The following is a 51,542-nucleotide window of genomic DNA, read 5'->3' as shown; positions in this document are numbered from 1 at the left end:
ATAATTGCAAAATTCAGATTTACGGAATGGACATCGTATTCAAAAACATTAATAAAAATATACATATATATCGTGTGATGGCGACGACTACGACAGCGAAAAATATAGATATAGTTTTATCAAGATTACGATGAGGGTACGGTCGCGGCAACAGAAATCACATATCGGTTCGAATCTCGGTCACGGGTGGTATCGCTCTTTGGGCATCTCGCGGTGTCTGGAGAGAGAGGCCTCCGCCCCCAACCGGGCATGGCAGAAACCTACGGGTGCCCATTAAAAATTCTACCAAAAACACACGTGTTAAAACCTACAGTACCTTCCCCTACAGTTCCCCAGGCTAATGACCTCAGTTGTCGAAGCCCTAACCCTAAAAAAAATCACATATATGCATGCAGCGCGGGTAATATACGGGTTACGAGAATAACTACGTCGGCAAACTGTAGAGTGGCGGAAAAACGCACTTCGACACGTGTCTAGTCGGCCGACTGCTTCTAGGTGTCCCATTACCGTTGTATAGAAGCCGATTGGAGACCTAGAGCTGCAGTAGCAGATACGGTGTGTCTTCTACTGATGTTCAATGGAGTGCGTCTGCGGTAGATGTGTTAGGACGCACTGCTTAGTTTCTCTTATTTTTTTTATATTATATTTCTATCCAGACGGAAAGTGACATTAAAATGGATAATGTATAGTCTAATACATTTTATTCATCGTTTTAATCAGTTAACACATATTTATTTATGGCAATGACTTACTTCTATTTTAGCGTAAAATTATCGTAGTGCTGTGGATTATGCGCTGTTGGTGGTAGTTTTGTGTTCATTACAAAATATTAATATTAATGTTTCAGGCCAAAACAAGTGTAACAGCCAATACGTCATTGCTTCCAGCATCGAATATGTCATTCCAAATCATTAATAATTCAGGTTAACATTGAATGATAATATGCTTCTTTTAATTTATTGAACATTGATATTGCATTTGTTTATTTTATTGTAGCGATTACTTCATATTATTATAACAGTAAAAAAAAAATGGTAGTTAATAGTTAATAACATACATATGTAACAAACTGAACCAATTATTTATAATTTTCAAGTTGATCAATCATTATTTTCCTTAGTACATAATAACTGTCTCGCGCAGATGGTAGGTAGTTAAAAACGAAACAGTTTTTTTTTTTTTAACTGAATTTATAATTCCTTTAAAATTATAGATCTAAACATGTTATTTGATACCACTAACTAATAATTTAACAAACTCAAGTTAATTGTTTTATATTAAATTAATTAATACATATTTTTAATAATCATGTGTAATGTAACTAACTAATGTAACAATTAGTAGTCTTTTTAGAAGAAAAAATTAAGGGAATTTTAATTAATTACCTAATTAGAACATCAATATTTACGTCCATGGTTCATATTATACTTAGCACTTACCGATCAATGATTCATACATTTTAAATATCAAATTATATGTCGTATAATTATCTGTTTTCATGTATAAAACTGAAGATTTGAGAAGATCTCAAAAAATAAAAACCGTCGCTTTAGAATTCTGTAGTATATTTGTTGTGATATTCAACAATCCACCAGAATGTGTATTGGTCGATGGTTTCAATCATAAAGTAATAATACTATTTTCTGTATACAAATTACAAATTGTTCTTATTTTTAATGTTTCGATTTTTACAGATTTTTTGGAGTGATAGTAATCGAGGAACAATCGAAGCATATGACACTAAAATCAATAAAATGATTATTTTAGCAAAATTGTTGGACAAGCCTGGATCAATGGTCATCGATTCCACTCTTAAATTATTGTTTTGGTGTAACGTTGAGATCAAAGGAAGTATCGAACGTATCAATTTTGATGGTAGCAACAGGTGTGTAAAATATCAATGGTATAATAAAAATTATATGGATGGGTTGAAGGTTTATTCCGTGAAATGTCTATTTAAATGTATATGACGTATAAAATCAAATTATTAAGGTTAAGTTTTGAGGTGATAAAGTTTTAGTTTTTTATTTTTAAATATCTGTCTCTCTTCTCACTTACTCATTGAACTGTTCTTTATATACCTAATTATTTTAATGTTATGTTTATTTTATGCACCATAATACCTATTCAATATAACATAGATAACTTTAATATTGTGCAAATAAAATATAAAAACATAATATTTTCATAATCAACTTACCCGGGTATATTATAATGGAATAATAGGTGCTAACATAATATACTGAAACTCTCACATATTTTACACCTATAATCGTTCATTATTCTATATCATTCATGGATTGTAAAACTAATGTTATACAAATTTGAAGGAATGAATCTAACCATAAGAATTTTTATCTTTTGAAACTCCTACACATGACTGATGGACTATTAAAATTAACGTACATGACTGGTATGTTGTTCAGTACTTATTTTTTGTACTTTTGTCTTATACTACAAAACTATGATCTTAAACCTTCCTATCATGATATCCCAGCAATCACACTTTGATCCAAACTATTTATTTTATCATATAAATATTTTATACTTTGGTATCCATAATTTTCGTTGCTGAAATTGATAGCGTTCTTCGCAGGGTGGAAATTACTAAAGAAAAATACGCCTTAGTCTACCCTGGGAATTTGGGAATAGACCTGACCCACCGGATGTTATACTGGACTGAGCACGGAGTTATTCACACATCTGACTACAATGGCGATAATCATAAAGTTATGGAGAAAAGTACTAACTACGATAATAATTTCCCACGTTGCTTATCCTTTGCTGCCAATGACGTTGAACACAATTTTTTCTTCGAAAACCACCAGTTGCAACATTTAAATAGATCTGTTGTGCCCAATCATTTAGTGTCAATATCGTACCGAAAAGATGGCAAAGTAAGTATAACGTCTTGGATTGGAAAAACATATCATATTCGTTTTAGTACTGTGCTCAAAAATAATTAGAAACTGATCGTGTCGATACCTGTAATCCTCTTGAAAATGTAAAACTAATCTTCACGAGGTTCCAATTTAATTTAATAAGATATTTTCATATTTCATGCATTATTTTTTTCTAAAGATACTAAATTTGAAATAATAGATAAAAAGGTGCTGAAAACCAACGTAATGATAAATTATTGTTGAATGAGATTTTACATAATTTGTAGTTAGTAAAAATTGATAAAAATGTGTCACTCTACTCTTTTCTTTTTTATAAGCTTAATTGAACGCATTAGAATTGAAATACAAAAAATATGAAAAACTCTAGGTGTAAAGTTATAATAATATCGAGAACCACAATGTATTTACGTAGGTTTTAGTTGGATTAGAAAAATATGTGGATTTGAAATCAATGAATATGACTTTTAAACCATACAATAATATTATTTTTGGTGGATAACTTTTTAAAAATGTATTCAAAATTACATAAAATTCTTATCAATCTACATATTTAAAAACTTTAACTTGTTTTATAATTTTTTGATTAACTTTACACCACATATATACTTACAATGATGAAATCAAATAAATATTTAATAAACATTAGCTTAATAGTTAATCCAGTTTAGAATATTGTTATTAGTATTTTAAAAAGTGTGTAGTGTATTCGTTCAATATTTTATACATAATTAAACTATAAAATTGAAAAAAATAGCCAGTTAATATAATGTTAAAATTAGGAAGAATTATAATAAAAAATACAAATTTATGAAAATAATATTGTGCTTAGTGTTAGCCGTTAGGTATCAAATCTTTCAATTTGCAGTTAGTATCATATGTAGCCCATAACTGTGAAGCGACTTACTTGTATATGATTTTCTTCAACAAGCGTATGTACCGTTTACCTACGCGTACCTACCTGACAATTAGGTATCATGGCTAGCCGATCACATTTTTATATATTACACCTTTACACGATGCAGTATTGTAACTGTCGCATTTTTTTTTTTGATCCACCAGGCACTTAAAAACTTGAATCTCCCCCCGGTATTCCGTGAGCATCAAAATTTGGAGTATATCAAATGGTTAACCTCGAACATGAAATGTCCAGAATCTATCTCAAAAAGTCATCACTGCTTTCTATTTCCTATACTGATAAACACAACGTTAACGTTTACCTATGATTTTCGCACTTTGAGCTTGACTGGATACAAATCACTGAAACTAAATAATATGAGCAAGTTCTTGGAACAAAAAGATTTTGAGATAGATATAGAGTGGTATTATTTAAACTCAAAACCCCGAACCTTGTTATACTACGATCCGATTGCAAATCACATCCGGTATGTACCTATTATATACTAAATACTTATTATATGCTTTGCCGACATCACATCAAAACATATCTCATTTGTTTGATATTGTTGTTGTTATTTATTTTTCCGGTTGACTATTCATAATATAAGGAGTATAAACAACTAAAATATAGCTCAAAACTATTTTTATCAATATTGCAGCTATAAATCCAAAATCCAAAATCCATTTTATTATTTCGTCCATACTATTCGATTATTATGAAAAGCAGAGTACCCTTGGTATAGTACACACACACACATACAATGCATATCATACGTTTTATATGTACCTATGACTTTGTTTAATTGTTGCCATTATTATCATCATAATACCATGTCACAACCATGACGATCGAATCTTTCAACGTCAAAGCCATAATGCAACTAAGATTTGAAACACTGCGAATGAAAGGACTGAAGAAGAACAAGAAATTGCATATAAAGAGTGCCGCGTTAGTAAGACTGCGTGCTTCACAATCACAAGATTAAATAAAGGCAGTCCGTGAAGCGGCCGAGTTGGCAATGCAAAATCATCGAGCAAACGTTAGAGATCAACAACTAGATAATTTTTGACGAAGAAGAAATTTATCAAGTACTGATTTGAATCGATCAGTTATATGTTATTAATTTATTATTATTATAAATTATCAATTCATCTTCAAGTCAGATATGCATATTATTTGTTATCATAATTATGACATAATTTCCATCAAACCCATCTAACATGTGGCACAAATACAAGGATAACATGTCAGAAGACATTTTACATCAAATTCTTGTCAGTTCAAGAAATCTTGATCTTGAGATGATGAATGAGGAAATACTTATTCGGGATGTGCTCTTGATTGGAGACATATGTTACCTCATGTGCGGTAGTTTATTAGTCGGATTTGGAATGCCAGTGCCAAAACATGAAATTAATGATGCATTTAATCGAGAATTGGAACGGGAATAAGGTCATCTAAAATAATATTTAATAATATATAAATATGAGAGTTGCATTGCTAAATGATATCTCTTCTGTAGATTTCTTTGAACAATTGCTGAATATCGGTAATGATGCCTACCTGTTGATGAATCGAGCAGATTGATTCCATTTCATCATAATTTCTGTAACTTTGTCTCATCGAAAGACGAATTATTCTAAAATTATAAGACTAACTACAAAAATAATGAATGTTTGAGTGAGCGAACCATTTTGGTGGCTAAGAATAAAGATATAGATGACTTAAACTACATAATTTAGAATGAAGTCACTGGTAAACTGCATTCAGTCAAATCTATTGACTCTGTAACAAATGAAGATGAAGCCACAAATTATCCAATTGAACATTTAAATTCTTTGGATGTGTTTGGCTTACCAGCGTACAATTTATGACTAAAGGTTGGCTCCACAGTAATTATGCTTAGAAAAATAAAACAGCCAAAACTGTCCAAGGATCCTGATGATCCCAGCCGCTATGTCGTTTGAATTAAAACGACTTCAATTTCCAATCCGTCTTGCATTCGCCATGACTATTAACAAAACACAAGGCCAAACCTTGAAAGTTGGTGGTCTGAGTCTAGAAAATCTATGTTTTTCACAAGCTAAATTATATGTGGCATGTTTTGATTTAATTGTTTATATTCTGTATAGACTATCCTAGCCACAACAAAAGATAATTTTTATTTATCATAATACATTTGTTTATTATCCTTCCTACTGACGTATATGATTTGACAATAACATTTTTGCTATTTATCGTCATTAAAATTAAATTATACAATAATTAATACTATGATTGAAAATATTATGTTTATATATATATATATATATTAGTTTATTATATAATGACTTAAATTAACATAAATATTTTATTTTTATTGCAATAGGTCCCTAGGAAAAATAAAAACCAAGAATAATTTATTTCATACATATTTTTTTATATTTTTAAATTAGCATACTATATTAATCTATAATAATTAAGTTTCAAATTTACTAATAAAGTCAATCTACGACTAAACCTCGGGTCAAAGTAGTATTTTAACTACAGAATCAGATAGTAGTTCATTTCCCAACCTAGTAGGTGGTAATGATTTCCGTTAATAATAAGAGTATGATTATAGTGCTATTTTCCATTGTCATATATGATTGTATATATCACAAGTGATTAATTGAACCATTTTTACATAGTTTATGGATTTGACTGATGCGTCATTTTGATAAAATTTTGAAACAATGAAAAGGTCATGAAAAAAACGGAAGTACCATTATAGTCAATCGATAAATTTTTTGGAATAAATTTTAAAAAATGAGCTGACAATGAATTATCTAATTTATTAAACTACCAAAGTCTGTACTAAACTGATCTGGGTTTCCCAATAAGTGTCCAAGGATTTTTTTTTTCAAAATTAACGATGTACATTGTTTCAGCGGAGTTTTATTATTTAATTTGTTTATTTTTATAAGGGTTATATCTAAAACTTTAAGGTAAATAACATGTTGGCCGAATCTGTCTGTTATAAATTACAAAGCGTGTTAGATTCTAAATAGAATAAATAACTCTCTTGCTTTTTATCAGCGTCGAAAAATGTCAACCGAAAAAAACCAATAATACCAATAATGTTCATTAAACAAATTGCACTACATACAATTTGGTCAATTGAAAAAAATCAAAAGCAATTGATCGGTTAATACGATTAATAAATATCATTATACTATTAATCTTTTAAATTATTTCCAGGTATCTGTTCTATGTTATTCGAAACAAAAATTTCACGGCTTTATATAAATATAAGTCAAATCACGTAATTAATTACATATTTGAGAATATCGATATGTTTACAACAGATCTCATAATATTCGATCCAAACGAAGAATCATTTTACTTATTAAATACTACAAAGAACCCGACTAAAAGTTTTGGCGTTGATGGAAATGATGATAGAACATCTTCGCCTCCTATTATATTTTCATACGTAACAAATGTTATGGTAAGTTTATATCGTGTACAGTGTTGATCGTACAATATATAACAGGTACTCGAATTACGTAAATGTAAAATTGGCTTTGGAATATTATGTTAGATATAAAAACTATGTTTCTAGATTTCGATGGCCATTTTTGATTTTATTTATATCCCTGTCAACTTGGGAGAAATCTTAAATATAGCGTCAGCATCGACAGACTGTCTGATTCCAAAAAAATGTTGTATTGAATTATTAAAATAGAATAGCAAGATGAAATTTTTAGATTTTTCTATGGCACCAAGACTTTGCAAATCTTCACACAACACTCTGGTATCGACTTTAGTGTACAATTAAATAAACACATCTGAAAATAACCATAACAAATTGTATATATTTGTGTTGGTGGTTTAAAGTATTGCGATGGTGTTCCAGTATAATGCCGGTATCACACCCTGTGTTTATAATCGAGGACTTGATTCCAAACAAAATTCTAAAAATTCTTGGAAAAATCTAGTAAATTCATCTTGATAATTAAACCAATTTTTTTATTATTATTTTTTTTTTTTTTTGAATGGAATAATATACTGAAACTGATTCCAATTTAAAATCTTCCATGGATACAAATTGGGTCTTAGAAAAATCTTGAAAATTTCACTGAATAACTCAATACAATTTTCAGATACAATAATAATTTGTAGAGTAAACGTGAATATTGCAACAGTGTATTTTTTCTTTTAATATGAAAAGATTAGGAGCCCTAGGAAAATCAGTAAAGGTCTAGAAGAATGTAGTGAATTATTTACACAAGATAATAGTGAAATAGTCCTATTTTAATTCGACAGTGCCAACTTGATGGACATACTCGAATCATTTTCTAAATCAAGACCCATAATAAAACACCTTCTGTTACAAATTTCTTGTTCAATAAATTGCAAATTTACACAGTAATATTAAAAATATATTTGGTCATATTAAGTATTTCAATTAAAAAATAAACATAATAATGAATTTGAATGCCTGCTATGATTGAAATGTTTAATAATGACAAATCATTATTTATATAGTTATTTAAAATGTATTTTAATTAAATTATTTAAAAAGTATAAGAATTGAGAGTAATGATTTATCACATTTTACGGTAAATTATATTATTTTATTGGATATCGTCAGTTGCGACTTTGAAAGTTTCTACGAAAATTAGGATCCATTACCGCTGTATAGCGGCAATCGAAAATTGGTCGAAAGGAATCTTAATTGTGACTAAAATATTTAATTTATAATTGCATTTTTCAGGACTACAAAAATAATGGCCATTCCAATACAATTGCAATGCATAAATATGTTCACAGAACAGTATTAAAGTTTACTCTCCAATTGTTTTTGTAAGTAGTATAAAGCAGATAATATTACAAGTAATATGTATTAATAAGTAATACATATGACACAGTTTTATGTAATATGATAATTTATTAAAATAACATATAACCGTTATTTTATTTTGTAATTATAGGTGTAATTATATGTTTTTAGTTTTTATCAATACTTGAAAAGTAGGTAACAATATATTATAATTGTATAAAAAAATTCACCCAAAAAACATGCAAATGTGAAATGCACCGAAAAACTTCCAAATATGTAGTAAACAAAATAGTTTATATTGAAATTGTTATCTTCAAAAAAATTAGAAATCGGTACCATTCATTTTAGATTTTTTTTTTTTACAATAATATTGCTTCAATATCACCGGGAATATTTATTTTCTTAATACATACTAAAACTAAAACAAAAACATCAACAGAAATTGTTATAATAGGTGAGAAGCGCAAAGCTATAGAAAACATACTATATTTAGAGTTTTAAAATAACTTCTTTAGCAAAATAGTTTTAAAACACTAGAAATTGTGAAAACATGATCTAAAAATAAAAAACATAAATATGCAAAATCCCAATCTTTGATTTACACCTTTATATTTAAAATGTATACCTTGCTATTTAATTGTATTATTAAAAAAAAATCTGAGCATTAGAAATATAGATGTCCCTAAGACTAGAATGATTGTGATAATATTATAATACCAATATGCATAATATGTTAAATGAGAATTTAACGAGTTTTCTCCAAGTGATTTCATTGGTTTGCAAAGAATGTAATAATTAAAAAACGTTTAATTTCAAATTTGGTATTTAGGACATACTTTTTTAACCAGGTTTTATTTTTAAAATTTGTTTGCAGGGTGCATTTTGTTTTTATTCCATTTGTTTTTGAGAAGAATATGTGCACAATATGTCTACAATTTGTATTCCATATCATACTCGACAAATTGGTAACAATTACTTTTTATGATTACCTAAATATGTCTATCATAATATAATATTATTTTGCTTTTTGTTTTTAGCTTTTTATGCGTCAACATATATTTTTGTTTAGGGAAAAAATTTATAAATGAAAATAAGTTCAAAATTAGCGGTATTATCAGACTATCGTCTCAATATCGATTTTTAAATTTCAATTCAAACATCAGTCTCTAGCATAATCTTAGTTAATATACCTTAACCAATAATTGCATTTATACAGCGGTAAAAAATATCACATCGAGTGGAGAAAACGTCAAATGCGTTTTTATCCAGTTTTTCGAGCTAGGTATTAATATAAAATTACCATGTTCTTGGGAAGACTCTTTTTCCTTCTTATACATAATTTTGATGATACCTATCTAAATTTTCATGTATAATACTATAACTATACTTTAGTTATTTGAAATTTATAGAGTGGTTTAAAGTTTAAAATGTTGTAGGTACACGATACGGAAATTACAAAATAACCGTTTAGATGTTATTAAGCTATTCCAAAGAAAAATCAGCAGTTATAAATCCGTTTGGGAAATATCTCAGATATTGTGATGACATTTTTTAGTGATTTATTTCAGTACAATTGTATATAATTAGGTATCGAAAAATGGAACTTTGTCCGCTTGATCGTGACCAACCCATCGATTCATGTAATCGTTTATGTTGTCACGTTTTATAATTATTTTATGTTATGTAGTTATAAGACTATGACGAGGTGCACATAAATTTATAATATAATAGTTTATTGTTGTTTTTTGTTTAATGTAGAGAAGTTATGCTTTTCGATTGGGAAGAAGAATCATCGCACGTTTTACTTAAGCGGACAACCAACATCAAATTAAGATATGAAAAAATCAATTTATCTCCCCTAGCTTTCTGCAATGTATTGAATCCAAAAACAAGCCGTACTGTTCTACTTCAACTTCCCTGAATCACAGCCAAGCAACTGCATCAAGCTCGACCAGCATCAATGGTTCCGTACTTACTACGTTTAATCTACACTATATTCACTACCCGTATAACATTAAATCACAAAATATAACTACTCGAATACGACCAAACGGGAAGGAGAGATGAGTGCCTAAATCTAAACAAACTCCTCTTCTCGAGCTCTATTCTAGTACCAAGATTACCTATAAAGTTTATTTGCTATTAATAGACATTTCAATAATAATAATTATCATTAATATTCCTTAATCCAGTTAGGCCACAATATCATTGTCTGTTTGTATTTAACGTGTGTATTATGTTGCCTAGGTACCAGTAGTTCAATTTAAATTTTCCTAATATATACCAATATATGTTGCATACAATTACGAAACCAGATATTAAATCATCGGAAAACCGTTAAAATATATTATCATCAACAGAGATTTTTAATAGGTGTACTACACACTCGTAACGACGAACACATACTCCATGAATATATTCTTTTCGTGGTTTTAAAAATGAGAATATTATTTTTTAGACACTTGTTGCGTTTGTAAATGTATTCTCTTATATACTTATAACAAAATACAATAGATATTCAGATCAAAACTTAAACCGATCATAAAATATATAGACATATAGCTATTCAAAGAACGACAACTCAAACTATACTCGTTTTTATAGCATATTATGTACATCATCAAATTAAAAGCGTTTGCTTACCGATATTTTTACAGCTATATAATGCCCAATTATTATACATTGTTAATTATGTGATTTCCATCAACATTTTGTCGCATATTTATTTAAATCCGAATGAGTAGTGTCTGAGTTAAAAATAAAATATCATGTACTAAGAAATAAAATAAAAATTTAGATGTTACACCATACATTTTAGCTTTGAATGTTTAGATATTATTAGAGTTAGAAAATTACCAAATAATTTAATATAGATTATTATAAAAACAACCCTCTTTTATTTTCTAAACCAGTTACAATATGTACTTTTACTTATAGTACCCTAAGTCCCTAAGTACTAAAGGATTAAATACTCAGAAATTAGTTGAATTGTGTATATTATAATACATTAATCCATCAACATTTTCATAAAAAAATCTCTTTAAAAACGTATTATAAAAAAGGTAGTTTAAATTTTAAATCTAACTAATAAGTTTGTTTTTCCATCATCCGTCCATAATAATACATTGATAAACTATAAATTATAACATAACCACTTAAAAACAGGGTTGACAATAAAATTACTCACACCAAAAGGTTTTCAGAAATTTTATTAAAACGATTAAAATAAACAACAAGTTCTTATAAATTATCAATAAATAAATTAAAAACGATTTCATTAAAATCTTAAATTTACAAATCTATAATAAAACATATTATTTTAATTTTTAAAACATAAAAATACAAAATTTTCTTTTTTTTGCGTTAACTTTTATGTGCAAAATTTAATAACCTGCAGAAACATTAGCTATAATTTTGGAGCTGTCAACACATTACTATAATATTAATAAGTGTCAATTTCAATTGTCGAATTAATAATTTCTTCCACCCTACCTAGCATAAACATACACAAAATCAGGATCTAACAATTAAACTACAAAGTATCTTCGTGATTTTAAACATCAGCTGTTTATCAATAATGGATTAATTGGATTAAATAAACTTAGATTATGCTAAATAATAATAATTTATTCATACTGTTTACTGATATTTATCTCAATTAAAATTTAATTACAGTCACCCGATTGCTTCAATACACTTGCATTAATTATTAAACTAAAAACCTAATATCCTTATGTTAATCGTGTTATTTAATTCGTATAACTATTTTAGTAGTGTGAGAAACTGTATTTTAAATCGATACGTTTATGATTGGATTACCTGCACGTAAAATTAACAATTTTCTCCTAGCCACCGTTTAGTATTTATGATTTTCAAACTAACTTCATACAATATTCATTTTTCTAATAGTTTTTGCAAATAGATATCTACATGTCTATAATATTCGAAAATTGCTGAACCCAATGGTCATAACATTATAATGAGCAAACGCTCACGAATCAATACTCATTTCAAGTATAATAATAATAATAACAAGACATATATTATAAAAATTTATTGTATACTGGAAAAATATAAATAAAAGATTTCATATAAACATGAGGATACAATGTATATTGTGGAATTCCAATTACAAATTATTAACGTCTATAAGATCGCTGCCACATAAAAATATATTTTCCCATAGATGAAAATTGATCTGTCATTAGTTTGATATTATTTCTTACATTATTGTGTTGAGAAAATAGAAATAATAATATTATTATAAAAGTAATTTTCAATGATTTTACTGTATAGTGTGTTGGAGAATTCCAATAAATATATAACATAAAAATAAATACACATAATACCATTTTTCTAGTCTTAGAAACTCTACATAACGTAATTGTTGGTTGTCAGTAAAAACCTGATGTATAATTTTTTAGAGTATTTAGGTAGTATTACATGTTTATAATTTAATTTTCAAAAGACATTCACTCATAGTTCGGATGAGCGTTGAAAAGATAGAACATTGTGACTTTCAAATTTTAGTAGAAGTAGTAGTAGATATTATATGTGATAAATTATTATTTATACGTTTTCGTTCAACTTTGCTTTAAAATTGGAAGTTGAACGATCTCAAGTAAGATAAGAACACCAAAATAACTTGTTAGCAAATGCCTGATATTCACATTGATCATTCAACTTATTTAGGGGTCGAAGAGGGTCGTAATTAGTGATGGGCAGAAACGACTATTTGATACTACCGACTATTAGTCGGTTTTCATCACGTACTACCGACTATTATTCGACTAATAATTTGCACGACCAGCTGTATACAAATCATAGAAATTAGTCGAATAATTAGTCGACTACTTTTTTTCAACCAACTAATATGAATAAATGAAATTAGTCGACTAATTATTCGACTACTTTTTACCAACCAACTAATATGAATAAATGAAATTAGTCGACTAATTATTCGATTAAAATAACTGATAAATCGGTAATTCTAAGAAATTTAAATTTTAGTCGTAATTCTATTTAAAACTAGTCAAAACAAAAATACCGATAATGACACGCACGGCGCACGTCGCACACACTACAAAGGTTTACATAGGAGACCATAATATTGTGTTAGCCGCTAGGTTTTTACAAATGGGTAATTCTAAGAAATTGTAAGGTCTATTGTTCTGCATTGATTTTATTTAGATAAATATTTTTAATACCCAAAGTACCTTAGTAGTTAGTTATCATTCGACAGTCATACGCGGTATAGACTATAGAGATAGACTATAGGCTGTAACGTCTTCTCTTCAGCTATTAAGTTTAAACTGTTATACATAAACTCCTATAAAATGTTGAGTAAAAAAAATTCATCAAACGTGTGGTGCTATTTCACTAAAAATATTCAACTTAGCATTGAAGTATTTAGTGATCCCTGCTACCTCAGTACCTTCAGAGAGAATTTTTTCAAAAGCAGGTGAAATCATGTCAGCAAAAAGAAATAGAACACATCCAAAAAATTTAGATATGTTAATATTTTTAAACAAAAATTTAAAACAGTTGTAAATTTGTATTTATTTTTCCTGTAAGGTTTATGTTTTTTGTTATATTATTATTATTTTTGTTAAATTGTTGAATTAAAGTAATTCATATTTCATGCTAGTTTGCAATCAGTCCAATAAAAATCAGTTGAATAATAAAAATAAGTCGAATTAAATAATGATAATAAGTTAAATAATAAAAATTAATCAAATAATAATAATTAGTCGAGTAATAAAAATAAGTCGAATAATAATAATTAGTCGAATAATAAAAATAAGTCGAATAATAATAATTAGTCGAATAATAAAAATAAGTCGAATAATAATAATTAGTCGAATAATAAAAATAAGTCGAATAATAATAATTAGTCGAATATTAAAAATGTTCGAGTAACTAAATTAGTCATATGGTACTACCGACTAAGTCGGTAGTAATTAGTCACTTTTGCCCATCACTAGTCGTAATCCTTTCTCATATAGCTTTAAATTTTCAGCCCACCATTTAATTTGCTCGATTTTTTCCATTCCTTATAGATTTTAAATATCTATGTAAATCACTTTCTCATAATTTGTAGATCTCGCAAATGACATTATATTTACTAATTAATTTAAAAAAATATTTTTAAATTAGAGTTGGTTCGAACTCAAAAATATGGTCTCAAATAGAACTCAAATCAAATTTTTTTGATCGTAGGTATGTCTAATCAAACAATTCAGTGTAATATCCAACGTGAACCAAATATTCACTGTAAGACCAAAAGCGTTCCAAACATTTCATTTGATTTGTTATTTTATAATAAGTTGATCTATTCATGATTTAATAGTGCAGGAAATAGTCGCTGACAGGGCAGTATTATGTTTATAATTTTTTTTTCTATTAAAATTTAAAATAATTAAATAAATGATGATGCTACTAGAATAAACAATAAATTATGCTATAAATAATAAACAATAGTATGAAATTCGAGTGTATTTTTCGTCGATTAAACAGAGAATTATCGAAAAAATACAAATTTAAAAATAAACACCGATAACATTTTTTGTTCAAAACGTTTGACGTGTTTCAAAATTATTTGGACAAAATTTCAGATTGTTTATAGAATTTCGAACTTTTTGTGATACTATATTTATTGTTATCTTGGTTCGGTAAACTTTCAAACTTGATGATCACCTAACTTTGGTTTGTTTTTCGAACTTCAAATATTTAGATAATTTCTTTTTTATAAAAATATTTAATATGCTAAAATTTCAACATTTTACACTGAAAGTAGTGCACTATTAATTACAATAACTAATAACTAAAATAGATTACATTTCTTAAAACAATAGAAATAAAAACTGTACTGGACCTTATGAAAACATAAAATGTAACAATATATATATTAATATGTTACCCAAATATTTTGACCCACTTCGATCTCTATAATATAAGGATAGAAAATGTGAATGCTTGGAAAAATTTAATAGAAATTATGTGTTGTTAGAATAGTTAATTTTTTTTTATAGTATACAACTTTTAAAACATAATTATAAAGAAAACATATTGAACAGATCATTATATTATGCCGACAGAAATAACGTTCAGTATTATAAATCAAAAAAAAAAATAATATTTATATAAAATCTTATACAAAGCATATTTTTAAATTAATTAATCAAACTTATTGCTTAACATTATAAATCACTATTATTAAAATACTGAAAGAATCCTAAGCAAATAAGGTAGGTCATTAATATCTTATAACCTATTAATAATAGTTAAGTATTATAAATAATAATTTAAAATGATTAAACGTTTACAAAATATCAGTTTTTAATCCTAATAGACAATACTATTTTTAAAATGATATTTTACTTTAGTTTCGACACGATATTTTTATTCTTTGCAAAAAAATGCATGCCTAATATACATTTGAAAAAGAAAGTTGTATAGAGTTTAGATCATTATAGTTGATATAAGTATGTTTATTGAATAGTAATAAATACATTAAAAGTAGGTTACCTACGTAACATTTAACCATTTAATTTTAGATTTATATTATAATAAATTTTAGAGATTTTATATGGTGTCGTTAGTATGTAACTATATATATATATATATATATATATATATAATCGTATTTCTAGATATCGAAATTTCGGAATTTCAATAACTGATAGAAAAAGGCTGACTTTACAGTGTTGGTTTTGTGTGAGGTGCTAAACTTATGGTTCTATAAGGATTTTAATAAGATGTAATAAGTATTTGATATAATATAAGGTGAAGCAAATGCGATTTGCTTTACGCCTTTAAAGGAGTATAAAAGACTGGATAATAGGTGTAGTGGAAAAAAAGATGGAACTTTAAACTATTATATTTTAGACTAGATTAAAATAATTTTGTTATCATAGTTTTAAAATAAAAGAATCATATTATTTTTTCCGTAATCTAAAGGTGTCAAAACTGTATGAGTATCTACATACTTACTTGACGATAGCGGCACTAATTGAAAAGTATATATTATATATATAATTGCATTAAAATATTATTGATTCACACGTTATATTTATTTTTATATTCTATTAGATATTTTTGTTTCAACATAATAAAATATGAATAATTTATAAAAAGTTTTATCTTGCAGTTACCTCTAAAATTGTTTTAAGGATATTTGTGGTGGAGTTTGGTTATGTTTGATTGCTATCGAAAGATAATAATAAAAATTGTAGAGAAAATAATGACATATTTTGTGCTTTTATGAATAAAATCTCAAACCGTTGAAAAAACGAATGTGGGCAACGATTTGCAGCTTTCGGACATAGGAATAAATCCGATAACGTCGTAGAATAAAATATCGTGAAAATGAGTCTGTTCTTCAAAAAATTTTTTTATCGAAATAATCGCAAAATGCTCCCACAGAATAATAATTAGGAAGGATAATAGTTGGTTCGTCAAAGTGTACAACAGGGATGGGCAACTGGCGGCCCAGGAGCCTTTTTTATCTGGCCCATCCAACATTTCCAAATCACAACATACAATTTTAAAGTTTATCGTCTATACTCTATATTCTATAATAATTATACTTAGTAATAATACTATTTATATTTTATTTATTTATTTTTTTTAATAATCCTTTTTTCTTCCAAATTCCCTACATTAGAAACAAAATCAATGCTAATTAAAATGTATATTTCAAATGACCACTTTTTTTTTTTTTGCTTTCTATGTTCTGGCCCACCGAATTTTAGTTTTCTAAAAATTGGCCCTCTATTAACTTAAAGTTGTCCATCCCTGGAGTATACCATTCTTCATTTACTTATTAAAATATAACAACATTTGTGCCCATTTTCTAAATATAAAATACTTTTTATGAACCATTATAGATTTGACGTATTTTTTTTATTAGAACGTTATATTTTTATTATTGTTATATGTTATTTATTCACATGTATTTTTATTTATTTTTTTTATTAGAACGTTATATTTTTATTATTGTTATATGTTATTTATTCACATGTATTTTAATTTATTTTTTTTAATCCTGTCAAATATAAAATACTACAGTTTAAAAAATGCAATTGAATTATAATAATATGTAAGCCTTATTATATAATATAAATTATAATAATTATATTAATATCAAAATAAATATAGTTTTAACACATAATATTATTATATTACATTATTATTACTTTGCATTATATTCATATTCTATTACATACTATAAAATATATTATTTTAAACTAATTTCGTTCTGTGTTAAAAAATGTGTTTAATCAAACAGAATTTAATCCAATTTGTTGTGTGTGTGTGACTATTAAGTCAATATTTTAACTACCTATAAACTATTACAAAGTTATACGTGTTTGTGTGTTTGTGTGTATTTGTTTTTTTTTTTTTTTGAAATACAAAAATAAAATATCTTCGTTTCAGTATAAAAATAAGGCATTTTTTTTTATTTATAAAACATAATATCAATAGTTAAATAGTTAATATCAATTATAGTAGTACCTAATCATCGCCAGTTTTAAATATCATTATATTATTAAAATGAAAAATCAAACAACAGCACTAATGACAAATAAAAAAATAAAATAAAACCGCAAAATCTTAGTTCAAAGAACTTTGGGTAATGGTATGTCACCGAACACGGAAGAACTGTAGTTCTTCGTTATCACCTCCTGCAGCAGACGAGCGTGTCTCAAGTCTCTCGTCTCGCATACAACTTTGACCTGTAACAAACAATGGTAGAACATTAGTTCGATCTCATAACATTCAGATCACGAGACTTCTTTCCTATAAGGCTACAAATCAGATGTTCTTTAAAACATGTTTTTCTCCTAAATCGACTTAATTTAGACATTCAATATCAGTCTGTGTGATTTATAATGGGAATGTTCACTGAAGAAAATAATAAAACAGGAGCCTGGAACTTGATCCTAAAAATCTTTTAAAAAAAAATTATATAAAGATTACTTTAAGGATATATATCTGAAAACAGAAAAAGGATAAAATAACTTATATAAATATGAAAAATTGAATATTTATCGAAAAATAAATAACGCATATTTAATTGTCTTCACAAATTAATGTATTGCAAAAAAAAAAAGAATGTTTTAAAACAAGAAAAATGCATATAATCTTATGTAGGTTGAGTTTCTTGTGAAAATGTTAAACGTGGATAAAATATTACAAGGTAAGTATAATGGTGTAAGTACTTGGTATATATTATTATCATATAAACTTATAAAAATAAAATTCAAATGGATCAAATTTAGGTTAAATATTTTTAACGTTACGCTCAAAAAAATTTGATTTGTTTATCAATTTGGCTGGATACAATTATATTTTTGAAGTCAATATATATGGTAATAATAATATACTATGTTAATAACAAGAAAATCAGAATTAAACATCATGCAATTTCGGAATTTGGTTCTCATAAATAATAAATAAAAAAACTGAGAATAGTACCACAACAAAAGTCAAATTGTTAAACAGTAATTTTTTTCAGCCAATTAATATTTTAAATTTTGTTTTAAATCCAAATTATTGTAACTGATACATTTTGAAGGCTTCTTTCAATAATTTATTTTATTAGTTTATAAATTTACCAAAAAAATCAACGATTTAGATAATTAAATTTAAAAATAAATATAAAATTTGTTTTATTCACACACTGACCCTAACGCTGAAGACGTCGTCTGAAAGCCAAGCCCTTTCATGTATTATGTCTTTCACGCAAACGCTAATCGTTGCCAACACTCTGCACAGTTCGGCAATACCACCGGGCCTGTCACTCAACGTCGCGTGGAACTTGACCAGTCTACCGTCGATGGCCAATCCCCTGTCCAAACACCTTCCCAGTATGGACGTATCGATGTTGCCACCGCACAGCAACAAAACGACTCTATAAATAACGCCAATACATCAAAAGTTAATAACTATAGTAATCGTTAGATAGAATTTAATTCATGATTATACGATTTACTACGACTAGAATTCATTATTTACCATTTAACTAAAATTAAATTAAAATATTATCGACAGAACGAAGTGGTTTTATACTCCTTAATAATCCTATAAACAAATTTAACCATGAAGAATAATCACCACCGTAATACTAGGTAGTCCGTCAAGCAAAGCTAAATTTATATAATTTAATTGGATATCACATTCAAAATTTTACTCAAAATCAGCTGGTTGTAAGCTTTGGCTTGTGTGAGGAAATAGGGCCTAATTTATTGTCCGTGCTACATATTATTAGACACGACGATTTGTGATATAAGCAAATATAATGGCTGCAGTCACGACAATATTTTGTAACTAATATTTGAGTTGCGGTCGTGGCGTAAAATGCCCATAATTTTATTTATTTGAATCTGATTAATTACTTGTAATATTTATTTTATGACTTAACTGATACTGAGACATAACTTGGCTGTCTCGAAAGGTACTGTTGGACGCAAATAGGCTATGACCTTTTTTCAACCTCTTTATGTAGGACGCAAATTACCTACTGATAATAATCTCGAACGCAAGTAGTATGCACCGATGATCGCAACTAATTTGTAATCTATTTAAGGGTCACTGCAACTAATAAACACCGATTTTCCTTATTGATAAATGTTAAAAGCTTATAATGAAAAGTCCCACAAATGTAATATTATTTAATTTTTTTAAACTACATCACTTAAGTGCCCAGTATATATGTTATGAAGTATCTCGATATAATTATATCGCAATAAATTAAAAATAAAAATGTTAAAAATTATTTTTAATTAAAAAATATTCTAGAGAATTTACCGTCGATGTTAAATTAATGGCCTAGGAACAAGTTATATACCACCACATTACAATATTACCCACTTACTTTTTTCCCGCAAACTCGTCTAAAGTACCCGACAACGCAGCTGCTAATCCGATGGCTCCAGCGCCTTCAACAACGCATTTCTCTGACTCTACAAGTCGCAGAATTGCCATAGAGATCCATTCCTCTGTGACCACGATCTAGAAAAACATATTTTCGTTACACAATCAGTACATAATATAAGTTAAAGTATACAGTAATCCATTTTTCTCCGTATTTAGAACAACTGGTGTTGGGTAATAGATGATATTTTAGGGCCAGGGCTGTATAGATGATTTTTGTATACTGACAGATTATGTACACAAATGATTAGTATATAATTTAGTGGTTTTGACTGTTGGTTCCCTTATCCTCCTCTCCCACAACCACTAGTCACTCAACCTTCAACCCTTAACCCTCAATCCCTTGTCCTTGCTGGTTATTGATGGTCGGTACGGGAGGCTTTCATTTGGGCGAATGATCCAAAATAACATATCGTTTGGGTGAATTTATACATATCATTTGGGCGAAATTTACAAGGCCCCCTAATTTATCTAATACATCTTTTGGGTGGGCTATAAATATATATGTATAAACATTTATATAGACTAAAAGGTTTTCCGTCCCATTTTTAGAACTCTTAGTTAACTCTAACTGGTATGGTTAAAAATCGATTATATTATTATATAAATATAATATTTATTATATTAACTAAATTTTAATTAATAAATGTCACACTTCAGTATCTGATTAGATTAGACATAGGCAAAAAATGAAAACCCACACGTCTTAGTACAATCTAACAAATTATCATTCACTATCTATATTTGTAAATTGGCGTATGAATACCAATCAGCCGAAACAATATAATAATAATATTTAACTGTAGGAAATATTATAAAAATTATTGTAGACGTGGGTATGTTACTTCCCTATTGTTCAATAATTTATAAATTTGCCTAAACGATCAGTCAATTTCTCGCCCAAATGATATATGCTTTACTAAGCAATTTTGAGTTTTTAGCCCAAATGAATGACGTCCGTCGGTGCAGGTGGAAACAGTCATACAGTCGTGTCTTTAAACTTAATTAACTGAAATATATACTTTTTAATGAAATATTTGTGCGTTTGGCTTTAAATTATCTAACATAATCAGAAAAAAGCTAAGTCATACAATTTATTAAAAAACTTGGGAAAAGTTAATCAAATTATTGTATATAATCTGTCTTCATATGATAAGTAGAATCAGCATCAAGTGGCATTAAAAAGTAGATTAGAGTTCAATCCTGCTTGTTTCCAAATATATTTTGAAATTGGAATGATCGTCTCCATTCAGCAGTATTTTGATTCTGATATACCCATAAAAAGGTGTTTATTTCACTTTGGGCAATCTATTTGGAGTTAAGTTCAAAGTTTGGGATTAGCTTAAAACACATGACGTTAATATGAAAAAAGTTGTTCGTCGTCTTTGTGCATTAGCCTTAGTTCCGATTGAACAAATTGACAATTGTCGGACAGAAATTCATAGTCAAGTTCCACAGTGGCACATTTAGAAAGTAAATATAACTTTTAATGTAATTTTTTAGAACTATATTAGCAAAACCTATTTTTTTACTATTATTATTTAAGATGTGCTGATATTATTAAATTATTTTACTGAAACATACTTAGATCCAGATATTTGTCTATTTAATAGAAATATGTGAAATCATTTTTATACAAATGGAGCAAGGACGATAAAGCACCTTGAAGGATGGCATGTATAGCTCTTAACAAAGCTATTTGTAGACCAAACTTAAACATATTTATTTTAATCAAAAAGATAACCAACAATCAAACTCCGATCTTGACCTCATAGCACAAAATAACTGCAATCATGTACATGTAATTGATTTTCTATGAATACAAATCGGATGTCGGCCAATTGGTACGTCATGTACAAAACACAATACATTCCCTATATTCTGGTTCTCTGTATACGTATGTTTTAAGAACAATTTGAAAGTAGTATGTTGATACCATTAATGATGCTTGTTGTCACATTCTTGTGCATTTTCCCATGCGCAGCCGTGAAATAATAAATGTTGATCTCGTGAAGAGTCGGGTGGTGGATTTAAGGTTGTAAGTCAGGAGCTCATTGGTAGGGGTGAGAAAAGGGGTAAATATACGTCACACGTACGTGACAAGGCGGCCAATTTAGGATGGGGCAGGACTGGCAATGACGTGGAGGGTAAGGGCAAGGAGAGCAAGGAGTTGAAGCTTTAGAACCCCTCCCCCCTTTTTATACTACTCAAATTGTTCAGTGAACGCAGTGAAGTCATTTTTTTAAGCGGCCTTATAAGTTATAATTAATATTTTATTTAAAACTTATTAATAATAAAAATGTATAATTCTATTTAAAAAAAAATAATAATATATATAAATTTAAAATTAAAACTCCAATATTACTTATAATATGTACATTACAATCATTATAATCGTACATTTTTGTCTGCCCTCGAGGTGGAATTATTCCCACTCACACTTATCTGGCGAAAATTCCCTCTTCCGATCCGTCACTATACCATTATAATCTATTTAATATACAAGTGACGTATAAAATAATATATTATGAATTAGGAGTACAGTTTTTATATTATTACAACTTTTGTAAGTTCTACGACGGTATTATGTGTTTTCTTTTCAATATAAATAATTCACTTGGAAATGGATAAATATTTGGCATAATTGGACTCTGGGATAGTCAGATAGACGACAATTGAGTGAAACACACACATCGCTATTAATAATTAGTGTATCAAATATTTTTTTTTAATTTAGCTGTATTCACTTTAATATTTTTCAGATTTTCATAGGTTAGGTTAGGATAATATGATTGGATATAAGCTTATAGTTAGGACTTTAGACTAGTATAAAACAACCCATTGGAGAGACGCGTACTTACCATTTTGTCGACCAAACTCGCAGCTGTAGCAAACGCGTTACACCCAACTCTTGGCACGGCTAAGCCATCTGCAAGCGTGCTCTTACCATCAACTGTAACCGGACTACCGTGTTCCATGGCTTTCGTGAAACTAGGCACGCGGTCAGATTCAACGCCCTGCAAACAGTAAAATATGGAATTATATTCTAACAACATTCAAACAACCCCATTTACATATACTTTTAGCTTATAATAATATTATTATATTTAAAATATTGATTATTATCATTCTGGTGTAGTGATGTACATATAAAATAATATACTGAGTGATTCACTCAAATAGCTTTTTGAATAATAACAATTATTTCAAGCATAGTTCAATGTTGATGAAAAAACATTTATTTGGTTTTCAAACTTAAAATCTGTCTTATCAAATTTATGTAGTTTTTCAGGTGATAATTTACTTTTATGTCGTTTCAATAATAATATTATATAATAAATTTATAGACATAATATGTCTGCGCACTCATACATCTACGAGTACTGTTCAAAAATAAACCAAACGAATTCTTATTGAATATAAAATTTACAGATTAACCTTAAAATAAACGTTACATAGTAATGTACATTTCCTTGTTATTTAAAATAATATACTTCATAACTAGTGGCCTAGATACCATCATAATAATATTATGTATAGATTTCCATAAAATATTTTATTCTCGTTAAAATAGACGCAGGGCATAATAATATGATTGTAGTGATGTAGCTAAATTGCCTATACAAAGCGCCGTGTTATTATATTTGAGTATTATTGAAACGCATTTAAAAATAAATAAAACATTAACATGTTTCAATGTTGCAGAGAAAATCAAAAAAATCACAATGTCAAACAATTAATTGAAAAAATTATGTTCGTCAAGAATCAAGATACTATTATATCAATATGAAACTTTATGAAAAATACAATATGTACAAGATGCATTAAACCGTTTGAATACTTAATATTATTTTGTGTTTCAGACATTATTTCGCTTGCTATGAAAATCATAATACACTCACAATAATTTTGCAGTTTTTTCTCAGTGTTTTTACGGCCAGTGATACACCAGCCAGCAGACCACCACCACCGACAGGAACGACAATCGCATCGGCGTCTGGAACGTCTTCTAATATCTCGAGTCCAACTGTACCCTGACCAGCCATTATGTGAGGATGATCGTACCTGTATGGGGCAATCGTTTAAATTTTAACACATTAGTTATTTGATTTATATGTTATTTACTATGTTAATATTTATCGACAACTGTAAAAAGTAAGTAATCTCAGACATTTGTACTCAAATGGTAAATCCAGTTAAGGAAAAAATGGAAATCATTGGAAAGACAAATATGAAGAAATATGTAATAAGTGCTGTATTATTTGGGGTAAATATCCTATTTAAATGAAGAATCGAATAATAAAATAATATTTTTGTAAAATCTGACATGATATAATTTATTATGATATATTATCAATATAAATGTCTAACGTGTATAATCAAATTAAATTCAGACCCATTGATGTAAATGATTCCCTTCTCTTTGGACAGCTTAAGAGCGATGTGCTTAGACTCCTTCATGTTGATACCCTGAATTATGACGGTTGCGCCGAAATTCCTGCAAGCCTCAATTTTTATGATTGGAGCTACTGTGGGCATAACCACTGTCACCGGAACGCCGAGACGCTTACCATGGTAACATAGAGCCTGTGCGTGGTTACCCAAAGATGCAGATATCACACCGTTTCGCTTGTGCTCGTCAGACAACATCATCAAAGCATAGCACGCTCCACGTTCCTTGAAACTGCAATATAAGACATTATTTTTTATTTTTAGTAAATACTTAAAAAACAAAAATTAACAGTCATCATGAATTTAGTTACATTAAAATCGATACTTTTGCATTAAGATCGTTAAAAGTTACATAATACTAAATGAATGAATATGCTATAATCGAGTTCTTCTGATGCATGAGAGATCTCCCAACTGATTATTGATTTAAAAGTGCCCAACTTCTGACCAATATTTGGAATGATGAATAATTATATTTTTGCAATATTTTAGAAGAATTATCGTTGATATTCACCAAATATCCTTTTCTCTCAACACTTATTTATATATATTTATAAGCCATATGGTCGTTGATAGCATATGATTTAAATATTTTGTTAACAATACCTTCCGGTGTACTGCACAAAGTCCTTTTTCAAATAAAGTTCCATGTTGACAAGACTAGACAAATGCGATCTCTGCAAGTGAATAACAGACAGTTACAATTAATATAAATTGTTAAATCATATAAATAATATCAACTTAAAATAATAAAATATTACGAAACGCTCACCGTACACGCTGTCTTGATTACACCATCTTTTATTTTGTAAGCAGCAGATGTAATATCTTCAAATGTTAATTTAAGTGGACTTGATTCCAGACAGAAAGGATCTTCGACTTCGATATCGATTTCTTCATTCTATATTTTACACAATAATAAAGAATAAACTATTTATTTATATGATCATGGAACGTTTTAAAACTATTTAATTATGCACACAATAATTTGTAAATTTATTTTCAGTTAGCTATATTAAAAAAATCAATTTAATATATTATACCTATTGTATTTAAAAAAAATAAAAAAATAATTGATAAAAATATTCTTATTTTATTTTTTTTGGTTTTAGTCATATAAACGAAATTTCAAATATATTTATTGTTCTCTGTAAAAACCTAAAATTTAAATATATATTACCTAGCTGTGTCTAAACTCGTTAAAATTATATCAGATAAAATACGTTTAGTATTATAGTTTGTACCATTACATCGTTATGCTTATTAAACTTGAACAAATTTTTGTTTTGTATTACACATATTAAAATATAAATTATAAACAGATAATTATTACTCTCTGCTGCATACAAGGTTTTAAAAAAAGATACAGTACCCACTTAACGTTGTTACAAAAATAGATTAAATATTATAAATTTTAATTATCTAAATAAAATATATTTCTTATCTTATATTCATTAGTCTATTAGGAAAAAAATTAAAGATAATAATGATTAAGTTACAAAATGTTAGTTAATGATTGCTGTTACAAAATGTATTTATTTTTCAATCAAAATAATAGATTAACTTTAAACCAATCGATTCATTTTACAATGTATAGGTAGCTACACAATTTGTTTTATATTTATAGAAGTTTTACATACCATGTTAATTAAGTCTAATTGGTCCTAAATATTTTCGATAAAGAAAAAAAAAAACTCTCAGCTCGGTTTAAAATCGTCTTGAGATATAAAAATTGAATTCGAACCAAAATAAAATAATAAATTGCTTTAAATAGCAAATAAAAATAACCAATTATTAATACCTAATCACCTATTTAACACTCTAATCTACTTATAGACGTTAATATTCTGTTAGAATTTCTTAGTTCTTAGTCTAAATTATGTAGTTATGTAACATTTCGTTACAATATTGTAATACAAGTTTTATAAGGTGACTATGTAATTTGTAAATCTGAAAAAACCGAAGAACTCTCTCTGCTGTATAGAAGATTTCGAGCGTATCTCGTTATAGGTATATTACGTTTCTGTTTTGAATTTGTTAAAATTATTATTTATCATTGTGTACGAAAAATGATTTTAAAAGGAGTCAATGTGACAGTGTCTATTTATAGATATATTGAGAAATTTAATTAATTTTAGCCCAAATTATTACTCTCAAATATTTATATAGTATTTAGCCAAACTACTTGTTCGCATATTATAATATAACACATTAATTGTAATTTTTAATTTATATAGAGAGTGTATCCTACTGTAGAATGGCGATAAATTCGTGTTTAAAGATGCTAAATAATTTAGTTTAAACTATTCACCATTTAACTATATATGGAATTTAATAATGATCAATGATTAATATAATATGTAGGATGTCTACAAAGTAACTAAAACCAATGGAAAAAATAATTGAACGCTTAATATTGTCAATATTTGAAGTCCAAGTATTTATTAAAAACATATGAAAAGTATGAATTTTCAATACTTTTATATTTTTATAAAAACAACTCATTCTGAACTTTGTATTACATTTTTAAGCTTAGTGACCGTAAAAATTGTTATTGATATGTATTTTATATCGATAAAAAACAAAAAAAAGTAAGAAATTTCAAAGTAAAAACTAGATAAAATGTTCTCCTAGAACCACTCTTCATGTTAAAATTGAAGCTTGATTTCTACTCAAAAATTCGATGACAAACAAAAAAACACATTATTTTAAAACGAATATAACATAATACAAATCAAGCAGTCATCGCTCAGTATCTAAATTTTTGATATATTTATTCACTGAAATCTTAGTTACCAATTTTTTCTTTTATTCCAGAGTTGAATACGCCAATATTATCATACTCGAACTTATGTTAACATTATAAATTATTTATTCATCTACTTGAGCACTTGTGCACTTGCGTGGTTATCAAACACATAAATGATGAGCCCAAATTAAACTCAGTTTATTATAATGTTTTTGCATTAATAAAGATGATGGGTTGTAACGTAATGAAAGTAACATTTTACTGTAACGAAATAATTACTTTGTTGAAAATGCGAAACGTAATTTTTTTAGACATTTTCCCAATTTTTAAAATATTATCCCCACTTCGATTACATAAAGAGAATTTAAAAAAAAAATGTAATTCTTCTAAAAAAATACTAAAATTATAAAATATAAATATCTATATGGATTAATAATTTTTAAATTTATTTTGCTGTGATTCAGTTTTAAATGTAAAGACAATGCGTAACGTGTAACATTTTACTTACACTGTGCTAAAATTATTTAATTAACTTTTCTCAAATTGCAATTTTCTTTTTGACATCTTGTTCATATAAATAATATTATACCTATACATTCTTTCTACAGTTGGTAGTTATTGATAATTATTTATGCGTAAAAAATTAGAGAAAAACACATGTCCTCTTTTACACTGTTTTTGTAATGTGAAAGTTAAAAAGGTTCTTAAAAAAAATGAAGTAATTCCATCAGTTTAATTTAAACTTAACCTAACGAAATAAGTAACTCTAATTGGTAACTGATATCACAGAGCAACAAAAATGGTTGCTTAAATTGTTTTAAAAAAAAGCTATTACCCGATAATACTATAGAATTGAAGGAGTTCGGTGTGACAATAAACGAATACTACTCACTACGCACTTATTTTCAAGCAATATGGTTATGTGCGTAGTAAATTGCCATCAGTGAGATAGTGAACCTTTCATGACAATACAACTTCCATACATACATGTACTTTTTAAAATTCAGTGAAAGTGTTTGCTTGCTCATTGATATATTCATCTGATAAGAATTATGATGAAACAATTTGAATCCGACTAAAATTGTAATATTTTCATAGGAAATTTTTATTTTTTATTGTTTACTTTAATACTTCAGTATCTATCCGAGGTGTATTATAAACATATTATTTCATGATTTTATTTAAGAGGCTCTAAATGCAAAGCCATATTTTGATTCGATTACTTCACGCGTCTGCAAATAAACAATAATTAATAGCTGTACATCATATTATGTCATGTTTGTCAATAAAATTCGTCCACATCATAGTCCATTCGTTTTCGAGCGCAGCCATTCCAGAAACGCAACGCATAACACTTGCATGAACATAATAATAATATAGCAAGTAGTCAATAATAATATTATTATTTCGCAGCACCACGTTACTCTATACATTGTATTATAATATTATAATAAGTGTGTACTTACGATCCCATTGTCATTGTTTTCGTTTTCAGCGACCATTGTTGCGTGTCTTTAGGTGACTATATTATTATAAAGATGATATTAAAGTGCAATTATATGGATAAATCGGTTTGCAATTTCGCGACGATAAATGAGTAGCTGGTGTGTGTGAGTGTTTGTGCGTGATAAAATCGATAGTGTTACGGGTTTCCAAGTATGCACAGCGTGTCACGGTCCACAGACGAAATCGATGTGGTGAATTAATTATTATGACGATGTATTCTTAACGTGTACAAGATGAGTAACTGCGATGCCAAAGTTTGCTCTCGCCGGCGTTTCGTCGTTATTAGCCGACGTTTATCAGCGTTTTATAGTCGTGTCCCGTCGGCATAATATACGTAGTGAATCTCATCATTTATTTCGTGTCGGACATTTAAAATCGTTGTGTTATTGGTCACGATAACAGGGCAATATTCCTTGACACGTTAATGACCGCCTTTTACCGTAAATCGCGATTACATTTCATTATTATAAAACTCGAATCTACATACGGACCTCTTTTCGTGTAAATTGTATACAGGATGTTTCATTCCGTGGTAGTTCAGAGGTCAATATTTTTATTTTATATATACATTAAACAGATCGAAAAATTATTACAGCTAAGAGTACGTAACAGTGGTATTTGTTGTCTCCGTCTTACCAGTGCGTAATATAGCAAATTTACGCGCAGCAGAACACTTGTAGCTCCTTTAGTTTAAAAATTACAGTAAATCGACCTGTTATGAAACTTAACGGTAAGAACATTATCTGTGTTTGTACGTACGATGGTTTTTTACGATAATTCAATTTTTGAGTGAGTTATGAGCATATAATATACAGTACACTAAAAATGCTCATAACTCACTTAAAAATTGAATTATCGTAAAAAAACCATCGTACAAACACAGATAATGTTCTTACCGTCAAGTTTCATGATAGGTCGATTCAATGTAATTTTTAAACTAAAGGAGCTACAAGTGTTCTGCTGAGCGTAAATTTTTGCTATATTACGCACTGGTAAGACGGAGACAACAAATACCAACTGTTACGTACTCTTAATAGTGCTAGTTAAGTAATTTTCTCTGTTAATCTAAGGTAGTATGCTGCGGGTTTCGTAGTTTGTGTGTGTGTGTGTGTGTGTGTGTGCGTGTGTGCGTGTGAGATTACAATATAATTCTTATTAAGTATATGTATACCTTTGTTTATTTAAATGATGAAAATTAGAAAAACTCAAATACGCACGAGTACGGATTTAATTATAGGTACATATCGTTTAATTACATGTATAATATGTACTATAGATATAGACTCAGTACAATAAAATATATTAAAAAATAACGCTAAATAACACGGTTTTTATTGCGATGTTTACAATTATAAATGTTTTTTTTACAATAGTGACTTGCGTAAGAATAATATTAGGTCTATTAACCTAATTATTTTCCCGTAATTGTATGTTCGAAGCCTTTTTTCTACAATAATATTTACTGTGCTTAGTTACTTTACGAACAACGAAGAGTCGTTCCGAGGGAAACAATGTAACATTAGCGATTCGAAATAATTCTAAAGGTCAAGGCACATTTTTTGTGTTACGGTAAAGTCAACAACAACAGTCTTATCGATCTGCCGGCATCACTAATTTCTGACGGCTTTTTATGTTTACTAATTCAACGATATTAAAAATCCCCATACGTGCATTATAGATTGTGCAGAATATTATTTAATTGTAACAATATAATGTATAAACGTTTTGCCAGTTTAACGAGCATTAATAATTAGTATTAAGCGGTCATTCGTTTAATCAAAACACATTATTTTGTTCGACCCAAAGGTCGGACTCCACGGTGATTAAGACAGTGTTATTGCAGCTATTTTACTATTTTAATATTCGATTCCCAACGACGAAATATAATAATATGATTCGTAACACGCACTTATTAAGTGATTATTATTTCATTTTATTTAGTCAAATTATCGGTATCACAACAACGTAGCAGTTTTAAAACGAAACCAAAACACTTCATCAGTGAATATCACCATGATTATAATAATAATCTATTACGGACGTTATTCAATGAACGCGTTTGAACAATTATAATAATAATATACCTATAGCTAATATAATTATAAATTACATGTTAATATTAAGTTCATAATATAGAGCAGTATCCTTTTTAATTAATAATTATTTCAACATGTAATTTATTGTAGGTACTCGTTAATAATTTCACAAGAAAATGTCTGCCGAATCCACGCACATTATTTTTTGAAGTCCAAGTTTTACTTGAAAGTCGATCGATTTTTTTTCTTGTTCGACATATTTTATAGAACCAATACAATTCTGAAAATTCACTTATTTTTGAAATCTTATTATTCACATATTTTATATTCTGAGCCGAACTACAAACGATGTGTGTGTGTGTGTGTTACTTTAAATTTATTATTTTTTGAATCTGTCATCACAATTTGTAGTAGTAAAAATACCTAATAAGTAAATTTATAGTTTTTTTTTTTTTTTTTTTTTTTTTTTATTCAAAAACAATCTGTACAACAAGCACATTTAGTAATTTTGATATAGAATATATACATAGTTTATTTAAAAAAAAAAACAACAACTTTTAAGGAAGTCACCCATTGGTAACACCTAAGAACTTATAGTCGGATTTAGATCACTTAAGGAGATCTCGATTCCAATTTCGTTTGAGCCTTCGAGGGGGGTTACCTGGGATATGCAGTGAAGCCATATCTTTAATGAGAGGATTAGTACTGGAGTTGAGTTGGGAGTGGAAACGGTGGTAGTGAATTTTGGCGTAGTCATTGACATTTGTAACTTTGAGGTCGTTGTGAAGTGAAAGGTTTGTCATGTACCATGGAGCACCAGTTAAAGTACGTAGGGCAATGTTTTGGAAAGATTGGATGGGGCGAATGTTTGAGGGTTTGGCCATCCCCCATATTTGAATACCATATGACCAGACAGGTCTGATCATTGTATTATACAATAACATTTTGGTTTTTAGATTAAGTTTAGATTTAAGAAGAGGTCGGAAGAGATGGAGTCTACTGTTGGCAAGTTTCCTTTTGTTTTGGAGATGGGGTTTCCAAGTTAAACGTTTATCTAAAATTATACCTAGATACTTTGTCTCGTTCGAGATAGGTATACTTTTGTCTTTAAGTTTGATGGTAGGGCAAATGCCAGGGCGTAGAGCGAAAGTGACTTGGGAAGATTTACTCTCGTTTATACTAATCATCCAGTTATTGGCCCAGTTATCTATAAGATTTAAATGTTCTTGAAGGTGTTGCGCGGCTATAGTTATGTCACTATTACTTGAGAGGATAGCAGTATCGTCGGCAAATGTAGCAAGTAAATTTATAGTTATAAAGACTTATTTTGTATAGAAAGTCAAAATTCTTGCTGCATTGGATTCTAAAATAAAAAATAAAAAGATAGGCATGTGTTTGTCGTGCTAAAAATAAGATTGATTTTTTCAACAATTAGTTTTGCTAATGTACGCTAATGCTAATGCCTTATATATTTTTGCTATGAAAATTTCATAAAAATATCAATGGAAAAAAAATTCATAAAAAATGTTCAAGATTACAGCTCTAATAATAACACTCACTACTGTGGCTATTATATGAGCCATGACAGTAAAATACTAAAATATACAAAAGTATCAAAAGAAATATTAAATAAAAATGTTTAGTGAAAATATAATCTAATCATAATGCACCAATACCTATATTTATATTTGTATGTTGAACAATTTTATCTCAAAAATTACACTCGAAGTTAATGGTAGAAGCCAATTTTCTGTTCCGAAATAAGAAAAAAAATATTGTCCAACCATATAAATAAATAAATTAATGAATAATAAATTAATAGACATATTTAATATTTATATATACCTAATATGTATATTGTATAGTATAATAATAAATATACATTATACATTATACATTATAAACTGGCAAAAATTAAACTTATTGGGAAATATGTTTTTACATTAAAATGTGCATAATATTATTACTGCACGAGAAACAATTCATTAATGAAATTTTTTCTATTTTTATTTTTTTAAATTAAAATCATTATAAAATATCTTTTAACAATAAAAAAAAAATATATATTCATATTAGGTAGTTATAGCCAATTTAAAGAAGATAAAACTATATAAGAATATACAATTATAATAAGTTTTTTTTCAAATTATTTAAATGTACAAATGCTAATGATGGTTTCATAGTTGTCGAATCAGACATATATAATTTCAACAACTATTACTTGATATTACTATAGTTACTACCTATTGTTTCAATATTGCAATATTTGTTGAATAAAAATAAAATTACACTTTTTTTATGACTAATTCATTTAGCCAGTAGGGAACACTGTAAGTTTCTACATATAGGATAAAAGTTAAAACCGAGTATGTTTAATTCCTTTAAAGTGTCGTTTATATTAAAAAAAATTGATTTATAAATTAAGATAATTTTTTTACAAATTTTATTCAGACTGGTTTTGATTATGTAGGTTACTTCATAGTATACGTATATATACCATTGTAGCCAATACCAAAATAAGGCTATTTTAAATTTACACAAGATACAAAATAATTGTCTGATGCTAATAATATTTTTTCTGATTAAAATTAAAAAACAAAATAATGTTAAAAATCACTATATACCTAACGATTATTACTTGGACAGATAGTTTTTTTATTTTCATTAGTTATTGTTGTATGTATTTATTACTAATATTCATTGATGTATTATAACGAAATACAAAATATGGAATTGGGCAATAGGTAAGTAAGTATACCAGTTCAATTTATAATTATTGCTAAATGTATGCGTATAAAAATAAATAAATGCTAACGACATAAATTCATAATTACCAAGTTTTTACATTTTAACACTGTAAGAACTAACACAAGTACCTATCCGGTTGTTAATTATTTGAAATGTGCACAGTTGCACATGTATGGTCAAAAATGCTATCAATACATTTATCAAAGTACTCAATTTATCACAAAATAGCTAAATAAACACTAAGAAGTTAGTAACTTAGAAGGTATACCTACAAAATACATCTATGATTATTATTTTTATGTTTTAAAACTAAATACAATCAATAAGGAAAAAACAAATGAAAGCTTTTATTTAAAAATATATTCATTACATTTTAATATAGAAGTGGAATTAGTATTTATAATAATGATGTTCCTTAAAATGTAATGTTTTCTTTTAACACAACGTATGTCTTGACTAAACATCTAGTATTTGAATAAATGTTAGGTAATACAATAATACTATTCAATTTATAAGACAATGACAAAACAAAATGGGATGAAAAAATATAAATCATAACTTATATTATTAAGTTTATTTTTTATTTTTTAACAAAATGGATTACAAAATATGATATGAAATATGAAACATTATAAAAACAAATGAAAAATATATGTACAAATAAGAGTATTATTCTATTATGTATCGTTCACAAAATTAATCTCTATCATTAAAAACAATTGTTTTAATTAGTTTATCTAAATATGGTGAATAATTTCATTTTTTCAAATTAAAAAATATTTAATACATACTTCATTACACACCAAGAGTTAATGCTAAATACAATACAACACATTTATTATTAAGGTATTGCTTATAACAGATTTACAGATTTATGTTATCACTGCAGTCCTATTAATCTTCCACCTAAATTGTTTAAAATTTCGGTCGCTGACCTGGATAATTTTTTTGCGGTATCCATTGGAAACTGAAAGTAAAAAGTATAAAATATTAAAATCAATAAATATTTACTATTTAGGTTATAGATCTACTAGTCGACTATTGCATGTATTCATTTTTTGTTCAAGACGTAGTTATACTTAAATTAAGGATAAACAAAGGTGAAGTACCTCACAAAGTCTAGTAAAGAGATCACTCTATATTTAGCTAGCAATATTGCATTTGTATTTTATACACCATATAATATGGACAATATATAATTATTAATGAGAAAAAAGTAAACCATAGACTCAGTATAGACGCCGCTATAAAACTTGTGGATATAAGTTTCAGTCTATAATTATAACTGACGTAGGTATAGTTACCTATTTAATTATAATTTAAAGAATGAAACTACAGAGCCATGACCAGGAATTATCCAGAAAATATTATATTTGTATAAAAACCCAACACTCAAAACTTATATATTTTTAAAACGGTTTCTTAAAAAATATCAAAATCACTAATCACCCAAATAATTATTGGTTTTATAAATTTTAAATGATTCGCATTTTGCATTCGTGTTTTTTGGTTACAAATTTTAATGTTGTACTCCTTACATAAGGGATGTGTGGAGGTAATTTCAGAATATAATTTAACATTGGTATATAATCATAATGATCGTAATAACAATAATCAAAGTTAAAAATTTGTCAAAATAATCAAAAATTTCGTTATATAATCACACAATAATTGTTTTAGAGTAAATTTTATGATTTTAAATAATATTCTGATTGGAATATATAAATACTTTCTACAATTTAAAAAAATATGGCAATATGTACAAATCTTGATACCTATTAATACATTATTCGGATATAAAGCACTCTCATAATATAAATAAAACAAAATTCACATAACAATAAGACGTATTATTACTGTAATATAATTGTCGAGATAGGACGGATTGACAGTGAAATCATACAACGTCACTGTCCAGTTTATTAGTAAAATTTTTCTTAAGGATTTTATTATAATTTTTATAATTGCATCAAAAACAGATACGAAACATACATTCTACATTAAATAGGTATATTATATATTATTTATATTATATAGAATCAATATTATAGATATATCACAGATAACTAACTTTAGTTATATATCTAAGAAATATCAAAAAAATAAACGTGAACTTAAAATCTTTATACGGGGTAAACTCTTATCAGATCTTTTTGATTTTTTTTTTAACGAAAGAGTAAATTATGGAGCAGGTTTTGGGCATAAATTCAGTCCAATAAAGTTGTGGAGGTGAAGAGAATGACCATACTAAAAAATACAATAGTATCACTATCTTTCCAATAAAACATATTCTAAATATTAAATATTTTTATAAGTTGTAAGGTTGCTGTTTGTTTCAAATCTAAGATGGAATATTTATTAGGCAATTATAACTATTTATTATTGTTTTCTCATTATTCATTTTGGGTTTAAGAGTTTTTGTAAATTTGTAACTCCGCGGGAATCTATTACCTACTGTAAGTTATGAACATGACTAGCCGGGTATTAAACGACGAATTATATACAAATTTTGAATCATATAGAGTTGATATTTTTAACGGTAAACGAAGTGCACGGGAATCACCTAATTAAATATAAAGCAAATTTAAAATTTATTTAGATGGTTATTAAATACATAACAGGTAGACTCATGAGTAAATTGACCTTTTTTAGCCATGCCTAATGTTAGCGACAAGTGCTTTAGTCTAAATATCAAAAAAATATTAATATCAATTATGCCACACTTATAAATTATTTAGAATATTGAATACTATATAATTCATACAAGTGATGGAACATCAAATTTAACACGTCGTAATTTAATCAATGCTCAACGTTTATCTTGACCTAAATTTCATTTATGAAAGTCATATTATTATCTTTTTTAAGTTATAAAATACACAGCTACTTTCAAACATAAATCACCTTTAATTAGTAAATGACGAAATACATAAACCACCACACATGGCGCTATTGAAATCGTGGTATTACACGCTCTATACATATTTTATTTTTATAGAAGAGTAAATTATTGGAAAAAAGTAACAATATATAGTAAGTAGTGCTTAGATACAAAGAAAAGGTGATTTTGTCACGTTTGTATTTTGTAATTATTTTTTTTTCTTTAGGTTGCCATCTCAAAATATTACTCAAACATATTTCATGAAACCAAATATTGATGAGAAATCTAACTCCTCAGTCCTCATTAATAGTAAATAAATAAAAAAAAATCTCTAACTGTGGCTTAACATAATTTATATTAGGTATTACGACTTCATAATCAGATTTATAAAACTTTAATAAATATACAGTTTTTGTTTGTAAACTATATTCATTGATTAATACCGATATCATAAGTGTTATAGGTAACCTCCAATGCGTCGTCACTCGTCACATAGTGTTTTCCCCAGACAAGAATTTCTGTGTCTCTAAATTTTAATTATTTTTTTTACTGATTTAAAAAAATTATTTGTAATTAATTAGGCTACCGAAGATATTGTTAGTTGCATAAATTGCCATACAAATTTTAAACAACATTTAATTCAATTGTTTTATTCTGCGGTGTAACCCTCAAACATTTTTACAAGTGAAAAATATGAAAAATATGAATATTAATATAAATTATTATTATCATTAGGTGTTTAAATAACGCGAAAAATCACCATTCTCCTGTACAAAATAGATATATGTTCAAAAATTAGATTTTAAGAAAACATGTTATGAAAAATGGTCATTTTTGAGGAAAATAAAAGCTATATATTCACGTGGTAGACACGTCTTAAGGCTGTATATTGAAATTTTTGTTTACAATCGATCGGTCGACGGTCGTTGGCGTTACAGATGTAAATGATAACATTATTGTGTCGATGCATACATTTTTAATATTTTTTTATTTCAAAATTAAAAACGTGTGTCTATAATACATACTAAAATCAAACAAATCTATTAGTTTTAAGTGAAATCGAATAACGTCGACAACTAGAAAATTTTATATTTACATATCATCATGTGTTTTTTTTTCTCAAACATTTCCGATTAAATTAAACCAACATGTTAAAACGATTTTGAATGTCTTAATAGTACTGCAAGGTTACGAGTCATATTTACCGAAAGCGCCGAGGTCAGCATATTGGACACGGTTTCCACACCGCCGATAAGACCTCTTCCGATCCTATTAAACTTGTCACCATCGTTGCCGTATTTTTCATCTTCTTTAGTCACATCGACCACCGGTAATGGCTATAACATAATATTATAATAAAGTTCATGAATAGGATAATAGTATGTTAATTACATAAATACAAAAATAATGAATTTATAGTTAAAAAATTCAAAAACACTTGATCATTGTTATACCAAACATAATTATGATTTGGTCTTTAGTGTGCAGGAATATAATAAAACAAACACGTTAGTCATAAATACCCTAACTAAATGGGAATATAAGACTAATTATATTATTATTAAACTTTTATATTACCTACCAATCACCTAATAAATAATATGATTATTTTTATTTTTTGTAGGACCTTCATATTGCCTCAATGCATAATCTAAATGATCTGCCCTTCACAAATAGTTTACTATAAAGTCTACGATTACTACTAATTATTTACTCATTATGTTTTTTAATCGATAACACACAACTTTACGCGACACCGTGTATTTATACCAATTATATAGCTCATATTGTGTATACGATATCATCTGTAATAATAGTCTGATACACATGATACTCAAAATTGAGTTTTATATTGCATAATATATTTGAAATCATTTGTCAATTAAAATATATATATTTGATTAGTATCATATCCATGATTTTATAATAATAGCAAAGTACAACGACAACATGACTTCGATTTACACACGTGACGCACATAATATTAAAACGGGCAAGAAATTTAATATAAACACGGATAAAAATTATTCTAGAGATAATATAATTAATTCTCGATAATTGGTTTATTAAATCAAAACACATATTATAGTTTATATAACTATATGGTAAATACTTATGTAGTACTATTTATTATGTGATGTAGATTGTAGTTTTATTAGTATAATATAATATTATACAGATAAATAGGTAATTCAATTTTGAAAGTCTTACATGTTGTTATTTATTACTTATTCAATCGTTAATCATAACCATATTATTCATTATTATTACTATATAATATTTATATTTTACCTCTGTATATTTTTACTCTTTATCCTTTTTTTTTTATTGAATAATTTTATTTTTGTAATCACAGTGTGTGTTTATTGTAATATACTGAGGGGAGAATTTATTGAATTTTTTTAAACTATGATTAATTTGATATTGTTTATAGTAATATAGCTAACAATTTAATTTATAAATCATTCTCAGTGTAGTTATTTTTTAGATTTAAAAAGATTTATGATTATAAAATTTTAATCAAGTACCTATAGTGTAAAGATTATAACGAAATAATTGTTTAGTGCAAATATAAATATTCAGTAAAATAGTTCAATCCACTACGATCATAAATGTACAAAAATCAGTGAAAAATTACTTATAATTACGAGTAATTATGTAATATAATTTAATTTTAACATTTTTTGTTCTTTTAAAGAATATCAATATAGGTATTGCATAAATGTAATTAAATGCATGTAGATTTACATCAAGCTTTGTTCACAACAACCGATTTATCTGTTATTTAATGTAAAAATCTGTATAACAATGTTATTTACCTACTCGCTGAGTATTATTAATATATTATTTAGCGATAGAGAAGCGTGTTGCATAAGTATAATAATAGTAAAAACAATATTCACTTATTATTATAAGCAAGTTATTAATCCATAATTAAACAAAATTCTTATTGATATAATATTTTTTAATTCTTTCAATATTGTAGATAAAAACATACTTTGACATAATTTATTGGCTACTAACTTTCAGGTACCGATTATCTATATACCCGTAATTTATTAATTTAACATTTTTAGTTGTCTTAATAAGATATTTTCATTATTCAGAACTTGTAAATAATGTATTCTATTGATTGGACAGTGTACCCACTTGTTTAATTGAGTCTAATGCGAATTTTATTATTCACTTTATTTTAAACAATATTATTACTTAGGCACTACACAAACAATAAATTGTCAATTGTAACAAAATAATAACGGACATCTATATTATTTTGTTTATTTTTCTCTCTTTTATTTTTTTTAAGCTCTGCACAGACTTATCCAAACGATTACCTATAATAATAGGTATATAGTAAAAAAAAAAAATAATATATTAGGTATCACGTTTCGTGTCGATAAGTGAATTATTTATGACTAAAATTGTAAACTCAAATTATTATAGTTGATTTTTCATTTCCGTTATTATATGAGTCTGATACTGTAACAATTTAAAGACATTATTATTTATCACTCAAAAATGTATCATTATACATCATTATATGACCAAATTTACTGCATTAAGCTATCGGTTAATATAACACCGTCAAATTATGTACTTTTTTCATATTATATTATGTTGTTTTTATAATATTATTAATTTTTTGCAAATGCAAAAAGTATTATTTGTTTTTATTATATAATTGCGTAACTCTTTTACCAGTTTCAGCGCGTGAAAGTTGATATAGACACTTCTGCAAATACAATCATAATAATATTATAATATTATACGTACATGTACATGTATATACATACATACAGTTATTATTATTATTTCATACCATTGTCAACATTTGTTACGTAACTACAAAACTATATGATTTGCCTATTACAGTAATAATTTGTATATTATCTACCAAAGACAAAATATGTTATATTTGTTTAAATCATATTAGTATAATCGAGTATTACCTATGTGAAAATGTGTCTATAGGTAGGTCAATCATCCGCCATATAAATCATGTGTTAATTTATCAGTGTGCTCGGTCAACTAAATATTATTCCAGTGGAGTCAGAGCTAATGGTAAATGCCCTTCCTCCACATGATATTATTATTTTCATTTACTGTGTAGAGAACAGTAACAAGTCAATTTGAAAAGGGTAAAATATACACAATTAAAACTTTTAATAGGAGAAATCATTCACTGGTGGTACTGAAAATGATAATGAATAATAATTTAACATAATATTATAATAACATACTATAATTAAATAGTACTCGTATTTTTATTTTTATTTTAGACAAGTCTTATTTATCTACCTAATTGTGGCATATATACAATATTGATGATTTACATTATTCATATATTGTTGTGCAGTACATTATTATAATAGTATAATATGATACCATAATATTGGTAATATAATGTTTAAAATAACTATCAACTTGTAAATAATAAACATTTATGTGATGGCCTTAAGAAGACTTACGAATTATGATTAACATGATAGCAATTAAATACAATGTGTAAATGCGATTTAAACGCTTTGACGGAGGTGTGCAAAGTACTTTAAAATATACACCTCACTTGGGGATTTTATCGTCTAATCGCATTATTCTAAATTACTAATTTTTTTTTCGGGGCCATACAACTATTAAAACACAAGTGATGAATAATTATAACAAAATCGGACGAATGCTAATAACATAAGTAATTATAGACGGTTTCCATACCATATAAAAAGTAAAATATATTATACTCGATCTATTTTAAAACGTGGCTTGAGACACTAGCCGTGTATATTAGTAGTAGGTACGACGATAATAAGTGTTTTCTCTTTTTCAGCAAAATCACTCAAAAAGATGCGTAATATATATTACCTACTCCTATAAAATATACTGATATAATACATTTTAAATTGAATGCAGATTGTGTTACAATCTCTTAAATAATTTTTGAAGAACTTAGCTTCGATATAGTTTTCTACAATCAAGTATTGGTTAGGTAATGTGGTGAATATGAATATAAATTATGATAATTGCTAAGAAATTTCAAATCACAACTACTCAGCAATTCACCAGGATAATATATTATTATGACCAGGGCTAGGATTTGTATGCAATAAAAAATTGTAAAATATGCATTTTATTTACCAAAATATGCAAAAGTATGCATTTTAATTTCTATCTTAGATTTTATATTGACCGACATAATTGTATTAATTGTGTTTATCTTTCTCCGTCAAACTATTCAATCTTTAATCGCATACCTATTGTACCATAGGATTGTATTGATAAAAATAAAATTTGTGTTTGACAAAAAAATCAAGTTTAATACTTTAATCAGCTGAGCTAGAATTAAATACGAAGTATTAATATTAAAGTATAAATATTAATTATGAAATATACTATAAAAACATGCATTTTTCGCATTCTTATAATGGAAATATGCAATAATATTAATTTTATTCAATATATGCATTAATATGCATTTTACCCAAAATATGCAAAAACATGCAAAATTAAAACACCACCATTTATCTCATCATGAGGTGATTCTTGGACATTACTGACAAAATCAACAATCAGAAGTCGCAACAAAAAAACATGCTGTTGCATACAAATCCTAGCCCTGATTATGACTATTCAAGTTTACTCCAGTGTAATAATGTTTAAGTATTAAAGTGTATTAATGAATAATTAATATAATAATCCTTGTTGATCCATATTATACAATAATATAAATATATACCTAATACATAATTTCATTCCTAAAAGTGTCACCCAAGAGCCAAGAAGATTACATTTTTTCCCTCCATCTCCTAAAATAGGCACGTTATTTATTTAGAACTTATAGTCGTGATAAACCATGTATTCTTATTATTACATCATGATTCCATGACAATAGTTTAAGTATGCGTTATATACCTATGGAGTATGGATATTAATGTGTATCAATGTACTATGTGGTAACAAAACTGAGCTGTAAATTCTCTTGTGATTAAAATATTCTAAACTTTCGCAAAAAATTATCATTGTATAATATGTAAAATTATAGGTAGATATGTGTCGAAAACCGAATTTTTTTATAAATATATATTTAAACAAGCGTCATCTTATAATATAATTATATTCGATGGAATCGATATCACCAAGTCACGGTATTATTTAGATGGCTCGAATATAATTGCATCACTGTTTTTTATTTTGAAATATATATATGAACTAGAAATTAGATCGTAACAATAATTATAAAAAGTCTATTTAATATATAACATTGAGTTTTACTATCCATAAGTTATACTAAAGTATCATTAATGGATGAAAATGTTGAAATCTAAACAGAAACGTGATGTTCATTGCGTACCTATTATAATAATATTTAGTACTGATAGCCTAGGTAGATTATTCTGTTATTGAAATATTAAATAATATATATCCTTAGCCCACTGTTTTGGACTTATTGGATCATATTCCTTCTACGGCCGTATTCCCGCCACGCACTGGTTGCGTAGAAACATGTGAGCCATTTAATCGGTTCATATATTGTATGACCATTCTCTTCCTCCCACCCTCAACCATAATATTGCCGCCCATCAACTGAAAAAAAGGATTATTTAGAGACGAAAGTGATTCGCGCAATCGTAAACACGTAATAATCTTTAAGTTGTAATAACTATAATAATAATATGACGTATGCTTATAACGGCATAAATGTTATATACACACACACATATACATGTATTATCCGTACATCGAGATCGGGTAAATCACGCGTATCCAATCAAAACCCGAGTCGTAAGAACCCATCATCACCCATGTCGTGCACATGATGATTATAATTATAATAATATTACGCGCACGCCGTACTTTCAGAAAATTCAACAGCTTGCCCTGGACGAAGGACAACTGCCGCTTCTCCCTGTCTTCGGTTCCGCTGTTTTTGGTGTCGTCGTCGGAGGCGGGTTCATCGTACTTGGCGTCTGCCAAGGCGTCCAGCGTCGGATCGAACGGCTGGTCGGACTCGGCGGCGACGCGGTCGGGCGTCGCAGGACCAGCGGCGACGCGGTCGGTCTGCCGTAGACGTCGGTCGGGCACCGGAACGGCGAAAGACGAGAAGCAGCAACAGCACAGAGCGAACCAGACGAACGTGGTAACGGTCGTGTCCATCATCGTGCTGCCGGCGGTGGAGATTAACTTACTGCGGTCGGTGGTTTTCGCGCTGCGTGATAAAATTCAAATCGGCGACTTTCGGTAACCGCGGTTACGGACGTAGGACCACGGTAGGTATGCGGCGGCGGACGTGTTCCGATTCGAATTTTCCGACGGTGACGATTTTAAAACGACGCCCGCGCGAATATCATCAACTGAAATTAATGTATTTGCGACGTGCCCGTGCGCGAGTTTATCACACTGGCCCGAGTCGCGGACGATCGGTCGAAAGCTATATCGTCTCGATACCCGTTTTGGTGTTGCGCCAGTGAAAGTAGAGTGTAACAGTACTGCTTCTACTACAACTATACGAGGTACTACTACTACTACTACTCTTCTACCATAATATTACTACCAGACTACTACCATACTACTATACCTACTATTATGACTAATTCTACTAGGCTGCGACGGCCGCTGTTACCGCAATACACTGAATAACTGTCGTCGGTGGCTTGACGATCGATTTCACCATGTCAAAGACAAAACTGCGGCGAGCGTATAAGCGACTTGATACATCCGAATCGGTTCCCACACCTAAAAATATCGACATCCGAATATTGTCTTCCGGTATTACAGGCGGTACACATCCGAATTGGTTGCTGATCAACACTTTCGAATGAGGCGAATTATTACTATCTTATGACTTTGTTATTATCTAATATTATGAATATTACATAGGTATTTACCATCATTACGCACGGGTGTATAATATAATGTAATAAACTAATAAATAAACGTTTAGAATGTTTAGATGATAAGACCGTGTGATGTAATCGGTGTGATACGGACAATTTACCGTATAATCATCATTAGTCGTTACCTACTGCATTCACTAATCCACCAATGACCGTATCCATATGGATAAAGTGTACGTTGTATGTGTTGTTAGCATATTTTTTGCTTAAAACTTATTTCATGGTTATGGAATTTTTATGTGCAGTGAAAAAATATTTAAAAATTTAAAAAAAAATTTTAAATTTAGATTCCAGTCTTGGTTCGTTTAAAAAAGTGATCGGCTTCATTTAGGTCAAACATAATCTGTTGGAAGACGATACATTACTATATAGTATTTAAGATATTAAAAATTATCGATTCCGAAATAGATCTTAAATTAAAAACATTTTTAGTTTGTCTTTATTATCACCCGAAAACACTTACAATTATTGCTATACTTATATTTTATATTATATAATATATCATTAATTGGTTTTATTGTCATCAAACATTCAAACTATAATATATACATAATATATTATAGTTTGAATGTTTGATGACAATAAACCAATTAATGATAAGATTGAAGAACTTTTTAGTAAATGTTAGAAAATTATAGCAATGGGCATGTAGGATATAAATGCTAAATTGTATTTTTTGTCTGAATCATCGAATATATGGATTACAACCACAAAATTCATTGCATATACATCAAAAAACTTAAATATGAATCTTTCATTTTACATTTTTTTTTTTTTTTTAGATTTTTTTTGAAATGTTAATACAATTTTTTTTAAACTTTAAAAAACGGATACGATTTGATAAAAGTTTACCATAAAACACTATACATCACTAAAAAATAAATTAGAGTTTTATAGTTAACTTAATTTTATATTTTATAATACATATTATATTGTACCTATTTACCAGAAAAAAATCATTTATATCACGTTTAAGCGGATATATATATGCAATAGCTTATAAAATACTAAAATATAAATAATTCATTTTTTTTTTGGATGTTTAAATCCATTAAACAAATTATTATTAAAATATAATGCAGGGAGGGTCCGATCTGCGGCCCGCCATCCGAATGCAGCCATTCAAGTCTATTTTTTGGTCCTCCTTAAAAGACATATATTATTGTGTTCCTAACGACACTAATTTTGTATAAATTATTTTCTTAACAATTAACGTGTTTATTAAAATAACATAAATTCGGTCTATTAACAATCTAAGTACCGCAACGCTACGCTGGCGCCAATACACTCCATGAAACCCGTTCTGGTACCTTCCAGATGGCGGTGAGTAGGTATGTAGGTTTATCGTATATTATGACAGCAATAATTTATTATCAAACGTAATCACAAAACGTTACGATGCTGGCTGACATAATAATATTATACTATTATAAATGTTATAATATGTAATGTTAAATAAAACTGGTCTCGTGTACCGGATATGAAAACTGTTTTTTTTTTTTTTAACTATTATTATAATCGTCCCTGAATCAATCGATCAAGACAGAGTGGACAGTCGATTACAAAATATAATTTATAATGTTAATTGACACTTATGATTCTCCGATAGTATTGTGATGCTACACAGTATGAGAACGGGGTGAAACTAAAACGTTAACTACCTATAGAATAATTAGGTGTATTATTCATTTTATCTAATAGGTCTGTTCGATGTATAACTTTCCATTTTCAACGAGTTTTTCATAATTCAATAATGAGCGTTCGGTTATAGTTATTATGTAATATTTTCTTATTATTCTATAGTGAATAAATAAAATAATAATATAGTTTGTATGGTAATCAAATGTGAAACCACTCATTAGTTGTGTGTGCTCAAAATTTGCCGATTATTATTATTTGTTTTCCCTAATTTAATTATCAATATTATAATTTTTGTCGATATTTCCTGAAACATGCAACATCTAAAACTATTTCGTTTCGATATATTGCAGCCGTGCCTAATGAACCATGCTAAGTATAACGCCTTAGGTACTACCTAACTATCTTCAAAAAGAACATTCTCAGTAAAATTAATAATGCAGATTAAATTACTGTTATATTTCGTGAAGCTTTCGCGAACATTTACGAAATCAGTTTATTTTATTAAATGTGCAATTTGATACAACTCGTTCTTCCTAATAGATTTCACATATTATACCTGTAAAGGTAATCGTGATAAATAATATGAATTTTTATAATCGAAGCATAGATAATAGACGACAGGTGAATGTTTCGTGAGTTTTTGAGTTTCTTAAAAAAGCAATGTAGTTGTATTAGGTATACAACTTGAAACTCGTAAAAAATAAATGTGAATCATATATCTTCTATGTATCCTGAATAAATTTAAAAAAAAAAAAATGTAAAATTATAGTTTCAAAAATGGCTACTGAAACATTTTTTTTGTAAATTGGTTAAGTATACTCAACTATTTTTATTTTTTTGGTTGTGATGTTATTAAATCCAAAAGAAACATCGATAATGATTTGAGATTTTTTTACAAGGTTTGGAGGCTTGAGTGAAGGGTGCGTCCATTGACACTACTTCAAACTGTTTTTTTTTTTTTTATTATTATTTAGCGAAGTAAATAACGAGGCCAATTTCATTTTAGTTGACGCGGAGGTTTATCCGGGAGAGTCTTAGAGGTGAGGTTAGAAATTAGCGGGTTTGGATGATTATTTGTTTTATAATGAAATTTTTTATAGTGTTTTGAAGCGAGGATGTAAAGAATTTGAATGTTCAGGTCTTTATGGATTGTATGATTACTAACATACCAAGGTGCATTTGTCAGAAGACGAAGACTAATCGACTGAAAGGATTGGAAAAGATTTAGGTTTGAGTTTTTGGTTGAGCCCCAGATTTTAATACCGTATGTCAATGCAGGACGAATTATAAACACATTTATGGAAATAATAAATATAAATTTAGTCTTACACGATGATATCGTATTTTATTATTTTATCAACATCTATAATGTTTTATTTTGTTTTCTAACTTTCACCAACGCATTTCTGTTCCGATACACTAATAATAATTATGTCAGATTTGTCGTAGAGTGCGATTATGCAATTCAAATGAAATACATAGATAAGTAACATAATAATATTGTTGCATTATGAAAATGACTTAAAAAGATAAAATTAATTTTTTTTCAACTTTTCGTATATACCTCTACATTTAAGTTAATGTATTTCTCCCGTCAAAATTGATTAAATCATAAATAGATAAAATTGACTTTGATACTATAATTATTTATAATTTTTATTAACTTTTTACAGCTTCCACCAGCTCAATCGGTGTGTCATAATATTGTTATATTACCTACTTCAGAAACTATTAAAAAAATTAATAAACGCGTCCAGAATAACTTTCGCCCATACGCATTAATTTACCTTATAAGTAGGTAAGTATGTTTTCTAAAATTGACGTTTATAACTTACAACAGGTAAATATAATCTATGTTCTATTCAAGGACTATATAAAAAAAAACATGATGTAACCCGATTTCATATATATTAATCTAAACAAAATTTTAAATGCGATTTCGAAACACTTTAACTTTATGGCAATTTTTCATCATAAAATATTGGTAAAGGTTTTTGAAATTATAATAAATTTCCTCACATAATGCAACTAAAATATTAAATTATAGCTAAATGTTTGTTCTAGACTATCAAATTATAAAATAAAAAGTTACAACGATAATTGATAAGTGCTATTTAGAATATAATCAAATTATAATTAGATATTATCTTTATCACCTGCAACTTTACTAGCATCAATGACACGATTTTGCAACTCATTATTATTATTATTACGAGTATGTACATACAAATTATTAAGATTAACAAATAACGATCATAAGTTCAACAGATAATAGTATTTAGGTATTAATTTATTTATACATTATTGTCAACTGAAAGTTTACGCAAAATACGTATATTATTCAACAAAAATCCACATATTAAAAAAATACTCTTTTGCCATAATATTTTTATCGAAATATAATCGATATAATATTATATTATATTTAAATCCTAAATATTTTAGTTTTGAGTAGAAACAATGTATATAGTTGTGTTAATAATATAACTGCAGATTTTCATCAACTATACGGTATAAAGTGTTATTTTGAAGTGTTAATTTGAATTGTGTTAAATATATTAACTGTAAGTTAACACATATAAATCTTTAAGAGCGTTATCTTATTGTTACGGTTAAGTACAATTCAGTTTTCTAGACCACTTAGTCAAAGATCGCGATACCGTGATCAGTAACAAATTTGATTTGCGTTGTTGTATGAAAATTGGACTACAATCCCATTGTAGATAGCCAGATAGATACTATTAGCTAAGTTAAGAACTAAGTAAATTATTATTATTATGGATACCTTTAGGCTAGGAATATCTAATGTTTAAAATAATAATAATAAAAAAAAATTATCATATTATACTTGAGTTCACAATTTACTATTGAGTCCTTCCTTGACATTTGAACACATTTAGGTACCTACTAGAACGTTAGTTAATATTATGCGGTATGGATTAGTGGGAAAAGTGTAAAAGATGAGAACACAATTTCTTTTTTGTGATTGTTATAAAAATGTTTTTAGAAATTTTTATAAACGGTATAAGGTATAAGTGAATCCAGATAATTTACAGATGAGAAAGATAATATTTATTTAAAATTTTATTATACTCTTAAAATAAATACTAATAATCATGTTGAATTTTTAGTTTCATAACTGTATTCATAATAGTATAATATACTTCATTTCTATTTTATACTTTATTAGACATAAACTCTTGGATTTATTTTTAAACGTATTATATTTTCCGTGGCAATGTACGATAGTTCAATACGAATTCAACGTTCATCTTTTAATTATAAATTTAAATTGACTAATAGCTTTAAGTCCCAATGTTGTATTTCTTTCTTATGTCATGCGTCTTTAGGAGAAATTTTCTGAATTTTCTTGCACGTTAAACCCTATACTTTTTAACATTCACATTATGTCTTTTACAAAGTCAACAGTCAAGCTTACAGCCCTAAGCTGTGCCCACAGCCTAGATAACCAAATAATCTTAATCAATAAAGGTCAAGATTCATTATTTTAATGGCCCGTGTAGTGAAGCACCCGTAATAAGACACTGTATGATAAGGATTAGGGACGCTAATATTCTTACGTACGCATGTACGTCAATCACACATGAAGTCAGAATTTGGCAGACAGATTTGGTTTCGAAATTATGGCCTTTGAATGTGTATTGTTTGTTAAGGTTATTTGGTGTGTGGAACGCACAGAAAAGTGATAACACGATCAATAATATGAAGCCATAGAGTAATATGTAAAATAACCAAATAAATATTTTGCTAGTACCAAGTATTACTCAATGAACTACAAAAATATGTATAGTTAAATATACAATAATATAATGTACTGTTACCTGTACAGTTGTACGAGTAGTATTATATATACACTTTGTACTACTACGTCATCTATCATGTTTTTTACTCTGATAAAGAACACCTAACGTGTATCATTAACAGTAACTAGTTATGTTTGATATGTACCTACTACCTAGTTGCTGACTACGTCTGCCAGTTCTGATATCCAAACTCGACGTCCTTTATAGGCATCTTGTGACATCGTCAGTTAAAGTAACACGAATAATCGCACTCGCTTCTTATAACTATTAAGGCTATAGTATATAGTATATAGTATATAGTGATCAGTAAAAATGATGGTTTATACAGTGCGGAGTGGTTTAATTTAATTTGTTTTTTCGTTTTTTTTCTCGGTCAAAGAGCTTAAAAACATATATCAAGATTCCTTGTATGTAGTTTTTATAGTAATCAAAAATAAAATTCTGCATAATTTCACAAATATTTTCTATATGGACATCTGAATTTTAAATTTTAACAAAATCGGATATTCAGATAAATAATATTTATAATATATTTATCTCATGCAATGATTAATGAAATACTTAAGTAGGTACCTATTACTTTTAATTCCACAGCTGGTAAGTTTAAAATAAAGTAAAGGTTATAAATGCATAACAAAATATTTAAACCAGAATACTATAACAACTATGTAATAGATGTAACAGCTAATGTTTACAAACTATAATTATTATGTTCAAAAAGAAATTTCTTTGAATATAAATTACGATTTATTCAAAATAATATATAATTTTACAAACTATTAGTCATTCATAAAATTCTTTATACATAAAATATATACGAATAATATGTTTAAATTTTATAGATAATATATTAATGAGATAAGGTATCTATAAATATTAAGTATATTATAAAATACGTATAAAGGTATTATACATATTTATTTTTTTCGACAAATAATTTCGTAGTAATACAAAAAAAAAAATTGATTCATATAGCTTATACTTAATACTAGGCCTGATGTGGATAACTCGAAAAATGATAAAATATCACTTTACACAATATCACATTTCACATACCTGCAGTTGTAATGCATTTTAATCTTACCAATCCCTGTACGTAGTTCGAGAGGTGTACAAATTAAGACATTTTACATATTATCACAATAATTTCATCTTAATCGTTACCTGAGGCACGAAAGGATATACAGTGCCAAGCTCTTAACGACATTCACAATAATCTCGAGTGTTTAGCATGACTATAACTCGCCTGCGGTGCTGGATGATGTAGGTAATTG

At 27.7% G+C, this 51,542-nt stretch overlaps 3 protein-coding genes across 3 annotated transcripts; 1 reads left to right on the top strand and 2 right to left on the bottom strand.

Annotated features, from left to right (window-relative positions):
• Positions 1-1,498: 1,498 nt before the first annotated feature.
• LOC149062484 (uncharacterized) lies at positions 1,499-8,643 on the top strand. Its single transcript, XM_089215343.1, has 6 exons — positions 1,499-1,627; positions 1,695-1,885; positions 2,597-2,897; positions 3,963-4,222; positions 7,021-7,270; positions 8,540-8,643. Exons 1-6 carry the CDS (start codon positions 1,499-1,501, stop codon positions 8,630-8,632), a joined length of 1,224 nt encoding a protein of 407 aa, XP_089071469.1. The 3' UTR covers positions 8,633-8,643.
• A 9,394-nt stretch (positions 8,644-18,037) lies between these two features.
• Positions 18,038-29,550, bottom strand: Srr (Serine racemase). Its single transcript, XM_089216009.1, has 9 exons — positions 29,210-29,550; positions 25,767-25,895; positions 25,601-25,671; positions 24,939-25,226; positions 24,445-24,607; positions 23,404-23,559; positions 20,484-20,620; positions 19,295-19,520; positions 18,038-18,342 (listed from the first exon to the last, which is right to left on the bottom strand). The coding sequence occupies exons 1-9, from the start codon at positions 29,243-29,245 to the stop codon at positions 18,226-18,228; spliced, it is 1,323 nt and encodes a 440-aa protein (XP_089072135.1). The 5' UTR covers positions 29,246-29,550; the 3' UTR covers positions 18,038-18,225.
• Positions 29,551-34,365: 4,815 nt separating this feature from the next.
• On the bottom strand, positions 34,366-44,557 carry LOC107166301 (uncharacterized). Its single transcript, XM_089217343.1, has 3 exons — positions 43,764-44,557; positions 38,120-38,251; positions 34,366-35,000 (listed from the first exon to the last, which is right to left on the bottom strand). Exons 1-3 carry the CDS (start codon positions 44,064-44,066, stop codon positions 34,914-34,916), a joined length of 522 nt encoding a protein of 173 aa, XP_089073469.1. The 5' UTR covers positions 44,067-44,557; the 3' UTR covers positions 34,366-34,913.
• Between the last annotated feature and the right edge of the window lie 6,985 nt (positions 44,558-51,542).

The sequence above is a fragment of the Diuraphis noxia genome, unplaced genomic scaffold (assembly GCF_037042655.1).
Source record: "Diuraphis noxia isolate RWA-SAM2 unplaced genomic scaffold, SU_Dnox_SAM2 contig0001, whole genome shotgun sequence".
Taxonomy (NCBI): domain Eukaryota; kingdom Metazoa; phylum Arthropoda; class Insecta; order Hemiptera; family Aphididae; genus Diuraphis; species Diuraphis noxia.
The sequence above is the reverse complement of the archived record's forward strand: the minus strand, read 5'-3'. Positions and strand labels throughout refer to the sequence as shown.

Bases quoted from the DNA above. Each gene is read 5' to 3' on its own strand.
- Srr (XM_089216009.1), bottom strand. From the start codon at position 29,245: ATGGTCGCTGAAAACGAAAACAATGACAATGGGATC. The intron at 25,227-25,600 runs GTATTGTTAACA...CTTATATTGCAG, and splicing joins TTTGTGCAGTACACCGGAAG to TTTCAAGGAACGTGGAGCGT. The intron at 19,521-20,483 runs GTAAGTGGGTAA...CGTTATTTATAG, and splicing joins GACGAGTTTGCGGGAAAAAA to AGTCGTTTTGTTGCTGTGCG.
- LOC107166301 (XM_089217343.1), bottom strand. From the start codon at position 44,066: ATGATGGACACGACCGTTACCACGTTCGTCTGGTTCGCTCTGTGCTGT. The intron at 38,252-43,763 runs GTACGGCGTGCG...ATTATGTTATAG, and splicing joins AGCTGTTGAATTTTCTGAAA to CCATTACCGGTGGTCGATGT. The intron at 35,001-38,119 runs GTAAATATGACT...TTTTACTTTCAG, and splicing joins TGCTGACCTCGGCGCTTTCG to TTTCCAATGGATACCGCAAA.
- LOC149062484 (XM_089215343.1), top strand. From the start codon at position 1,499: ATGTATAAAACTGAAGATTTGAGAAGATCTCAAAAAATAAAAACCGTC. The intron at 2,898-3,962 runs GTAAGTATAACG...TTGATCCACCAG, and splicing joins CGTACCGAAAAGATGGCAAA to GCACTTAAAAACTTGAATCT. The intron at 7,271-8,539 runs GTAAGTTTATAT...TGCATTTTTCAG, and splicing joins CATACGTAACAAATGTTATG to GACTACAAAAATAATGGCCA.